Source organism: Solanum tuberosum, unplaced genomic scaffold, assembly GCF_000226075.1.
Source record: "Solanum tuberosum cultivar DM 1-3 516 R44 unplaced genomic scaffold, SolTub_3.0 scf00142, whole genome shotgun sequence".
NCBI classification, from domain to species: Eukaryota; Viridiplantae; Streptophyta; class Magnoliopsida; order Solanales; family Solanaceae; genus Solanum; species Solanum tuberosum.
In genome coordinates, this window is record NW_006239067.1 from 131215 (window position 1) to 197482 (window position 66268).

Below are 66268 nucleotides of genomic sequence, written 5' to 3' on the forward strand. Positions count from 1 at the left end.
AATTTTCCACTGACATGACGCACACATAGATGATATATATAATAGAAAAAATATTTAAAGAACATTTAAATAATTAAATGTTAAAAATTTAGCAATTTGAGAAGATAAAAAACCTCTTTTTAAAATTTGTTTTTTCTTATCACCTCACCTCATCCTCTACCCAGTACCGCTAGCCTCACACCTCGCTACCCACCCACCTCAAAAAACAAAAAATTATTTTAAACATTTTTGGTGGACTCATTTTCATTTTCTCCCTACCTTCTCTCCCTTCCTTAGTTTATCCAACTCGTTTAAAACCATCTCCAATTCAAACCCCACCAGGGATCATTCATAAAGTTCCATCACTTGCATTGCAACAACCTTGCAATTTAGTTAATACAAAAGTTAAAAAGTAGCTAAAAGAAGGGAGAAACTTACTTATTCTATTGTGGACTCATTTTCATCTCTTTTTCGTCTTCCCTCTACCTTCTTCTCTATCTTCCTTAATTTATTCAAATCGTCTAAAACCATCTTCATTATTGGCCTTTCGCCTGGATCGGCACTCACGCAACCGCAAGCCAGAGACGTGATACCAAATACAGTTTGATCATCAACATCTTCAAAGCTTTTGTGAACAAAAGAGTCAGGTTTACAATTATCGAAAACGGAAGGATCAGAATGAAGCTTCGTTTTGGTTATCAACTCCACCAGTAGAAGACCAAATAATTAAACATCAGATTTCATCGTCCAACAACCACCTGCATTGGTCCAGGAAAATAAGAATACAACTGTTTTTGAGCAGACAATTTTTTTGTCCACAATATGAATATGCAGAAACACACACACAAACAAAAAAAAAAAAGTGGTGGGCTTTAATATAGGAAATCTGGAACCAAACAACAAAATAGATGAAGTATTACATATCATGCATTACGCAGACGATTATAGGAAAACTTTTATGTATATTATGAAACATCAGAGATGATGATGATGGAGTGTAAGTAAACATGCCTTTTGAAACATCCTCAGGATATCTGCCAACAACATAACCAAGAGGAATTACAGAATCCTCGTTGACACGATTGCAAATGTAACCAAAGTCAAACACTTTAATATTCACTTCCTGCAATCAAAACAAAAAATATAGTAACTCATTAAGAATCTCCAGATTTCCAAAGGAAATATAAAGTCGAGAAGAGAGCCAAATGCTTTTAAACTGAACCTTATCTATCATAATGCATGAAGCAATGATACTGCCAACTGCAATTTTATTTTTATGCAACCATGCCAACAGATCTGCAAGTTGAGTTGCCACATTCATCCGCTTATCCCACCCAAAGTCATCTGACGAACAAGAAAAAGAAGAGATAAAGGAGGTGCAAAAGCATGCAAAATTCATACTAAACAGCCATCCAACATAATACTTAAGGTAATTAAATACCAGCCGGAAGCACATCAGACAAAGCTGTGGTAAGTTCCTCATCATAGACAACTGCAAGCCTCCTATCGCAACAGTACCTAGATAACTTTGCCAAATGTGGATGCACATTTGCTGTTTCATATAACTCAATCTCATCCTACAAAAAAACTCTTGACATCATCCATTCAACCCAAAATAATAGACAAGAAAATCAAATTAAAGTGTATCTACACATACACAAAATTTAGATGGACGATAAGCATATGCTCTGTCCAAAGGAAGGAAAAAATCCCATGTTTATACAATCACTGATCGTGTTTCAGATCCTTCAGTAATGGTTCCACGGAACAATCTGCCTGATTGTGTATACTGAATCAAGCAAGTCTCAAAGTTAGTAATATTTTCTAACTCGGAGTAGCTGCAAGGCTTCACCACACCATCTATCACCGGCAGAATTGGGAACTTGCAGCTGCATTTGGCAACCAGAAAAGACAGTCAGAGAAGAACCTCTTAACATTGTGGATGTGAAGCTTAAGAAGTGCAGTCAGTCAAAGAGAAAGCTGGAGCAAGTAATCATTGGTCTTAGACACTGGACAGGATTCTGGTCGGTCTATATGAAACAAACTCTAATTTACTTATGCAGAAAGAAAAAAAAAGAAGAAGAAATAAACTCTCTGCTTGAGACATATTATCAAGGCTGTTAAAAATGTTGAAAATATAGAAAAATGTCATGGTACTTGCGGTTGCCGTGCTTTAAACTCATCACATGCCAATATTATGCACATATAAATAAAAGTACTAGATTTATCATGAAATTTGCTAATTTTATGTTGGCTGCAGTGTGAAGCCCCAAGCTATTTTAATGCTCCTTAAAGTTGAATTAATACTCATTTGATGATTATTATAAGGGATGATTAACTTCCTAAGTCTTGAGATCGTCTTTACAAATTCATCAAATAATCAGGTATAAATATCCAACATGACTAATGCAGACTTATAGAGTAACAAATTCATTTTTGCATTCTGACTTCTATGGAATTAGAGGTCAATATGATCGTCTAGAACTTGGACAATGCCCAAGTATATATATATTTTTCTAACTAACAAGATTGTCAAACGAAATCCTATATCTATTTCTAATTCTAAAGGGGAAGAAAACAGGATTTGTTGGCTGCAACTTCCACAACATGACTTAAGAATTAGACTAGGAGAGAGATTATCAATTTTCTTGGTGATGTTGACAGGAAGTTAAGACTGAGAATTAAACAAACAGTTATCTAACAAAAATCTAAAGTGTAATCGAGTGTATATTATCATCTAATATGCTACAACTTGAGTTGGCTATATTAGTGTTATCAAAGGCAAAAAAGCTCTAATGTTCGTGGGGGCTTTAATGAAAAAGGCGCAAAGGGAGAAAAAAATACAAATGTATACGTTTAGTCCAAGACTAATAATTATAAACGTGAATGACAAATATATGACCGAAGAAATTGAATTTTTTTATGATTAAGTGAATATCAATTGTTTAGTGTCACTTCTTCATAAGAGGCTCATTGGCAAGGAAAAGTTTGTCTTAGAACCTGATGACGACACTAAAGCACACATAAAGCGAGGCGAAACACTCAACACGTTTTGAGCCTCGCTTCAGGGCTTAAGCGCGCCTTTGATAACACTGGGCTATACGTGAATAGTACAGGTAGTACTCAATGCCATTAAGAGTTCTTTCATGACCTTTGACTTGGAAATAAAGCATGCACTTAGATCATTGATTTAAGTTAGCATCTGCAAGGAATTTATTTTAATCTTAATTCAAACATCATGACTTTAGCCTCTCCACGTAGGAATTGCATATAATTATTTCTTAGGGAGTAATCAATCTTTACAGGTGAGGAATATTTTATGATCTTAGATACCAATTCTTCAGAACGATCCCAGGTTTTAATTGATCTCAAGTTAAATAGCTTTTTGTCATGCTTAAATAACCGTTCATGAATTAATAGTTCAGGTTCATATCTCTTTGAGATATGGAACTTTAAGGCTTAACTCAAGAAAGGAGAATTGAGTTAAATAGCTACAACTTGATATTGTTACATTATATAATGAGTATATTGACATTTGTGAGCATTCTATGAACATTGGAAGTGCCTGGTAAATACTTTGGGGCCAAGGTAAGTTAAGGCTTACTCTCCTAATGGGAAATTCCGTTAGAACCCTCGTCCTCCATATATATGATTATATCCCCACATTATGTCTTCTTGTGCTCAAGTACTTAGTTCACACCATCATTCTTAATCAATATGACTATATAAAAACACGACAATATATATATATATATATATGCTTATGTGTATCATTGTTTGTTATGTGCCTTGTTGTGTTACTTATGTGTAGTATCAACAATCATCTATACATTTAGATGGAGAGCTAGTCGTCTCCTCTTGCGTGAGTGCCACAAAGGCCAAGGTTAGCTACCCACACGCTCGTAAGGACTATTGTTTGCTGGGGAGATAGGCCAACACTCTCCCATATTGCTAGATCTCACGTACGTAGGGAATTTGATTTCTTTTACAATTTAGAAATGACCTTAAAGTTTCATTCTTCAGCTATTCGCTTACATGTTCAGCTTATAATTTCAGTCTTCGGCCTATTATTAGATTTCAAACTTTAAATTGCTTACATGATTTATATGGATGTATGTTTTTGTTTTTGTTATTCTAGAAGGACTCGCCCGTCCTTTTGAGGAGGCTGCCCATGAAACTCTTTGTGCATGCTATCGGTGATACTTAGCCCATGAGAACCTTCTTCTGTTTTTCTTAGATGCATATATAGTTTTAACACATTCCAAACACTATAGGATAGGGCTAGCTTAAGAAATAGAGAATTTTGAAATTTGTGGTCTTAAATATGCATAACATTTGTATAGCTGTAAGAGCTTCTCATTGAGGTAAAATGGGAAGTCGTAGATATACAAATGTATCATTCTTTTGGGAATGGCGCCACACAAATAGAATGACGGAGTACTGTATTTCCTATAGCTAAAATCAGAGTATCAATTTGTTAATGAAAATATTTGCTTTAAGTCAAAGCAAAGACAAACCTCTAAGCCTGTACTACATCTAAAAGTGCCTTTAACAATATAGCAAATCTAGCAAAATTGGTTTTCAAAGAGAAAGGTATGAAAATAAAAGTTACAAACACAAGACAAAATGACAAATAGCACAGCCAGACGGAGCATTTTATTGACCCATATACCAATAGCATCGATTCTGGATAATAATATATAGGTAATAGGAGCAACGCAAGAGAAAAAACCTGGAGTACTTCGGGCAGGTCTCAACGTAATCCCAATAGCAAGAGTGATTAAATTGTTCTGAATACCTAGGGTTACGCCAACGTAGAGACTCAGTTCTGTTGAAAGTTTGGTAAAAGTAAGCCATAAAATCGAATTCCTTCATCTGATCCCGAATGCCGCTCACTTTCATCTCCTTCTCCTCCTCCATCATCTCAGCGTCTGCCATCTTCCAAATTTTAGGGAATTATATCCCGTGGGACTTTAACATTTCCTCAACTTCTATATAACTAACTTCTCAAAGTATACCAAACTTTCTTTTAAAAATCAAACTCCTCACAATTTTACATAAAAGATAGTACTTTGTTCCGTTATTTAAGGAATAAGGCATAACCATCCCTTAGAGTATGAATCTCAAACACACACTTTAATTAAACTAAGCTTCCATTACCCTCTTAGCCAATTTATTTATTTTTGTAATTTTTGATCCCTATATTCTTTATAATATAACCTTTTTTATATAGATAGATGGCTGAAAATATTAAATATAAAATAATGAGATAAAATACAAGTATCCCCTAGACTATGATCAAAATATCGGTGACACACCTTAACTAAACTAAGGTCCTATTGTCACCTCGAACCCATTTTTTTAAAAATTTTGTAAACCTTTTTGGCTTGCGTGGCATCCAAGCATCTCTTACGCGCCTCAACTACGTGGAGTCACAAAGTGTGTCACGTAAGCCAAAAGGTGTATAAAATTACAAAAAAAATAGTTCAGAGGGGTAATAGGACCTTAGTTTAGTTAAGGTGTGTCTCTGAAATTTCGGTCATAATCTAGGGGTACTTGTACCTTATCCCGAAATCATTAAAAGTGATTAAACATGATATAGCACAGTCTAATTTAAGAAGGTATGCAGGTCTCAAATTAAGGTAGAAGGTTACTGGATAGTTGAGTATTGTTGCACTTTTTTTTGAGAGGTAGAGACTAGTCGCTTCCCCCTCTTTTCTAGTGAAAGTCCTATGTCTTTGAATAGTAAACACATGAAAAGATTATTCTACATTAAAAGGAAGATGTGAATAATTAAGGCAAGAAGAACCACTGAAATGGTAAAACTTATCAGTCTGGAGAACAAGTTAAGCACATATAAATTTACTTTCAAATATTGAATTGATTTACATTGCTGCATAATGTATATTGTTTAATGTTGCTTCGTATTATTGTGAGCCCTTCAAGTCAATAGAAAAGGAGAAGCAATATGATAATGCAACATGTACACTCACGAAAAGATCATAAAAACATTGTTATGAATATGTACAAACAACCGATTGGTCCTACAAAAGAAGTACTCTCTCTATACCAATTTATGTGACATACTTTCCTTTTTAGTCAGTCCAAAAAAGAATGACACATTTCTATATTAAGTAACAATTTAATTATAAAATGTCTATTTTATCCTTAATGAAATGATTTATAGCCACACAAATTTCTATCATTCATTTTGGACCACAAGTTTTAAAAGTCTTTTTTTCTTTCTTAAGCTCTGTGCCGAGTCAAACTACCTCAAATAAAATGTGTAATGACCCTCCTGGTCATTTCTGTGTTTTGCCTTCTGTGTGTCGTTTAGAGCGTTCCTGTAGCGACCCCAAGTCATTTATGACTTGCTGGGACTGACAGTTCCGTCACCTGGTCGTTCGTTTGGTTATTGTGCAAGTTTTATTGTTTTTGGAGATAATGAACCTTGAACGATCATTTTCGATCAAAAGTTCAAGAAGATGACATCTGAATCTAATTCTGACGATTCCATCGGCTCCGGAAGAATCATTTTAGGCTAGTAGCATGGTCGGCATGGCTCCCGAGGTTTTCAGTGTGAGTCGGTGCAATTAGGCGTTTTAACTTTAAGTTTAAGCCTAAGTTTGACTTTAGTCAACATTATGAATAAACACGCTCGGATGAGAATTCCGTCAGCACGGTTAGCTCTAGAATATCGAGTTTGGTCTAGATTGAACCTTCTTTTGTGTCCCGAGGTTTCCGATAGTTTTTCGAGCCCTTTTGTGGTTTTTGACTTAAAATGGCATTAGGGTGTGAGACCCACTTTTTATCAAGATGACCTCGTATGGAAATTTTGACTATGTCATTGAGTTCGGAATAACGAATTTGGTATGGCTGCATATCTCGTTTGCTTGCACGGGGTTCCGAACGAGTTCAGAGCACCCCGTCGGAGTTTTTAAGTTTTCGGGAAAAAAAATGCAGAAAATCTGGTATTTAATGAAGAAAAATCAGCAACCCTTTTTCCAAACTTAAAAACATCTTATCTCCCTCATCTCTTAATCGAATTAGGCGATTCGAAGTGCGGGAGTTTTGTATTTTTGGTGGCTTCGATGTAGAGTGTTCGGAAGTTGTCGGGTTTGCGTCGTTCGAGGTAAAATTCGTGATTAACCAGACAGTTGTAGCCATTTTCGAGTTCTTAGTTTGTGGCTTTCTTGAATTGGTGATATCTCACTCATTTTAGCTCGGTTTTGGGTGATTCGAAGTCCCACGTGTTGGAAATTATCGTGGCTACATCATGGAGTGTTCAAGGAGTACTGGGCACCATTCAATTCTTGTAAATTCCGAGTTTAGACTTCTGCATGTTTTCTTTTAAGTTGATTAAAGTGTGGTTTTCTTGCATGTTGGGTTTTGCTGCGTTTTGAGCCTCGAATTGTGTTCCATTTTGGAATACAAGTTTAAGTGTGGTTTTCTTGCATGTTGGGTTTTGCTGCGTTTTGAACCTCGAATTGTGTTCCATTTTGGAACATAATTTTGGGGTACTGTTTTGGGTCTCTTGACGGAGTCAAATCCGGAAAGTTCGGTGCGGATCCCACGATTCCCGTTTTGACTCCAAAATTGACCCGTCTCCGCTTGTTGTGATTTTGGTGTCTAAACGACCGTACTAACATTGTGATCCTATATTTGATAGAGTAACAGCGTTCAAAGGTCGTTCGGGAAGGAAAAGCTCCGGCAAAGTGATTTGGAGCGCGCGCGGTCGGCCTTAAGGTAGGCTACGACTTCCTTTCTATTAGATTGAACTTAATTGTGTAAAAGCATGTCGATTGGAGTGAATTGGGGGTGGGTACCGATTTCCTACTTTACTTTGATTAGATACTTTATGTTAGGATCGATTGGCCATATTTCGGGGTGTAGTACCATGTTAACCGGTTTAATAGAGTTGCATGCTGTTAGAATAGGAATAAGTTTATACAATCCTATTAGAATATGAATAGGTTTATACAATCCTATTAGAATAGAAATAGGTTTATACAATCCTATTAGAATAGGTATAGGTTTATACAATTCTATTAGAATAGGAATAGGAATACTAAATAGTATCCTAATTGGTAAGAGATTGTATTCTAGGGTCTATAAATAGGGTCTCAATGTAATAATGTAGACACAACAACAATTCAATAATATTATTTTCCTATATTTCTCACATGGTATCAGAGCTTCTACAATCTTGGTAGAAAATCAAAGAGCTTCTGCTGTCAGCGGGTGGCTGTTACCCATATATGTTACCCGTCTGGCCAATGCTTATGTTAGCAAAAGTTGGGTCACCGTGTATCTTTCATGTGACTACTTTCTCATATCTAATTTGTGTAGCACCGTGTCATATTTTCGGTGACTACTTTTTTTATATTTAATTTGTGTAGCGCCGTGTCATCCTTCCAGTGACTACCTTTTTTTGCATATTTTTTTTTGCATATTTGATTTGCGTAGCACCGTTCATCTCTCCGGACTACTTTTCATATTTAATTTGTGTAGTACCGTGGATTTTTTTTCGAACTATTTTCTCATATCTGAGTTGCATAGCATCATGTGTCTTTTCAGTGACTCCTCAAATTTGATTTGCATAGTTCCATTCGTCTTTCCAGTGACGCCTCAAATATGATTTGCGTAGGGTTGTGCCATCATTCCAACCCTACCCGTATAATTATTCTTTTTCAGTAGGGTCGTGCCATCATTCCGACCCTACCCATTATTATTTCTCTTTTTTAATGGGGTCGTTCCATCAATTTGAACTATCCTATATAATTTCTATTTTCTAGTTGGGTCGTGACATCATTCTGACCCTACCCCATATAATTTTATTCTTAGATTGTGACCACTTTTTAGCCATCAAATCTAATACTCCGGCATATGAGCATGTTCCGGCCAGTTTTTCGGTAACTTGCTTAATATCGACTCATCTATTGATTCCAACATGATCCATATACTTTATACTAGATTTTGAGCACTTTGTTGCTCAGGGGGAGTTTAGTAGCCTTGTATGTTGATTATGTGAGTTACTCTATGATCTGAAACGGTCTTTGCAAGTTTGGTTTGGGAAGTTCAACACTGGAATTTTATCACTCTGTGTTTTATCGGCATTACGCATCAAATTCAGTATTTTATGAGAATATTAAGCACATTGAGATTGACTGACATTATGCATCAAATCCAGTATTTAATGAGAAGACAAACACATTGAGATTGACTGTCAATTTTGTGAAGTCGAGTGATCAACTTGCAAATATCTCACCAAGCCCCTCATCGGTCCTCGTGTTAATTATATTTGTAACAAGCTAGGTACATGAATTATATGCACTAGCTTGAGAGAAAGTGTTAGAATAGAAATAAGTTTATACAATCCTATTAGAATAGGAATAGGTTTATACAATTCTATTAGAATATGAATAGGAATAGAAATAGAAATAGGAATACTAAATAGTATCCTACTTGGTAAGGGATTGTATTCTAGGGTCTCAATGTAATAATGTAGACACAACAACAATTCAATAATATTCTTTTCCTATATTTCTCACACATGCTTATGTGCTAAATGCTATTGTATGCTTGTATGTTATGTGTTGTATGCTTTGTTCATCCTTAACCGTCAACATGATATCCTTAGTCTAGGTTAGGCTAGCATTGCTTTAGACTTATAACCCATATGGGTTGGATAGCCTTGATTTTCTGCTGACGTCGTTCGGATGACTTAGCTCCTTGTAGACTGGAGTAGCAGACTTGAATCTGATAGTTTGAGTCTTAGATTAGGCATTGTCGCTGCTTGCTGCACTTTTGTATCTTCTCCCTCTAATTATGCGGTTTCAACGCATTCTGAAGGTTCAGTGCATCACTAGAGGCGTGGGATTGAGATAGAATAGGCTTGGAGCATTTTCTCTGATTTCTTAGAGTGGACGGCGTTCCACGTTGGCTGTTGTTGGATTGGATCCTATTCGAGATACCATCACCCCCTAAGTCGTTCTTTCTGGCTGGGCTGGGAGCATATCGTTGGCTAGGTAGACTGGGTTATTTCGGTAATCGCCATCGAGCCTCTTTTTCTAGCTGGGCTAGGAGTGTGTTGCTGGCTGGGTGTCCCCGGGTCGCTCTTTCTAGCTGGGCTGGGAGCTGACTACATGGTAGGACGACTCGCGATATCTACCTCACCCACGGGTCCCTCTTTCTAGCTGGGCTGGGAGTGGACTGTTTGGTTAGGTGCCCCTTGGGGTCACTCTCTCTAACTGGGCTGGGAGTGCATTGTTGGCTCGGTGGAGTCTGATGGATTATCTTGGTTGCTTTGGCCTGGGAGCCTGGTTTTCTTCTTTCTCAGTAGACTAAGTTATTATGTGTACATGTCGGGCTTATGGGGGTCTGTTCAGGTTTTATTTAAACTTGCGCACGAGTATACCTTCTGGGCTTATGGGGGTCCAATTAGGTTTAGTTTAGATGTACTTAGTTTATTTCTGGTATGCTCGTTTGCTTTATTTTCATATCCGCTTTGACCTCTCTGTGTCTAGATTCAATCATTTCTTCTTTTTTTTACCCTTTTTGCTCAGTCGACGTTTGATGCCTACTGAGTACCTGTTGTTTTGGTACTCATGATGCACTCTGCATCTATTTCGTGAAGCATGTCCCAGTACCAGTTACCAGCAGTGATTAGCTTCAGCTTTCTTTTGCAGCTGTGATTCAGAGACGTGGGTGAGCACTTGGCGTTTTGGGTTTGTCTTGTCTCCTTCTTTTGTTTTAGCTAGTCTTGTTGCCTTTGAGACATGCTTTGTTGTGGTCCACTTTTAGGACTTGTACTTTTTATTAGATAGCTCTGTACTAGTGACTTCTAGGTTCTGGGAGGGATTTCTATATATATATATATATTTTGGGTTGCTTCCACCTTATTATCCTTGTTTAGATTATTGTTTTCACTAGTTTTTGCCCTTACGCTCATTATTTGATGTTCTGGGTTATAGGTTGGCTTACCTACTGGTAGAGTATAGTAGGTGCCATCATGACTCGAGAAATCGAGTCGTGACAAGTTGGTATCAGAGCCAGGTTACATTGGGCCTTTTGAGACACTAAAGACAAGTGGGGAGGTTTCTTATGAGTAGTCCCTACCTCCCGCATTTTCAGCCATCCACCAGGTTTTCCCTGTCTCGATGTTGCACCGGTATGTTCCCGATGAGTCCCATATGCTCCAGTATGATGCAGTTGAGTTGGATGATCGTTTGACATTTGTAGAGGAGCCAATTGTCATTCTTGCCAGAGATGTGAGGAGACTGCGCTCGAGAGCCATTCCTGTTGTTATGGTCCATTGGAGGCATCGTCCAGTCGAGGAGGCTACCTGGGAGCCCGAGCAGGAGATGCGAGAGCAGTTTCCCGGCTTGTTTGAGCCTTCAGGTACTTCATGACCCTTACTTTCACAGACGAAAGTCCTTTTTAGTAGTGGATATTGTAATGACCATCCTGGACATTTCTGTATTTTGCCTTTTGTGTGTCGTTTAGAGCGTTCCTGTAGCGACCCTAAGTCATTTATGATTTGTTGGGACTCACAATTCGGTCACCTGGTGTTCGCTTGGTTATTATGCGAGTTTTAGTATTTTTGAAGCTTATGAACCTTGAACGATCATTTTCGATCAAAAGTTCAAGAAGATGACATCTCAATCAAATTTGACGATTCCATCAGCTCTGGAAAGGTCATTTTAGGCTAGTAGCATGGTCGGCATGGCTCTCGAGGTTTCAGTGTGAGTCGGTGCGATTAGGCGTTTTAACTTTAACTTTAAGCCTAAGTTTAACTTTAGTCAACATTCTGAGTAAACACACTCGAATGAGAATTCCGTCAGCGCGGTTAGCTCTGAAATGTCGAGATTAGTCTAGATTGACCCTTCTTTTGTGACCCGAGATTTCCGATATTTTTTCAAGCTCCTTTTATGGTTTTTGACTTAAAATGGCATTAGGGTGTGGGACCCACTTTTGTCAAGATGACCTCGTATAGAAATTTTGACTGTGTCATTGAGTCCGGAATATCGAATTTAGTATGGTTGCATATCTCGTTTGCGTGCACGGGGTTACGAACGAGTTCGGAGCACCCCGTCGGAGTTTTTAAGTTTTCGAAAAAAAAAATGCAGAAAATTTGGTATTTAATGAACAAAAATCAGCAACCCCTTTTCCAAACTTAAAAACCTCTTATCTCCCTCATCTCTTAACCGAATTAGGCGATTCGAAGTGCGGGAGCTTTGTAATTTTGGTGGCTTCAATGTAGAGTGTTTGGAAGTTGTTGGGTGTGTGTCATTCGAGGTAAAATTCATGATTAACCAGACTGTTGTAGCCATTTTCGAGTTCTTAGTTTGTGGCTTTCTTGAATTGGTGATATCTCACTCATTTTAGCTCGGTTTTGGGTGATTCGAAGTCCCACGTGTTGAGAATTATTGTGGATACATCGTGGAGTGTTCAAGGAGTGCTGGGCACCATTCAATTCTTGTAAATTCAGACTTTAGACTGCTGCATGTTTTCTTTTAAGTTGATTAAAGTGTGATTTTCTTGCATGTTGGGTTTTGCTGCATTTTGAGCCTCGAATTGTGTTCCATTTTGGAACACAAGTTTGGGGTACTATTTTGGGTCTCTTGACGAAGTCAAATCCGAACAATTCGGTGTGGGTCCCACAATTCCCGTTTTGACTCCAAATTTGACCCGTCTCCGTTTGTTGTGATTTTTGTGTCTAAACGACCGTACTAAAGTTGTGATCCTATATTTGATAGAGTGACAGCGTTCAAAGGTCGTTCGGGAAGGAAAAGCTCCGGCAAAGTGATTTGGAGCGCGCGTGGTCGGCCTTAAGGTAGGCTACGGCTTCCTTTCTATTAGATTGACCTTAATTATGTAAAACATGTCGATTGGAGTGAATTGGAGGTGGGTACCGATTTCCTACTTTACTTTGATTAGATACCTTATGTTAGGATCGATTGGCTATATTTCGGGTGTAGTACCATGTTAACCGGTTTAGTAGAGTTGCATGTTTATGTGCTAAATGTTATTGTATGCTTGTATGTTATGTGTTGTATGCTTTTTTTCATCCTTAACCGTAAGCATGATGTCCTTAGTCTATGTTAGGCTAGCATTGCCTTAGATTTATGACTCGTGTGGGCTGGATAGCCTTGACTTTCTGCCGACGTCGTTTGGATGACTTAGCTCCTTGTAGACTGGTGTAGCAGACTTGAGTATGATAGTTTGAGACTAAATTAGGCGCTATCGCTGCTTGCTGCACTTTTGTATCGTTTCCCTTTCATTATGTGGTTCCGACGCGTTTTGAAGGTTCAGTGCATCACTAGGGGCGTGGAGCCTTTTCTGTGATTTCTTAGAGTGGACGGCGTTCCACGTTGGCTGTTGTTGGATTGGATCCTATTGGCGATACCATCACTTCCGGGGTCGTTCTTTCTAGCTCGGATGGGAGCGTATCGTTGGCTAGGTAAACTGGGTTTTTTCGGCAATCACCCTCGGGCCTCTCTTTCTAGTTGGGCTGGGAGTGTGTTGCTGGCTGGGTGTCCCCGGGTCGCTCTTTCTAGCTGGGCTGGGAGCTAACTACATAATAGGACGACTCGCGATATCTACCTCACCCATAGGTCTTTCTTTCTAGCTGGGCTGAGAGTGGACTGTTTGGTTGGGTGCCCCCTGGGTCACTCTTTCTAACTGGGTTGGGAGTGCACTAATGGCTGGGTGGATTCTGATGGATTATCTTGGTTACTTTGGGCTGGGAGCCCGATTTTCTTCTTTCTCAGTAGACTTAGCTATTTTGTGTACCTGTCGGGCTTATGGGGGTTCGTTCAGGTTTTATTTAAACTTGCGCACGAGTGTACCTTCTGGGCTTATGGGGTCCAGTTAGGTTTAGTTTAGTTGTACTTAGTTTATTTCTGGTATGCTCATGTGCTTTCTTTTCATATCCGATTTGACCTCTCTGTGTCTAGATTCAATCCTTTTTTATTGTTTTTACCCTTTTTGCTCAGTCGGCGTTTGATGCCTACTGAGTACATATTGTTTTGGTACTCATGCTGCACTCTGCACCTATTTTGTGATGCAGGTCCCAGTACCAGTTACCAGCAGTGATTAGCTTCAGCCTTCTTTTGCAGCTATGATTCGAAGACGAGGGTAAGCACTTGGCATTTTGGTTTTGTTTTGTCTCCTTCTTTTGTTTTAGCTAGTCTTGTTGCCTTTGAGACACACTTTGTTGTGGTTCACTTTTGGGACTTGTACTCTCTATTAGATAGCTCTGTACTAGTGACTTCCAGGTTCTGGGAGGGATTTCTGTAGATATTTATTTTGGGTTGCTTCCTCATTGTTGTCTTTGTTTAGATTATTGTTTTCGCTAGTTTCTGCCCTTACACTCATTACTTGATGTTCTGGGTTATGGGTTAGCTTACCTACTGGTAGGGTATAGTAGGTGCCATCATGACTCGAGAAATCGGGTCGTGACAGGAACGGAGGGAGTAACTTATATAGAAGAGCCTGATAGCTTTCTTGAAACTTTGACAAGAAATGACATACTTTGTCTGCTTCATATTACACACGTGGATACGAAAGAAGATTTGTGGGAATATACCATGATTTCATCGGTTCCTACTTTTTAAATTTTAGTGTAATGACCCTCAAGGTCATTTTCTCCTTTCTACATTCATTTCATCGTTTAGAGCATTCTTATAGTGATCTCAAGTCATTTATGATTTGTTGGAACTGACAGTTCGTTACTTGGACATTTGTTTCGTTTTTGTGCAAGTTTCCGTATTTTGTACCTTTTGAAACTTGAACGGTTGACTTCGGTCAAAAGTTTAAAAAGACAGCCTCAAAATGCAATTCTAAAGGTTTTGTTAGCTCCAAAACGTTGAGTTTGGTTTAGAAGAACCTTTGGTGCGGATCTCGAGGCGTTTGGGCTCATTCAGAGCCCCCTTGTGAAATTTAGCTTAAAATGGAGTTTGGGTATGGATGACGACCTTGTTTGGAAGTTTCAACATCTCCGTTGAGTCTGAAATGACAACTTTAGTGGGTAACATATTTCCTTATTTTTTTTAATAAACCTCCTTGAGCATGTTACTTTTATCTTTTAAATCTTTAGTAGTTTAACATTGTGTATATTTTTTAATGATAGAAATTTAGAGATGATCATAGTTAGAAATTAAGATATGTGTTAGAGATGATAAAAATATTATATTTATCCAAAATGTTTTTTTATAATTTTAGATTATAAAACAAAACAAAAAAAAAAACAGATAAGGTAATGGTCAACATGTATATCATTTAGTAAAGAAAATTTTAAAAATAATTTGCTACAACTCAAAATTGTGTTATATCACTAACTTTAAATTCTTAAATATATGTATAATATTTAACTTATAGTTGGGGGTCCACAAAAAATATTTTTAGCTCAAATGATATATAAACTGATTTATTTTTAGAGAATTTACAATAGATGTCCATTTTGGTATAGAGCAATTAATCCTTATAATGGATCGAAATTTTAGTTATTTCATGCTCTTATATTCAAGTTACTTTCATGCAACAAATCTATCCTTTCAATATTTAATTATTTTAAATAATTTTAAAGGTTGTTTTCAACATGATATAACAAATCTCATTTAAGAAGGTATGTAGGTCTAGAATTAAGGTCGAATGTTACTAGATAGTTGAGTGTCGTTGCAACTTTATTGAGAGAGGTAGAAGCTAGTCTCTTCCTCTTCTTTTCTAGTGAAAGCCCCATGTCTTTATTCGGTAAACACATGAAAATGATTCTTCTACTTTAGAAGAAAGATGTACATGATTAAGTGCAAGAAGAACCACTGGACTAGTAAAAATGATCAATCTGGAGAACAAGCTAAGCACAACAAAATTTACTTTCAAATATTGAATCAATTTAAATCGTTGCATAATGTTATTGTTTAACGTTGCTTCATATTATTGTGAGCCTTTTGAGTCAAAAGAAAGAGAAAAGACATAAAGTCACCACTGAAGTTGTCCCGAATTTTCAAAAAGACACCTTAACTTTGCAACCGTCCTATTACCCACTAAACAATTGTGAACAAATATTATTATATCATTTTTCGTTCACCTGACATAGAGAGTGGTGTGCACTCTCTCAAAGAGAATGAGCAACCTAAAATAACTAATATAATTTTATTTTTATAAGTATTTATTATGAAATATATTTTCTTATTTTTCTTATTAATTTAACTTTTTTTCCTTTTTATTTTTTCTCTTTTTTTCTTCTTTCTTCTTCAAAAATTAATTGTCATCTCCATCCATTGAAGCTTCTCACTTTCAATGTCACCACTTTACCATAACTTCACCTTCCTTTTTTTACTACTATTAATTTTACTTTCTTTAATTTTAAAACTTTATCTAAATGTTTTCTTACATTTCATTTGATAAACCCATTAGATTTCAAGATTATTAGGAAGTATCATATGGTTTTTTTTAATCTGATTTCAATTAAGTTTTTTCAATTTTCGGGGAATTCATTGATTCTTTTAAAATTATCATTTCTAATTTTGAAGTTATATGAAAAGGAGTAGTTGATGATACCTTCAAAATTTTAAATTTTCTTAGAATAATAATTAATTTTGTTATCAATAATTCAATAAAGTCTAAAAAATAGTATGAATTCTATAAAGAATTTGACCGGAGAAGAAGAAGAAAAGAAAAATAATGGGAGTGGGTTCAATTTTACATGGGGTGGGAGGTGAAGAAAAAAAAAGAAAATGGAGGGATGAATCACTTGAAAGTGGGAGGTGGAAGATGAAGTGAAGATAAATCAAAATTAAAATAAGTCAAAAAGTAAGAGAGGGAGAGAGAAATAAAGAAAAAAAAAAAGACAAAGGAAAAACTTAAAATGAAATAAAAAATTAGATTTTTAATTAAATTAACACGTGTCATGTAATGATTGGTGTGTGAACACACTTGCTTCTTAAAATCTGGGGCTGATCGAAAAATGATATAATAATATCTGTTCAAAATTATTTAGTGGGGTAATAAGACGGTTGCAAAGTTAATGCGTCTTTTTGAAAATTCGAGAAAACTTCAATGGTGACTTTGTCTTTTCTCCAAAAGAAAAGGAAAAGAAATACGATCATGCATCATGTACACGCACGAAAAGATCATAAAAACATTGTTATGAATATGTATAAACAACCAAAAACAGTAACTTGTAGAAGGCTTGAAACTTTGACAAGAAATGACATACTTTGTCTGCTTCATATTACGCGAGTGGAATAATGTGGATACCAAAGAATAATTGTGGGAATATACAAACTTTCAAATACCAACACAAACAATCCATTCCTGTGGGGACACATTGTGCGACTAGTTAAAACAGTAATAGCTAATAATTTGAAAATCTCCAATTCAAACCCCACCAGGGATCATTCATAAAAGTTCCATCACTTGCATTGCAACAACCTTGCAATTTAGTTAATACAAAAGTTAAAAAGTAGCTAAAAGGGATAAACTTATTCTATTGTGGACTCATTTTCATCTCTTTTTCGTTTTCCCTCTCTCTTCCTTAGTTTATCCAAATCGTTTAAAACCATCTTCATTGTTGGCCTTTCGCCTGGATCAGTACTCACGCAACGGCAAGTCAGCAACGTGATATCAGATACAGTTTGATCATCAGCATCTTCGAAGCATTTATGAACAAAAGAGCCCGGTTTACAATTATCGAGAACGGAAGGATTAGAACCAAGCTTCGTTTGGTTATCAACTCCATCAGTAGAAGACCAAATATATAAACATCAGATTTCATCGTCCAATGCCAACCTGCATTGGTCCAGGAAAATAAGAATACAACTGTTTTTCAGCAGACAAATTATTTGTCCACAATATGAATATGCAGAAACACACACACACAAAAAAAATAAAAATAAAAGTGGTTGGCTTTAATATAGGAAATCTGGAACCAAACAACAAAATAGATGAAGTATTACATATCATGCATTACGCAGACGATTATAGGAAAACTTTGATGTATAATATGAAACATCAGAGATGATGATGATGGAGTGTAAGTAAACATGCCTTTAGAAACATCCTCAGGATATCTGCCAACAACATAATCAAGAGGAATTACAGAATCCTCGTTGACACGATTGCAAATGTAACCAAAGTCAAACACTTTAATATTCACTTCCTGCAATCAAAAAATAATAATATAGTTTTTGTCTTTATTTTTCCTTGAAATATCATCACTTCCTAGCTTCCTGTTTTGCTGTTTCAGTAAAGGGAAAAGAGCAGTTAAACGTAGTTATTGTGCATAACTGGGGGAAAACTGATTTATCTCCAAAAGAAGGAATACTCATTAAGAATCTCCAGATTTCCAAAGGAAATATAAAGTCGAGAAGAGAGCCAAATGCTTTTAAATTGAACCTTAGCTATCATAATGCATGAAGCAGTGATACTGCCAACTGCAATTTTATTTTTATGCAACCATGCCAACAGATCTGCAAGTTGAGTTGCCACATTCATCCGCTTATCCCACCCAAAGTCATCTGACGAACAAGAAAAAGAAGAGATAAAGGAGGTGCAAAAGCATGCAAAAATTCATACTAAACAGCCATCCAACATAATACTTGAGGTAACTTAAATACCAGCCGGAAGCACATCAGACAAAACCGTGGTAAGTTCCTCATCATAGACAACTGCAAGCCTCCTATCGCAACAGTACCTAGATAACTTTGCCAAATGTGGATGCACATTTGCTGTTTCATATAACTCAATCTCATCCTACAAAAAAACTCTTGACATCATCCATTCAACCCAAAATAATAGACAAGAAAATCAAATTAAAGTGTATCTACACATACACAAAATTTAGATGGACGATAAGCATATGCTCTATCCAAAGGAAGGAAAAAATCCCATGTTTTTACAATCACTGATCGCTTTTCAGATCCTTCAGTAATGGTTCCACGGAACAATCTGCCTGATTGTGTATACTGAATCAAGCAAGTCTCAAAGTTAGTAATATTTTCTAACTCGGAGTAGCTGCAAGGCTTCACCATACCATCTATCACCGGCAGAATTGGGAACTTGCAGCTGCATTTGGCAACCAGAAAAGACAGTCAGAGAAGAACCTCTAACATTGTGGATGTGAAGCTTCAGAAGTGCAGTCAGTCAAAGAGAAAGCTGGAGCAAGTAACCATTGGTCGTAGATACTGGACAGGGTTCTAGTCGGTCTATGTATCTATTTGGTTGCATCGGTAGGCGTAAAGATTTTGCACAAAAGGGATAAGTAAGAGCTATTTGAAGCTTGAAAAGGTGATTCTTTCACCAAAGCCCAATTCACATCCGGTTACTTTTAATTGAAGTGCAAGGACCAGATGAGACAAACTCTAATTAACTTATCTAGAAAAAAAGAAGAAGAAGAAACAAACTCTCTGCTTGAGACATATTATCAAGGCTGTTAAAAACGTTGAAAATATAGAAAAGTGTCATGGTACTTGGGGTTATAAGCAACCCGTGCTTTAGCCAATATTATGCACATATAAATAGAAGTATTAGATTTATCATGAAATTTGCTAATTTTATGTTGGCTGCAGTGTGAAAGCCCAAAGCTATTTTAATGCTCCTTAATGTTGAATTAATACTCATTTGATGATGATTATAAGGGATGATTAACTTCCTAAGTCTTGACACCGCATTGTGGGGTTACAAGGATATAAGAGCAATTAATAATTAAATAAGTTACTGATGGGCCGAAAACCACCAGAGATTGGATAAATGATGCAATCAAATGAATAGGGTTTGGAGAGAAAAGTACTCCTTACCAGTTCATAACTTGTGTGAGCAGGGAACAAGTGAATTTAAGATCTAAGTTACAAATTCATCAACTAATCAGGTATAAATATCCAACATGACTAATGCAGACTTATAGAGTAACAAATTCATTTTTGCGTTCTGACTTTTATGGAATTAGAGGTCAATATGATCGTCTATAACTTGGATGATGCCCAAGTATATATATTTTTCTAACTAACAAGATTATCAAACGAAATCTTATATCTATTTCAAATTCTAAAGTGGAAGAAAACAGGATTTGACGGCTGCAACTTATTTGATGGCTGCAACTTCCACAACATGACTTTAGAATTAAGCTAGGAGAGAGATTTTCAATTTTCTTGGTGATGTTGACAGGAAGTTAAGACTTAAGAATTAAACTAACGGTTATCTAACAAAAATCTAAGAAGAGTAATTGGGTGTATAATATCATCTAATATGCTACAACTTGAGCTGGCTATACGTGAATAGTCCAGCTAGTACTCAATGCCATTAAGAGCTCTTTCATGACCTTTGACTTGGAAATAAAGCATGCACTTAGATCATTGCTTTAAGTTAGCATCTGCAAGGAATTTATCTTAATCTTTATTCAACCATCATGAATTTAGCCTCTCCATGTAGGAATTGCATATAATTCATTTCTTAAGAAGTATTCAATCTTTACATTTGAGAGGAATATTTTATGATCTTAGTGTATACCAATTCTTTAGAACTCCCAGGGTTAAATTGTTCTTTAAGTTGAATAGCTTTTTGTCATGCTTAAATAACAAGTTCATGAATTAATAGTTCTGGTTCATATCTGTTTAAGATATGGAACTTTAAGGCTCAACTCAAGAACATTGGAAGTGCCTGGTAAATACTTTGGGGCTAACGTAAGTTAAGGCTTACTCTCCTAATGGGAAATTCCGTTAGAACCCTCGTGCTCCATATATATGATAATATCCCCACGTTATGTCTTCTTGTGTTCAAGTACTTAGTTCACACCATCATTTTTATTCAGTGCGACTATATATGAAAACACGACAGTATTATATGCTTATGTGTATCACTGTTTGTTATGTGTCTTGTTGTGATACATATGTTCAGTTTCAACATTCACTCATACATTCAGATGGGAGAGCTAGTCGTGTCGTATTATATGCTTGTGTATCACTGTTTGTTATGTGTCTTGTTGTGATACATATGTTCAGTTTCAACATTCACTCATACATTCAGATGGGAGAGCTAGTTGATCTCCCCTTGCGTGAGCGCCACTAAGGCCAAGGTTAGCTACCCACACGCTCGTTTTTTGAGACTGGTAACGTGTGTGTGTATATATATATAAATATATGAATTAGATCTGCAACATGACAGTGCTATCTACAATTACAAAAACCCAACCATGCTTAGGACTACAGCTTCACAAGGAACCTATCATATCAACTAGTGATTCAGTCTCCTCTACATAGTTTTCTTTTTTTTTTGAGAAAGTTAACATTTTATAGACAACAATACACCAATGGTGTATTTCAGTAGTAATTACAACAGGAGTATACAGTAAGCAAAACCAAAAGATCTATCATTTATACCCCTCCTAAATTATCTAAAAAATGAGTCATAGCCTCCATCTCTTTGGGGAGGACATGATTACACCAAAAATAAAGGGTTATAAGACAGTTCAACTTCAAACTCTGGAAAGGGATGCTCTTGTTTTCGAAGCATCTCTAGTTCCTTTCCTTCCAAATTGTCCACCAGATCCTCTACATAGTTTTCTTTACACCAAAAAAGGAACAAAAGAATACAATTCAATTTGACTTTCTGCACAGGATTGCTTTTGTCTTCAAAAATTTTGTAGTTCCTCTCGTTCCAAATTGTCCACCATATACAAGCTGCGACAAGTTTCCACCACTTCTGTTGTCTCACTGCACCGCCATTGTAGTTCCAACACTTCAATAAATCACAGCTTGTTGCTGGCATAGACCATCTTAATCCTACCAAGTTCAAAAAAAGTTGCCACAATTGTCCAGTTATAGGACAATGTAGAAACAGATGGCTATTGTTTTCTCTGGCTGCACCACACATACAACATCTAGAGCATAGATGAAAACCCCTTCTTCTTAAGTTTTCTTGAGTGAGACATGCTTCTCTTGCTACAAGCCAAGAAAAACATAAGCCTTTGTAAGGGACCTTGGTTTCCAGATGAGCTTCCATGGCCATTGGTCAAATTGTGCATTTTGTCTAATCTGGTAGTTGTATGCAGATTTGACAGTGTAGACGTAGGGGCTATTGTTTGTTGGGGAGATAGGCTGACTCTCCCCTGTGAGTGTGGCTAGATCTCAAATACGTCGGGCCAAAATGTGTAATTCGATTTCTGTTACAATTCAGCTATGACCTTAAAGCTTCATGCTTCAATTTTTTGCTTACATGTTCAGCTTATAATTTCTCTGTTATTAGTTATAGACTTTGAATTGCTTACATGCTTTATATGGATGTACATTCTTCTTGGTATTTTTATTCCAAAAGGACTCGCTCCGACTTCTTAAGAGGTAGCCTATGAGATTTTTTGGGTGTCCTATTGGTGGTACTTAGTCTGTGAGGGCCCTTCCGTTTTTCTTGGATGCAGATATAACTTATCACATTTCAAACACTACCGATAGGACTAGCTTTCAGCCCAGCATTTTCCTACTTTTCTTCTCAGTGGGAATTCAGACTCACTTATGTACATTGATTTAATATTCTGGGTATGTCCGTGGACATATGCTCTTGTTGCCTAGTGGGTTACATTGGTTTCACGTTTTAGTTTTAATCTTTTCCTGACAATTCCACTTTTCATATTTTCATATCTAATATAAATTTCACTATGCTTAGATAATCCCTATAAGGTAGTTATTTCTAATAAATTTAGTATATGCTATGACCAGACAACTTAATTCAGGGATCACTCAACGGGTAGCTTAGGCCAAGTGCCAATCACGTCCTACCCCAGTTTTGGAGTGTGACAAGTTAATATCAGGGCAACCAGGATTATGCGTCTTTGGGAGTCATGAGTAGTGTCTTGTAGAGTCCTATGCATGAGTGTGCAGCACGCCACATCTTATACTTGGGAGGATATAAGACATATTAGGAAAACTCTCTTCCTAGCTTCGTATATCGTGTGTATAGTTAACGTTTCAATAGTTGATCTCTTATTTCAGAAACAATGGTCATAACCAAATCAGCCTCCTCCTCTGTTGTTAACCATGTCGGCATACCAAAAGCTTATCATCAAGAGGTGCCCCCAACTGCACCTGTTGCAGCTAGAGGGGAAAGGCAAAGGTGGAGGTGGAGGTCGTGGACAAAATGTCAGAGGAACGGATGCTAATGCTAGGAGTTACCAAGGTCAACCCCAACAACCTGATGCTGGAATTGATAGGATTCTTGAATTTTTGGAGTCATTAGACCCTCCAGTATGTGATCAAGCGTCCCCTGTCCATGAGTTGCACCGGTCCATTAGCCAACTCGGGATCAACATAATTTGGATACATAAGCGGTAAAAGATGACTTTCAGGCTCCCCTAGCTTATGTAGCCCCATGGGAAGCTACTACTCCACCTGCAGCTAGAATCACACCACGAGACTTCATTAGGCTTCATCCTCCCACTTTCACAAGCAAGCACATGAAGGTAGAGACAATGCAATTTTTGGAGGATATTAAAGAAATGTTTATTTCCTTTGGTTGTCTTGATAGTCCGGCTACTGAGTTGATTAGGTATTAGTTGACTCTGGCAACATGTATCTAGTAGAGGACTTGCAAGAAAAGTAGGGGTCCGATATCTGCCACCAATCTCTTGGCTACAGTTCAAACAGGCTTTCCTCAGAACATTCATGCCAAGTAGCTGACATGAAAAACTCAGATGAGAATTTGACGATATTAGACAGGGCAAGATGACCTCTACCGAGTATGCAATGGAATTTAACAAGTTAGCAGAGCATGCCCCATTTTAATCTCTACAAAAAGGGAAAAGATCAAAAAAATTGCATATGGCCTTAACCCGTACACATCTAGGGATATTGCCTCACACGTGGATGATAAGTCCTTTCTCCATGTAGTGGACATAGCCAAGCGAAAAGAGAGTTTCGAAAAAATTATCAAACAGGGAAGCTAACAAGAAAGCAAAGAATGCATGTGGTTAAAGCGAGCAAACAGGTGGAGCATAGAATAGAAATCATGCAACCCAAAGTAAATCAATGGTTAATTCTGCACCTTATCCAGCTCTAGTTAGGCAACACCGGCAGACTCAGACTCGATCTTCCTTTCCTATTTGTTCTATATGTAACAAGAGACATCTCGGCAAATGCCTTTTGGGTCAAAGAGGATGCTACTGTAATGATCCAGGTCACCTTAAGAGAGATTGCCCATGGCTTGGGCAAGCTCAAGGGAAGGCACCAGCCACTCAAGCAGCATAAGCAGGCACTACATTGGCTGCAACTCTAGCCTGAGTACCTAATACACAGGTTAGGCATGGTACAAGTAGAGTGGAGCTCAAGAAAGAGGCAGACCGGTTAAACTTGATGTTCTAGATAGGCAGAATTTTGTGGCGGCTATCACAGTTATTACATTTACTCTCTAAGTTTGTAATCGTGATGCTTATGTATTAATTGATCATGGTTCAACTTAATCCTATGTGTGTTATTTTTCTGTTGGGTTTGCGAAAGCACCAGAAGATCTATCATGCACATTTAAGGTTTCCACACCTATATGGGAATCTGTACAAGTTGACAACATATTCAAAGATTATGTTACTATAGTGCAAGGTCGAGAAACATTAGCAGATTTGAACTTGTTGGATATGGTTGACTTTGATGTTATAGCCAGCATGGACAGGTTATCCTCTGTCACGTTACAGTTGATTGTCATGAAAAAATAGTTAAATTCTCTTTTATTGGAAAAGATCTAGTTATAATCAAAGGTGAAGTGGGTACGCCTGTGGGTTAGTTTATTTCTTCCTTTAAGGACAATAAGCTAGTAACGGGTATTTGGAGTATCTAACTCATGCGCAGGATATCAAAGTTGACTCCCCAATCTTGAGTCTGTACCAATTGTTAAGGAGTTTCCAGAAGTGGTTTCCATATGATCTTCCAAGGATACCACCAGATATGGAGATCGAGTTTGGCATAGACACGTTGCCAGGGATGAGGCCAATCTTTATCCCTCCTTATAGAATGGTTCTAGCTGAGCTAAATCAACTCAAGAGGCAACTACAAGACCTTTTAGATAAGGGTTTATACTGTCAAGTGTTTCACCATGGGGCGCTCCACTGTTGTTTGTAAAGAAAAAGGATGTTTCCATGTGAATTCGTGTACAAATATCCTCTACTGCGAATATATGACTTTTTTTATCAATTACATGGTGCTAAGCATTTCTCCAATATAGACTTGAGACTGGATACCATCAATTGGATTTTATTTTTATTTTTATGACAAGGGAAACCCGCAGTCGCTACTCTTTGGGTGTGCACAGGGTAAAACCCTCGCTCTTATGCAATAGCTCGAAAAAAACATAGGAGAGGTAACCCACACTAGGCAAGTCCGGCGCGATGAGCTCGACCCAGAAAGTAAACCCCTTGCTTTCGCTGGCAAGGGGTTTTGACCTTGAGACCTCCAACATGGAGAAAGGACTACTAGGCCACCCCGAAGGATCCATCAATTGGAAATTAGAGAAGCAAACATCTTGAAAACAAGCTTTAGGACTCACTATTGAAATTAGAGAAGCAAACATCTTGAAAACAAGCTTTAGGACTCACTATTGAAATTAGAGAAGCAAACATCTTGAAAACAAGCTTTAGGACTCACTATTGAAATTAGAGAAGCAAACATCTTGAAAACAAGCTTTAGGACTCACTATTGAAATTAGAGAAGCAAACATCTTGAAAACTGGGGTCTCAGTTTGGAGGTCTATCAGAAATTTGTGGCCAAAACTAGCGAGGAACATATGCTACAAGGTGGGTGAGGGGACTAGGATCCTTTTTTGGAAAGACAAGTGGATAGGACAGAACTCCCTCATGGAGGACTTTGCAGATTTGTACTCTCTTTGCGACAACCCTGGAGCATCTATTGCTGAGATGTGGTCTCAGCAAGGGTGGAATATAACCCTTAGGAGGCTCTTAAATGACTGGGAGGTGGATAGAGTAGCCAATTTACTGCAAAGGTTGGAAGATTTTCCGGGACTCAACACTAATCCTGATGCAATCAGATGGAAACATGATAGGGATGGGGAATTTTCTGTTGGAAGAATGTACAAAAGAGACCTGGCAACACACCCGGGGGGCATTTTTGGACCTTGGAAACAAATTTGGAAATCCAACACCCCAACCAAGATAAAGTGTTTCACATGGTTAGTGTGCAGAAGAGCATGTCTGACTCAGGAGAGACTGAAAAAAAGAGGATTTCAGATTGTTTCTAGGTGCTTCTTTTGCCATGAGAAGGAGGAAACAAACAATCATTTGTTCCTTCACTGTAGAGTGACTTCCCAGATATGGTATATGCTTCAAAGCATTATTCAAGATCCTTGGGTGGTGCCTGAGCATACTGCTGACCTACTAAACTGTTGGATGAGAAGAGGGGGGAGTAAAACACAGAAAAAATGGTGGAATCTAGTTCCATCTTGCATATGGTGGTCAATTTGGAAGGAAAGAAACAATAGGTGCTTTAAGAATATTACTAACCCAATGCAGAAAGTTAAAGAAAACTGCATTAATACTCTATATTTTTGGTGTAAAGAAGAGGGTATAGATGAAGTAGATCAGTTAGTAGATTTCATAGGCTCTTTGTAATCAGGACTATTTGGCCTTTGAATGTTTTTTTGTTTGGTTGCCAGCATACCCTCATTGCTGATGAATACAACTTTACCATTCTCAAAAAAAAAAAAAACAAGCTTTAGGACTCACTATTGTCACTATGAAATTTCATTGATGTCCTTTAGGTTGACAAATTTATAACACTTTTTGGGCTTAGATTTATCATGCCACAAAACATCAAAGATGCATTTGAAAGTTGGAGCAAATGGAAAGTTGATAGCCCCATCAAGATGGAAAGTTAGATTTATCACTAAAGATGAAGTGTCACTACCTCCGTCGGGTGTTGTGCGACATTTACATAGATCACAAGAACTTACAATATGTATTTAAACAAAAGGAATTGAACCTAAGACAATGGAGATGACTAGAGTTGTTTAAGGATTATGACTGTAATATCCTCTGCCATCCAGGCAAAGCTAATATTGTTGTCAATGCCATGAGCAGAAGGACCATGGGAAGTTTGGCAAGGATGTCAATGGTTGAACATTGAATAGTAAAGGACGCCCAACAAATAGATAGCCGAGGGTCCGTCTTGATGAAGTGAATTATGGAAAGCTTATAGCAACTATGGTTTCCAGGTCTACCTTGATGGACAAGTTAGGATCAAATAGTTTGATGATGCAAGCTTGCGTGATCAAAAGGAAGAGATCCTCAAGGGTAAGATCAAGAATTTTAGACTAGATAAAAATAGTGTGATAAGACTAGATGGTCGCCTATGTGTCCCTGATGTTGATGGCCTACAAATGGGCAATTATGGAAGAAGCTCACACCTCCAAGTATTCAGTACATCTATGTTCTACTAAATGTATCATGACTTGAAAGATACCTATTGGTGGAACAATATGAAACAATGCATTGCAAATTATGTGTCTCGCTGCCTAAATTGTCGGCAAGTGAAGCTGGAACATCAAAAACCAGGTGGTCTAGCTCAAGTTCTTAAATACCATAATGGAAGTGTGAACAAATAAATATGGATTTTGTGATTGGCTTACCACTAACCTTTGAGAAACATGACTCCATTTGGGTCATAGTAGACCGACTCACTAAGTCAACTCCCTTTTTCCCGATCAAGACAACCTACACAATTCCGAAGTACGCAACATTATACCTAAAGGAAATTGTTCAGTTAGATGGTTCTCCTGTGTCCCTTATTTTTGATAGGGGTGCATAGTCCACCACCCAGTTCTGGGAGAGTTTACAAGAATGTCTTAGTACCAGGGTTAATCTAAGCACGACCTTTCACCCCGGACATATGGGAAAGCTGAGCAAATGATTCAAACCTTAAAAGATATGTTGAGAGCATGTGTTCTTGATTTTAAGGGAAATTGGGATGGCCACTTGTCGTTGATAGAATTTGCTTACAATAACAATTATCAGGCAAGTATACAGATGGCTCCATTTGAGGTCGTATATGGAAGATGATCGGTCCAACCATAGTACAAGATGCCCTGAATAAGGTGAAACTGATTCAAGAACTTGAAAATCTCAGAACTGTCAAAAGTCATATGCAGATGTAACATGTGATCTCGAGTTCAAGGAAGGTGACGATGTATCTTTGAAAGTGTCACTGATGAAGTGTATCATGAGGTTTGACATGAAAGACAAGCTTAGCCCGAGGTATACATGACCTTGTCATATTCTAGAAAGGATCGGACTTGTGGCGTATTTACTAGCTTTACCTCTAGAGTTATCGTCTGTACACCCAATTTTACATGTATCTATGCTAAAATAATATTTTCAAAATATGAGTCATGTAATTGATAGGCAAGACATAAATTTTGATCCTACTTCATCCTGTGAAGAAGTTCCTCTACCTATACTAGATAAACAAGTTTGTAAAATTCGAACAAAAGATATTGCTTTGATAAAGGTAATGTGCAGCAATCACTAAGTTAAGGAAGCTACATGGGAATCTGAGCACACTATAAAGTCAAAATACCCATACTTGTTTGGGACTCAGGTACATAACTCATGTTATGCTTTAAAATAAGTAAATTGTTTACATAGATGATATTTGTTCTTATAATGAGGTGAAACGGATTTTGATGAGTGTATTGGTATTCCAAAATGTTAATGTTGCGAAATTGAATAGCTAGATACGCGAGGGTTGTAATTATGTTGATTGGACAGGTTGAAATTTTTTCAGATAGCTATCCCCAGTTACAGAGGAAACTCTATCAAAAAAAAATTCAAAATTTAAAGAGTCAAGATGGAAGAAGCGAGAGGTTGAGATAGTTTGGACATGTGAAGAAGAGATGCACGAATGCCTCAGCACGAAGGTGCAAGAGGTTGGCTAGGGATGGTTAAAAGAGAAGTAGAGGTAGACTGACAAAGTATTGGACAGAGGTAAATAGATAGGGCATGACAACTTCAGCTTACCGGAATATGAACTTAGATAGGAGGTTATGAAGAACACAAATTAGGCTAGATAGTTAGTTAGGTAATTGAGAGTTGTCTTGTTAATCCTTTATACCAGTAGTCGTAGTATTACTTTGAGAGTTTCTTGTTATTCCATTTTTGTGACTATTTGATGTTTCTTGCACTGAGATTATTGTAGTATTTTGTTGAAGGGATTGTTCCTTTTGAGTACGTTTTTTCATGCTAAAAATCTCCTAATTTTAAAGCTCTCAGGCACATTTCCCAAAAACTTTCTCCTACTTTCTAGGAGAGAGAGAAACTTTCTTCTCTGGTGGGTCGCCTGAGAGCCACCAATTTCCTTCTTGTCTATACAACTATCTCCTTCAGCGATAACAATTTTTTCTTTATCCTTTTACATCACTAGATGGATGTCTGGCAAGGAAGTTTGGTTCGACTGGGTGGAAAGAAGCAGGAACAGGATGAGCAAAATAACCCTCAACAAAAAGGTGACGGAGTGGATATGTTATATCCTAAACAAAGTATCGACTGACAACAAGAATGTTTTGAGAAGACGGAGGATAAAGGACCAGATGGCTGAGTACTTTGGAACAAGGAAGTTTAATGCTCATGGTAGGTACATGAATATTTTATCTCTCAAAGGAATGGATAGAGCAGTCGTAATCCTACTAGAAGCTTTTAATGTTGGATGGAGGGATGTTGCTGCTAAGATCGGTAACTTCATTAATGACCCCTCTACAATGCTCTTAAAAGCTCCATACAAGAATTATGACATTAACTATCCGTATGCAAAGGTAGTTGGAGATAGTAAATGGCAGCCACATAACTACAAAAAGGCAGAAATCAACTTAGTCGTTCGAACCAAACCTAGTACATCCGATCAAGACAGAGATATTCTCAGAAGACGCATCATCGGCACTTACGACTCTAAAGATGCCTACCCTCTTTGATATAAGGAAGTTCATCAACATGGAAGAAAACTTTTGGGTGCATCAGAACCCAAATTAACAAAGTGCTATGCACCAATCAATAAGGAAATCTTGGAAGTTGAAGATGTGATGCCGCTACAGTCTGAACATCGAGAAGTGTTGCTAGAAAGGAAAGGGAAAGTACTGTATGGGTGCATCAGAACCTTTTGAAACTCAGCAAGTTGTTTGGAATAAACTTCAAAGGCTAAAAAGAAACTCTAGTACTACTCATGCAAATTGATGGAAGCAGACAAACTAGAGGAATGGAAACGAGTGTGGACATCAGGAGAAAAAGAAGCAAGTGTACGCAGGAATTGAAAAACTTGATCACTTTCGATGTCAAGTTCAAAAGTAGTGGAAACATAACAAAGGGGAGGGGGGAAAATCAGACAGACCAATGAAGCTCAACATAGTTTCATCGAATGTAAGGGGGCTATATGACAAGGATAAGAAAAGGATAGTCAAGAACCAACTACTAGACTGGAAAGCAGACTTTGTCTGCCTGCAAGAAACAAAGCTAGAAGGGGATTGTCAAGACCATATCAATCAGATTAGGGGAGGAAGATGGACAAGGTTTGCAACTCTAGAAGCCAACGGCACTAGAAGAGGGATAATTATGATGTGGGACAGCAGAGTGTGGAAGGGTGAAGTAATAATTATGATGTGGGACAATAGAGTGTGGAAGGGTGAAGTACTGCATATTGGTGCTTACTCTTTAACGTGCAAATTTTTTATAACAAAAAAAAAATTTGCACGTTAAAGAGTAAGCACCAATATGTAGTACTTCACCCTTCCACACTCTATTGTTCATGCCATATAACTGGTGTCATTGCACCAAATGGCAAAGTAGAACGGAGACTAATTTGGGATGAAAAAGGGGTTGTGAGAGGTTTATTGAAGGGTCCTTCGGCAATTTGTGGTGACTTTGGTGTTTGTGGACTCCAACTTGAGAAAAGGAACTGCAACAAGAGATCCTCAGCAATGCAAGAATTTTCAAATTTCATAGAGGATATGGAGTTGATCGACACACAGCTTGAAGGCGGTCATATACATGGTTTAGAGTTGACAACCAAGAGGCTACTTCAAGAATAGATAGGATCCTTTTTTCTTCTGAATGGGACGAGTGTTTCAGAGATATCAAACAAATACCTTGCAGAGGCTGACATCTAACAATGTGCCTATTGCACTTCAATGTGGTAGCTGAGAACTAACAAAGTCCTACTTTAGATTCCAAAGTTGGTGGTTGACATCTGAAGGTTTTGTGGACTAGGTTAGAGAATGGTGGAGTTCATTTGAGTTCACAAGGAGGCCTGATTTCATCTTAGTCTCTAAACTCAAAGCCCTTAAAGGTAAGCTTAAAGAGTGGAGTATGAATGAACAAGGGAATTTGAAACTACAAAACTCTAGATTTCTTAATGAAATGGCAGTGCTAGTGTTCTGGATGCGTTGGAAGCCATTAAATTAAGTATTTAATTATATTTTTAGTAGCTTTATTTATTATTCTAGAATAGGATTTATGTTTCATAGCTTCATAAGGATTAGGTTAAGTTATAGTCATTACTTTGGAATAGGATTTAGGTCTCCTACTTTCATATGAATTAGACTTCCTATAGATGTAATAAGACTCCTATTTAAAGGGGCTTTTGATGAATAAATCAGCTAGTCATTTTTCAGCAAAATGCAAGAGATTAGAGTTCTCTCTTCCATTGAACTCTAATGTTTCAGTCTCCCTTTGAAGAGTTGAAGTTATATACAAAAATAGGTCGATCTAGGAAAGGCAAGGGAAAGTCGAAGTCAATTGATTTAGATTTTCCTATTCATCGTCCTGTGACTCGATCCTTCTCTAAGAATCCTAACAACTAGACTCCATTCTAGAGACCAAGCCTCTCAGAATAGGAGTCATCTAAAAAGGCTTATACTTTCTTGGAACATGAAGAAGTTCTGAAAAATGAAGAGAGTGCGTGGAGACAGAAATCAAGGGCCCTATGGTTAAAGGAGGGTGACAAAACACTAAGGGGTCGTTTAGTGTATTAAAAAAATAATGCATGCATTAGCCTTGTGTATTACTAGTACTTTGTTTGGTACTTTTTTCCAACCTATGTATAACTAATGCTTGCATTAAATATACACCCTATTGTGTATTAAGGTGTGTATTGTTAATACCATGGATTTCTAGGTATTAGCAACGCAATGGTTTTAATTAAATTATACAGAAAGTTATACAATGAGGAGGAAGATTGGAGACCAGCCAGAACTATCATTAACTGCCCCACTAGTCCACTACTATGGAAAGAGAGAAAGCAACGCTACAGGAGATGTTTGATGAGCATGAAGTGTATAATTGTCTCAAGTTGTGTGCACCTAACAAAATCCGAGGTCTGATGGATACACAATGGGTTTTTCACATTAAGTGATAGGAGGTTTTTTTTGACAAAGGTAACAATTTTGTGTATTAATCTTTAGCACTAAAGGCTGGGATCCCAAATTTACATCATGGAGCTACATACAGTTGCGTGTACTTAAAACAAAACTAAACTAGATCCTACGTCATCTTACAAAGGACCTAGGATATCTCTAACCGCTATAGGATCATCTACATACTCCGAACTGCACCAATAGCAAAAAAGTGATTATGCAGTTCATTTTAATCCTGTGTAAAGGACTACTAATACTCTCAAAGCATCTCATATTTCTCTCCTTCCACATGGTCCACCAAATCACTGCTGGGACAACCCTCCATCTGCTTTGGTCTGTACTGCCACTGCCTCCATTGTTCCAGCTTTCTATAGCCTGTCTTGCCCTTTGTGGCAAGGTCCAGTTTGTGCCCCTGAAGCTGGTAAATAAGTGGTAAATAAGTGCCACAGCTGTCTAACCACCTTGCAATGAAGAAACAGATGGTTGATTGTCTCTGCCTGTTGCTCACAAAAAAAACATCTAGGACACATATGTATTCCCCTCTTCATTAGATTCTCCTGTGTTAGTACTGCCTCTTTAACTAAGTGATAGGAGGTTTTAAAGTATGACATAATGGAGGCCTTCCACAATTTCCATGCCTAGGAAATGTTAGAAAAAAGCTTCAATGTCACTTACATAGCCTTGATCCCAAAAAAGAAAAGGGCTAAGAAGCTAAAATATTTCAGACCAATAAGACTTGTTGGGAGGTTCTACTAACTGATTTCAAAGGTACTACCAGAGAGATCGAAAAGAGTGGTGGATTTCTTGGTAGATTCTCAACGGATGGTTTTCATTATAGGAAGACATATAATAGATGCAGTATTGATAGCTAGGAATTCTATCATCCATGGCGAAGATATCGTATAATAAGAAAGGGCTTACTTTTCAGAGTAATCCTTCTCGATTTCGGAACGGAAAGGCTTGTTTGAGGCTGTAGATTCAAGAACCACACAAGGAAAGCCTGGGATACTTTGTAAACTGGACATTGAGAAAGCCTATGATCATGTCAATTGGGGGTTTATACTTTAAGTTTTAAGGCAAATGGCTTTTGATGAAAAATGGATCAATTGGTGAAGTGCTACATACCTACTGTAAAGATTTCCATTCTCATTAAGGGGGTTGTAGGTTTCGATTTCTTTGATTCTCACAGGGGATCAGACAAGGATATCTCATTTCTCCATTCATTTTCATTCTGGCCATCGAAGGACTCAATAGTATGAAGATCTTCAAATTATAAGAGTTTGAAGTGGCCAGAAAAAACAACCTAAGTATGAAGATCACCGACCTTCAATATGCAGATGACACCCTAGTTTTTTGTGATGTAGAAGAAAAGCGGCTAAAGTATTTAAGAGTGATTCTAATCCTGTTTGAAGACATTTCAGGTCTTCAAATTAATTGGAGAGAGAGTTACATATACCCCATAAACCATGTGCCCAATATGGAGCACCTAGCCATAATATTGGGAGGTGAAGTGGGAAGCCTTCCCACTATCTACTTAGGTATGGCTCAGGGAACAAAGTCAAAATCCAAACGATATGGGACTTAGTACTGGAAAAGTGTGAGAAAAAATTGACTAGGTGGAAGTCTCCGTATTTATCTCTGGGAAAGACTCACACTAGTAAATGCAGTTTTAGATGCACTAACAACTTACATGTTATCACTTGTTCCTACATTGTAGTATCATTAATTAGCTAAGGAAGATTTTTATCAATCTTAGGGGCGTAGCATGGGCAATTCTAAGCAAGATTGTTGACACTCTTTAGTTGGGAGGAAGCTGGAGCTAGAGCTAGTAACAGAGAGAGATGGAAGATTATCCCTTCATGTATATGGTGGACAATTTGGAAAGAAAGAAATGATAGATGTTTTGAGGATATGTGCAATTCAGTACAAAAGATTAAGCTAAATTGTATTTTGATATTTTGCGTTTGGTGTACTAAATTGTATTCTGGGATAAAGAATCAATCCTAGATGTGCTAGAAAACATTTAGGTTTTATCTAATCTCATTCTTGTAAATATGGTTTTTCAGTACTACCTAAGAACCGACTTGAATACAAAATGTTACCGGATTAAAATAAATTGTTTTGTCTTGCTTTCTTTAGCATTTTGTCTTTGGCTTTTTCTCTATCGTTATTTTCCTTTTTAGAACTATATTGTAATGTTTTTACTAGCATTGTGGGCCTATTGAAAATAACAGCTATACCCCACAAGGTAGGGGTAAGTTCTACGTACACACTATCCTCTGTTAGAACCCTTGTGCTCCTTATATATGATTATATCCCTACATTATGTCTTCTTGTGCTCAAGTACTTAGTTCACACCATCATTCATACACAATATGACTATAAAACATTCATTGTTTTATATGATTATGTGTATCATTGTTTGTTATGTGCCTTGTTGTGTTACTTATGTGTAGCATCAACATTCATCTATACATTTAGATGGAGAGCTAGTCGTCTCCTCTTGCATGAGTGCCACAAAGGCCAAGGTTAGCTACCCACACGCTCGTAAGGACTATTGTTTGCTCGGGACATAGGCCAACACTCTCCCATGTTGCTAGATCTCACGTACGTAGGGAATTTGATTTCTTTTACAATTGGAAATGACCTTAAAGTTTCATTCTTCAGCTATTCGCTTACATGTTCATCTTATAATTTCAGTCTTCGGCCTATGATTAGATTTCAAACTTTAAATTGCTTACATGATTTATACGGATGTACATTCTTGTTTTTGTTATTCTAGAAGGACTCTCCCGGCCTTTTGAGGAGGCTGCCCATGAAACTCTCTGTGCATGCTATCGGTGATATTTAGCCCATGAGAACCTTCTTCTGTTTTTCTTGGATGCATCTATAGTTTATCACATTCCAAACACTATAGGATAGGGCTAGCTTAAGAAATAGAGAGTTTTGAAATTTGTGGTCTTAAATATGGAGCTATAAGATTCTCATTAAGGTAAAATGGGAAGTTGTAGGTATACAAATGTATAATTCTTTTGGGAATTGCGTTACACAAATAGAATGACGGAGTACTGTATTTCCTATAGTTTTAATCAGAGTATCAATTTGTTAATGAAAATATTTGCTTTCAGTCAAAGCAAGACAAACCTCTAAAGCCTGTACTACAGCTAAAAGTGCCTTTAACAATATAAACTAGTCTTGCAAAATTGGTTTTCAAAGAGAAAGGTATGAAAATAAAAGTTACAAACACAAGACAAAATGACAATAAGCACAGCCAGATAGAGAGGTGACGGAGCATTTTATTGACCCATATACCAATAGCATCGATTCTGGACAATAATATATAGGTAATAGGAGCAACGCAAGAGAAAAAACCTGGAGTACTCCGGGCAGCTCTTAATGTGAACCCAATAGCAAAAGTGATTTAATTGGTCTGAATACTTAGGGTTACGCCAACGTGTAGACTCAGTTCTGTTGAAAGTTTGGTAAAAGTAAGCCATAAAATCGAATTCCTTCATCTTCTCCCGAATGCCGCTCACTTTCATCTCCTTCTCCTCCTCCATCGTCTCTGCGTCTGTCATCTTCCAAATTTTAGGGCACACACCACAAAACGAGAACCAAAAGGGAATTATATCCCGTGGGACTTCACTATTCCCTCAACTTCTATATAAAACTTTTGTGTGCATCCCAAACTTTGTTTTAAAAATTAAACCCCTCACAATTTTACATAATAGATATTTTGTTCCATTATTTTATGCAATATCTATTTTATATTTAATATTTGCAGTCATCTATCTATATAAAAAAAATCATATTATATAGAATATTTATATTTTAATCTATGTAAGAAATAATTGAGAGAGATTAAACATGATATAGCAAAATCTCATTTAAGAAGGTATGTAGGTCTAGAATTAAGGTAGAAGGTTACTAGATAGTTGAGTGTTGTTGCAACTTTTGTGAGAGAGGTAGAGGCTAGTTTCTTCCTCCTCTTTTCTAGTGAAAGTCCTATGTGTTCGGTAAACACATGAAAAAGATTCTTCTACTTTAGAAGGAAGATGTACATGATTAAGTGCAAGAAGAACCACTGGACTGGTAAAAATGATTAATCTGGAGAACAAGCTAAGCACATCTAAATTAGGGGAGGAAGATGGACAAGGTTTGCAACTCTAGAAGCCAACGGCACTAGAAGAGGGATAATTATGATGTGGGACAGCAGAGTGTGGAAGGGTGAAGTAATAATTATGATGTGGGACAATAGAGTGTGGAAGGGTGAAGTACTGCATATTGGTGCTTTCTCTTTAACAGGCAAATTTGAAGCACTTCTACAGAAATTCTCATGCCATATAACTGGTGTCTTTGCACCAAATGGCAAAGTAGAACGGAGACTAATTTGGGATGAAATAGGGGTTGTGACTTGTGAGAGGTTTATTGGAGGGTCTTTCGGCAATTTGTGGTGACTTCAGTGTTTGTGGACTCCAACTTGAGAAAAGGAACTGCAACAAGAGATCCTCAGCAATGCAAGAATTTTCAAATTTCATAGAGCGTATGGAGTTGATCGACACACAGCTTGAAGGCGGTCATATACATGGTTTAGAATTGACAACCAAGAGGCTACTTCAAGAATAGATAGGATCCTTTTTTCTTCTGAATGGGACAAGTGTTTCAGAGATATCAAACAAATACCTTGCAGATGTTGACATCTAACAATGTGCCTAGTGCACTTCAATGTGGTAGCTGGGAACTAACAAAGTCCTACTTTAGATTCCAAAGTTGGTGGTTGACATCTAAAGGTTTTTTGGACAAGGTTAGAGAATGGAGAAGTTCATTTGGGTTCACAAGGAGGCCTGATTTCATCTTAGCCTCTAAACTCAAAGCCCTTAAAGGTAAGCTTAAAGAATGGAGTATGAATAAACAAGGGAATTTGAAACTACAAAAGTCTAGATTGCTTAATGAAATGGTAGTGCTAGTGTTGTGGTTGCGTTGGAAGCCATTAAATTAAGTATTTAATTATATTTTTCGTAGCTTTATTTATTATTCTAGAATAGGATTTATGTTTCATAGCTTCATAAGGATTAGGTTAAGTTATAGTCATTACTTTGGAATAGGATTTAGGTCTCCTACTTTCATAAAAATTTGGGCCATCTTCCTTAATCTCACAAAAACAAATTAGACCATGCCCGAGCATACTGCAGATTTGTTGAGTTGTTGAATAAGAAGAGGGGGGAGCAAGAGTCAAAAGGCATGGTGGAGGATTATTCCACATTACATTTGGTGGACAGTATGGAAAGAAAGAAATAGTAGAAATTTTGAAGATAGGTCCAATTCCATTCAGAAGGTTAAATGGGATTGTATTGCATCCTTTTATTTTTGGTGTAAAGAGAAAGGTTTAGAGGATACAGAACAGATTGTAGAATTATTAGGATCCTTGTAAGTATTTTTTTTTCTCTTCTTTTGTTCCCCTCTATTTGCAGGTCACCAGCATCTCCTTAATGCTGAAGAATACACCATTACCATTTTCAAAAAAAAAGACTCCTATTTAAAGGGGCTTTTGATAAATAAATCAGTAAGTCATTTTTCAGCAAAATGCAAGAGATTAGAGTTCTCTCTTCCATTGAACTCTAAGGTTTCAGTCTCCCTTTGAAGAGCTGAAGTTATATACAAAAATAGGTCGATCTAAGAAAGGCAAGGGAAAGTCGAAGTCAATTGATTTAGATTTTCCTATTCATCGTCCTGTGACTCAATCCTTCTCTAAGAATCCTAACAACTAAACTCCATTCTAGAGACCAAGCCTCTCAGAATAGGAGTCATCTAAAAAGGCTTATACTTTCTTGGAACTTGAAGAAGTTCTGCAAAATGAGGAGAGTGCATGGAGACAGAAAACAAGGGACCTATGGTTAAAGGAGGGTGACAAAACACTAAGGGGTCATTTGGTAGAGCATTAAAAAAAATGCATTAGCCTTGTGTATTACTAGTACCTTGTTTGGTACTCTTTTCCAACGTAACAAATGCTTGCATTAGTTATACACCCTATTGTGTATTAAGGTGTGTATTGCTAATACCATGGATTTCTAGGAATTAGCAATGCAATGATTTTAATTAAATTCTACAGAAAGTTATACAATGAGGAGGAAGATTGGAGACCAGCCAGAACTATCATTAACTATCCCACTATTATGGAATAAGAGAAAGCAACGCTACAGGAGATGTTTGATGAGCATGAAGTGTATAATTGTCTCAAGTTGTGTGCACCTAACAAAATCCGGGGTCTGATGGATACACAATGGGTTTTTCACATTAAGTGATAGGAGGTTTTAAAGTATGACATAATGATGACCTTCCACACTTTCCATGCCTATGAAATGTTAGAAAAAAGCTTCAATGCCACTTACATAGCCTTGATCCCAAAAAAGAAAGGGGCTAAGAAGCTAAAATATTTCAGACCAATAAGCCTTGTCGGGAGGTTCTACTAACCGATTTCAAAGGTTGTACTACCAGACAGATCGAAAAGATTGGTGGATTTCTTAGTAGATTCTCAACGGATGGCTTTCATTATAGGAAGACATATAATAGATGGAGTATTGATAGCTAATGAGGCTGTATATTCAAGAACCACACAAGGAAAGCCTGGGATACTTTGTAAACTAGACATTGAGAAAGCCTATGATCATGTCAATTGGGGGTTTATACTTTCAGTTTTAAGGCAAATGGCTTATGATGAAAAATGGATCAATTGGTGAAGTTCCACATACCTACTGTAAAGATCTCCATTCTCATTAATGGGGCTGTAGGTTTCGATTTCTTTGATTCTCACAGGGGATCAGACAAGGAGATCTCATTTCTCCATTCATTTTCATTCTGGCCATTGAAGGACTCAATAGTATGATTAAGGTGGCTAACTCCAGTGGGTGGGTATAAGAGTTTGAAGTGGACAGAAAAAACAACCTAAGTATGAAGATCACCGACCTTCAATATGCAAATGACACCCTAGTTTTTTGTGATGTAGAAGAAGAGTAGCTAAAGTATTTAAGAGTGATTCTAATCCTGTTTGAAGACATTTCAGGTCTTCAAATTAATTGGAGAGAGAGTTACATATACCCCATAAACCATGTGCCCAATATGGAGCACCTAGCCATAATATTGGGAGGTGAAGTGGGAAGCCTTCCCACTATCTACTTAGGTATGGCTCAGGGAACAAAGTCAAAATCCAAACGATATGGGACTTAGTACTGGAAAAGTGTGAGAAAAAATTGACTAGGTGGAAGTCTCCGTATTTATCTCTGGGAAAGACTCACACTAGTAAATGCAGTTTTAGATGCACTAACAACTTACATGTTATCACTTGTTCCTACATTGTAGTATCATTAATTAGCTAAGGAAGATTTTTATCAATCTTAGGGGCGTAGCATGGGCAATTCTAAGCAAGATTGTTGACACTCTTTTAAGTTGGGAGGAAGCTGGAGCTGGAACTAGTATCAGAGAGAGATGGAGGATTATCCCTTCATGTATATGGTGGACAATTTGGAAAGAAAGAAATGATAGATGTTTTGAGGATAGGTGCAATTCAGTACAAAATATTAAGCTAAATTGTATTTTGTTATTTTGCTTTGGTGTACTAAATTGTATTCTGGGCTACAGAATCAATCCTAGATGTGCTAGAAAACATTTAGGTTTTATCTAATCTCATTCTTGTAAATATGGTTTTTTAGTACTACCTAAGAACCAACTTGAATACAAAATGTTACCGGATTAAAATAAATTGTTTTGTCATGCTTTCTTTAGCATTTTGTCTTTGGCTTTTTCTCTATCGTTATTTTTCTTTTTAGAACTATATTGTAATGTTTTTACTAGCATTATGGGCCTATTGAAAACAACATCTATACCCCACAAGGTAGGGGTAAGTTCTACGTACACACTATCCTCCGTTAGAACCCTTGTGCTCCTTATATATGATTATATCCCTACATTATGTCTTCTTGTGCTCAAGTACTTAGTTCACACCATCATTCATACACAATATGACTATAAAACATTCATTGTTTTATATGATTATGTGTATCATTGTTTGTTATGTGCCTTGTTGTGTTACTTATGTGTAGCATCAACATTCATCTATACATTTAGATGGAGAGCTAGTCGTCTCCTCTTGCATGAGTGCCACAAAGGCCAAGGTTAGCTACCCACACGCTCGTAAGGACTATTGTTTGCTCGGGACATAGGCCAACACTCTCCCATGTTGCTAGATCTCACGTACGTAGGGAATTTGATTTCTTTTACAATTGGAAATGACCTTAAAGTTTCATTCTTCAGCTATTCGCTTACATGTTCATCTTATAATTTCAGTCTTCGGCCTATGATTAGATTTCAAACTTTAAATTGCTTACATGATTTATACGGATGTACGTTTTTGTTTTTGTTATTCTAGAAGGACTCGCCTGTCCTTTTGAGGAGGCTGCCCATGAATTTCTCTGTGCGTGCTATCGGTGATACTTAGCCCATGAGAACCTTCTTCTGTTTTTCTTGGATGCATATATAGTTTAACACATTCCAAACACTATAGGATAGGGCTAGCTTAAGAAATAGAGAATTTTGAAATTTGTGGTCTTAAATATGCATAACATTTGTATAGCTGTAAGAGCTTCTCATTGAGGTAAAATGGGAAGTCGTAGATATACAAATGTATCATTCTTTTGGGAATGGCGCCACACAAATAGAATGACGGAGTACTGTATTTCCTATAGCTAAAATCAGAGTATCAATTTGTTAATGAAAATATTTTCTTTAAGTCAAAGCAAAGACAAACCTCTAAGCCTGTACTATATCTAAAAGTGCCTTTAACAATATAGCAAATCTAGCAAACTTGGATTTCAAAGAGAAAGGTATGAAAATAAAAGTTACAAACACAAGACAAAATGACAAATAGCAGAGCCAGATAGAGAGGTGTATTGACCCATATACCAATAGCATCGATTCTGGACAATAATATATAGGTAATAGGAGCAACGCAAGAGAAAAAACCTGGAGTACTCCGGGCAGCTCTTAACGTGAACCCTGTAGCAAAAGTGATTTAATTGGTCTGAATAATTAGGGTTACGCCAACGTGGAGACTCAGTTCTGTTGAAAGTTTGGTAAAAGTAAGCCATAAAATCGAATTCCTTCATCTTCTCCCGAATGCCGCTCACTTTCATCTCCTTCTCCTCCTCCATCATCTCATCGTCTGTCATCTTCCAAATTTTAGGGCACACACCGCAAAACGAGAACCAAAAGGGAATTATATCCTTTAATATTTCGTCAACTTCTATATAACTAAATAACTTCTCAAAGTATCCCAACTTCTATACTGATTTAGAAAATACCAATTTGCAAGATCCATTTTGTCATTTAAAGATCGATTTTATTTATTTTTTAAAAGATTACATCACATGATAAATGACATTGTTAAAATTATCTGGGTGGCGGAGCAAGTAATCTTGAAAAGAACAATTATTGGGTCACTATGACTTGCATTACTTGCTAAGAATAATGTAGAACAAGAAGAAAGGTTGATATTCAATTGAAGAGTAGACATGTTGTTGGTTATGTTTGAAATGGAGAATTTTAACCTAATTAAAAGAATAAGTTAAAAAAAAGTGGGGTCTATTGCATCTGAAATAAATAGGAAAATAAAATTAAAGAAAGTGGGCCCACCTAGCGCGTGTATACAACCATATGTGTATATCTGGTAATGACAAAAGTTGAGCGTTTAGGGGTTATAAAATATCAAAAATAAAAGGTTCAGGGGGTAATAGGACCCCCGTAAAGTTTAGGTGTGTAGTTGAGAATTGGCTAATAGATTGAGGGGTCATTTGACCATTTTCTCCCTAGACTATGACCAAAATATCAGTGACACACCTTAACTAAACTAAGGTCCTATTACCACCCCGAACCCATTTTTTTTTCAATTTTGTAAACCTTTTTGGCTTACATGACATCCAAACATCTCCTACGCGCCTCAACTATGTGGAGTCACAAAGTGTGCCACGTAAGCCAAAAGGTGTATAAAATTACAAAAAAAAATAAAAAAAATCAGAGAGGTAATTGGACTTTAGTTTAACTAAGGTATGTCTCTGAAATTTCGGTCATAATCTAGGGGATATTTGTGTCTTATCCAGAAATAATTTAGAGTGATTAAACATGATATAGCACAAACTCATTTAAGAAGGTATGCAGGTCTCGAATTAAGGTAGAAGGTTACCAGATATAGCACAATCGTATTATTGTGAGCCCTTCAAGTCAATAGAAAAGGAGAAGAAATATGATAATGCAACATGTACAATCACGAAAAGATCATAAAAATATTGTTATGAATATGTACAAACAACCTGTAACACCCCGACTTTTCAAAACGTCTAAATTAACTCGTATCTTCGTGGAAAGACAAGGAAGGTGAGTAATAAATTAAAAATGATGTGGTATGTCATATTTTAAGTGTTCAAGGGTTGTATCTCAAGTTTTGAAGTTAAGTAAGTGGCAAAATAAAAGTTGGCGGAAGTTATCGTAAGTTCCTTTTTTAAGATTTCTCTGAAATGGGTCAAATGTCTCGGAGATTTTCTCCCAATCTATAAAGATTTATGGGGCCCACGACCTATCGAATCGAAGGTCTACGAGTCTAGTTTCCAACGCATTAAACCGTTTGTTCATACGACTTCAAAATAGAGAGATATTTGCGTTTTCATGGGACTGCGCAAGCAGGCACGTGAGGTGGGGCCCTAGGTCGGTGGAACTTTACATATATCTTCTTCTTCGAACCTTTTCTTCATTTTTAGCTAAGAACCAGAAAAAAATTACATATATCTTCTTCTTCGATCTTTTTCTTCATTTTTAAGTTAGAAACCAGAGAAATTAGAGAAACCCATTTCTAGGATCAAGTTAAGTATAGATTTTCTCGACTTAAGTCCTTGACGAAAGTTGTTCTACGCGTTGGGCTCATCATCGTGGTATAATTTGTTTTATCGATTGCGTAGCATATCACACTTTAGTGTAGGGACATCAAGGGTTTGAATATATTTGAAGGTTTTGAGGCGTATTACGACCTTAAGATCGAGTATCGAGGAAGTTATGAGTAAAAGTCGTTAGGCCACGTGAATTCAGCGAAAAGGGTATGTTAAGGCTATTCCCTACTTATGGCATGTTTCCTTAAAGCTTAGGAGAAATGTAATTGGGCTGTTATCCTTATTACACGTGTAGCCATTATTGTTGATTGTTGGCTGCTCGAGTTGATATAATCCTCCCTTGTCGGGATTCTTATTCAGTTAGTAGAGTCCCTATGTTGGACACAACTTAGAGGCTATTTGTATAGGTTGCTTATAACTAAATTGCTCTCTTTTAGCGATTGGATTGTTATTGTTGCACTTGGGGCTATTGTGGTTAGCTGCAAGAAGATGAACTATGCCTATAAGGGCTATGTTCTGCCTACATGGCTATATGGATGCCTAAAAGGGCTATGAGTTGCCTACTGGGCTATATTGACGCCTAAGAAGGTTATGTGCTTCCTACATGGCCATGTTGTTGCCTAAGAGGGCTATGTGACTGTCTACAGGGCTAGGGGACTACCGATAGGGGTATATAGGCTGATTGGTACCTTTCCGGGCTAATGGGGCCTGAGTAGGTGGCCTTGTGTGCTGTTTGTACCTGCCGAGCTTATGGGGGCTTGGTTAGGTTGTTGTTTTATTATTTTTGATAAGTTTAGATTTAGGAGCAGGTCAGTACACTTATCTTATCCTTGATTTATTTATCAGATTATTCCAGTATATCAAGATACCTCTGCATAGTCTATTGCCTTTCATACTCTGTACATTACTTTATACTGACGCCCCATTGCCTTGGCGATGCTTCATTCATGCATGCAGGTCCTGACAGACGACTGAGTAGACCTCCTCAGCAGCAGTATTGACTTTTATCCGGTTGGCTAGCCCCTTTCCTCCGGAGTTGCCAGAGTTGGGAGGTTTGTTACCTTTTGTTATATACATCTTTATGGGTAGGCTGGGCGTTGTCCTGCTAATCTTTACTACTCTTAGAGGCTTGCAGACTAGTGTGTGGGGTGTATAACTACATTATGGCCATACTGGCCTATGTTGTTGGTTTGCTGAAGCTTGTGAGCTGTTTGATGTATTGTATTGATATATACCTGCTTTTAGTTTTGGTATAGATATCATGGTGGCCTCGACGGCCCAATTAGGACTTTTGTGCTAGTTGGCTATTTTATTTTATATTGATCTCCTGGGAGTAGCTGTTTCTTTTATAGATCAATTGACAGAGGCCCTTTGCCGGCCGAGGGCTTAGTTTTAAGCTGAGATATACTTGTTTGTTTCTTGATTGCGTGTGGCTGCCATGCGCTAGTAGCAAATGGTTCAGCAATGTCGGCTCGGGCTGAGTTTTGGCATTAGGAGCCAATTGCGCCTCTCGAGTTTGGGGCGTGACACAACCGATTGGTCCTACAAAAGCAGTTACTCATAAAAGAGCTTGGTATATTTCTCGAAACTTTGACAAGAAATGACATACTTTGTCTGCTTCATATTACACAAGTGGAATAACGTGGATACAAGAAGATTTGTGGGAATATACCATGATTTCAGTTCCTACTTTTTAAATTTTAGTGTAATGACTCTCAAGGTCATTTTCTCCTTTCTACATTCATTAAGTCGTTTAGAGCATTCATATATATAGTGATTTCAACTCATTTATGACTTGTTGGAATTGACAGTTCGGTTATCTGGACATTCGTTTCGTTTTTGTTTAAGTTTCCATGTTTTGTAGCTTTTGAAACTTGAACGGTTGACATCAGTCAAAAGTTTAGGAAGACGGCCTCAAAATGCAATTCTGAAGGTTCTATTAGCTCCAGAACGTCGAGTTTGGTTTTGGAAGAACCTTTGGTGCGGATCTCGAGGCTTCTGGGCTCATTCAGAGCCTCTTTGTGGAAGTTAGCTTAAAATGGAATTTGGGTATGGGATCCCCTTTTCGTCGAGACGACCTTGTTTGAAAGTTTCAACATCTCCGTTGAGTCTGAAATGGCAAATTTAGTATGGTAACATATCTCCTTTTTTTTTTTTTTAGTAAACCTCGTTTAACATTGTGCATGTTTTTTAATGTTAGAAATTTAGAGAGGATCATAGTTAGAAATTAAGGTATGTGTTAGAGATGATTAAAATATTGTACTTATCCAAAATGTTTTTTTCTAATTTTAGATTAAAAAGCAAAACAAAAAACAGATAAGATAATGATCATCATGTATATCATTTAGTAATTAGTAAAGAAAATTTTAAAAATAATTCGCTACAACTCAAAATTGTATTATATCACTAATTTTAAATTCTTAAATATATGTATAATGTTTAACTAATAGTTGGGGTCCACAAAAAATCATTTTAGCTCAAATGATATATAAACTGATTTATTTTTAGAGAATTTACAATAGATGTCCATTTTGGTATAGAGCCTTTAATCCTTATTATAGATCAAAATTTTAACTCTTATTTTATACTCTTATATTCATGTTACTTTCGTGCAACAAATCTATTCTTTCAATATTTAATTATTTTAAATAATTTTAAAGGTTGTTTTCAATGCTTTTAGTTTTTCTATTGAATCAAGAGATTGTCCAAAGAAGCTTCATTGGGTTTGTATTTGATGTAGCTATCAATTTTCTCTTATTTTCATCAGTCTTACTTACCATGTACCTACAATATCTATAGATGGTAGACACATTTTTCATTTTGCTGCTTATATTTATGTATCTAATTAAGGTCTATAGTTTAGAATATCTATTATTTTCTGTACAAGTTTGACGTCCAATTTGTTTTTGTTGCTTTATTTTCTTTTAATGTTGTATATAATCATGAGTGTTTCAATGGTATAGCGTTGTCATGAGCATGAAGATTGAAGTGGTTTGTTCAATAGTCAGATATCATATTCACAAAACTTGAACTTAACTGTCAAATAGCTAGAAAGTGTCACATTCATGAAACTTTTTTTTTTAATTTGTCTTTTATTACTCAATATGTGTTGCAATAATCTTATGTAAAAAATCTTATGCAAAATTACTTGAAATACAACACATGTGTCCAGAAACTAGTAAGGAAAATAATGTGAGGGGTCTCTTTTACTCATCTAGCAAATCATGAGTTGTTTCTATCTGATGCTATTAGATTTTTTTTTTTTGTTTTTTTTTTTATAAACAAATGCTATTTGAATCTTCTTTGAAGTCTCAAAATATTTAGCTGAATGACATAGAAGGTTAGTTATACACCTGGTGACAATGATTAGTTTATTCGTGTTCTTTACAAACATATGTTTTTGTTGAGTGCTTACTATATTATGGCTTGGACTTGGCTTGTGTCTGATGGTGCAAAATAGAAAGATAATAGCAAGAGGGAACTGGACAAGTTCAATCATCCTTTCCATAAATACTTGTGATGATAATTGCGAGCTGATCAATCATGACGAGAGCTTCTACTTTTTCATTCCTCTTGTGGAACACTTGTACATGATCTTATTCTTTGAGCTTCTTCTTAACCTAGAATATCACATATCCCTTCCAAGTAGTGAAAAAATTGGGCTTCAACTTTAACAAAGACTGTATTACTTACTGTTAAGGTGGTCTGTCACATACATTATTTCTACAACTATGCTTCTGCATCTTACTTTTTGCAAATAGTTTTTCATGAAGGTTTGACAAAAAACAGATAAAGTGGCATAATCATACAAACTACTGTAGTAGAACAATGAAGAATACACATGAGCTAAAAACATTGCAATCTTTGTTTCAAATCGAGTTGGCAATCTCCGGAAGAAATTACAGGGTGGTGAAGGCATTTTGCTCCTAAATTTTGGGTGCCTTAGGTAAAGCAGAGCTATGATTTTGAAAGGTGTCACAATTCACATACAGTATGAGTGTTGCAATAAGACAGAAGACTATGAAGCAGTAGAGCCTGTAATCTTTCTCCTTGAGTAGTTGAGTTGCCATATCCCATATAACTGTTTGGATTCGACCAGCCACACTGCGAAGTCTATCATACCTCATTTAAACTGTCAAACTCTTCATCTAGTTCATCTGAGATAAATGCTTCAGCCCAAGATAGTTTTGTGTCCATATGTGGCGGGTGCCTAGCACGGTCTGGAATGGTAGTTCCATATTCCAATAAGAAACATATAAAGGAACATAGTTGTTAGTATTAACTCTGGGTAGCAGATCAATATGCAAAAGAGAAGACGAAGTAGAATAGTGGTAATAGGGTTTTTCCATTTGCAAACTTCTCCAAGCCATTTACTCATTGAAACAATTCTGAAGAAGTTAGTTTTACTTCTTCTCATGCTCTACACGTGGGAGTCGACATCCAGCATGTACTCCGCAACCTCCTTATGCAGTGGTGACTCAGCTCGTCCAAGCCTCACTGCAACTTTTAAGATTGAACCACCGAGAATGAACTGCCAGGTGATCCAATGGCTTCTCAAATGTGTTAAAGTGGAAAGACTAACCTCCCAGCGATCGCGTCTTTGGGAGGTCCGGCTTTGCATTCATCAGTAAGCATCAATTGCTCCTCAAAAGGCTCTGCCGCCACAAATAATTGGTCTTCATTCCAGAATGGATTAGTTGTTCGTGTTTGGCATACTTTGGTCTTTAGTACTTGCTTCCCAACTTGAGCTTTAACAAATATTAACTCTCAGGTACCACAGTTTAGGCGAAACATATACCTTTGATCTGACACTATGAACACCTTCTCCCTGAACTAAAGCAGTCCGAAAAGGCTTCGTCTACTTAGGTTCCCATCCACACTGCAAGCATCACCTCTCCCCTCCACGACGATCCTCTAATCTATACCACTGAGGTGCCAAAGGGGTGTCAGGTGGAACCCTGGTAGGCACTTCATTCATGTCAAACACCACTTCCCCAAGATAATCATCTCTCTGCTCCATCTCTTTGTCTCTTACAAAAACTTGGATAATTGAAGATTGAATCTTCTATTTTGAAAAAGCAAACACTTGCTTCTACTCAAGGTTAACCTTCTTATCAAAGTGCTCTGTTTTGCCTTTATAGTTTCCGAGTTTCACCTCTGATCCACATAAGGATCACAACTCCCTGTTACAGGCTTTGGCGGTAGGTCTCTTGCTTTCACAACTCTAACATAATGAAAATGCATCTGTTCAACAAGATCATAAGTGCTTGTGACTTCACTGCTAATCCATCCACCTCCACCTTGAATGTGATCATATTTCCCTAGCTGAATTCTTGCCTTGTACAGAAAGTTGCTGATCATATAAAGTTTCTTCCAAGAAGGTACTAGATGTTACAATGGTGTAGATTTGGGTTCTTAGGTTCTACCCAACAGGTGATAAGTACTCTTTTTTCGGGTACTCAAGTCAGTGTGTAGTTCTAGTATTTTATTTCTATTCATACGTATTCATTGAGGGAAGTAGGAGGTCATGTCACGGCTACCTATATTTGATATTAGTAGAGGTTCATAGACAGTCAGTTAGTATTGTTGTATTCAGTCTACTTAGTTTCAGTTTCTTTTCAAATTACAGTTGTTGTAAACAAATTTTTGTTTAGTAATGTATTGAATCAGTTTATTCCAGGACTATGCTTCTGCTCAATTATTTTAGATCTTATACATGTTTATATTTAGTTTCTCATGACTTATGCTAGTATCTAGGGTTAGCTTTGGACTCTAAGCGCCGTGTTACACATAGGATATAGTCTCGGCCATGACAATATAATTTTTTGATTGTGTGTGACTGCTTATAATTATAGAGTTTTGTAATGATTATTATAGGGATAAGACATAAATACTCCCCTATACTATGACCGAAATCTCAGAGACACACCTAAACTTAACGAAGGTCCTATTACCCCCCTGAACTCATTTTTTTCGTATTTTTGTGCACCTTTTGTGCTGACGTGGCACCTTAAACCACCCAAGTTGGTTGTGTTTGTACACACTTGCCCGCCACGTGTGTTAAATTATTATTTTTTTAAAAAAATTAAATTTTTAATTTTTAAAAAATATTCTTATTTTCTTTATCTTGTATTTAAATTAAGTTAATACACCTTTTTTACCTTGTATCGAAACTTTTTTTACCTACATTCATTGTTTTTTCTCTTTTATTTTTCTATTAATTTTTTTCTTTGTCTTTCGTTTTGATTTGATTTCAAATTTAATTCCAAATGTCTTGTATTTAAAATAATTTAATTTGAACGGATATCAAAATAAGTGAAGAAAATCAAATAAAACATACAAAAACTAAAACGTTAAAATTAAAGAACACTTTTAATTTTTAATTTTTTTTTAAAAAAATACACATAATTTTTAAAAAATAATTAAAAAGTGAAAAAGATAATAAAATTAATTAAAAAAAAAGTTTAAAGTGAAAAGAAATTAAAATAAATATTTTACAAAGAAAGAAATAAAAATAATTAAATATATATAAGTTTTAATATCAATAAATATGTGTACTAACTAATTATAAAGTTACCAATAAAAAAATGACATATGTCCAATTTGTGCACTCATCACTTGCCTTCAAGAGAGTGTCCACACTCTCTATGCCTATGTCAGCGTTTGTGGTGTATTTATTCCATTTTAAATTAGTTTAGGGGGGTAATATGACTCTAGTTAAGTTTAGGTGTGTGTCTGAAATTTCGATCTTAGTCTAGGGGGTACTTGGTCTTATCCTCTTATTATATCTATTTTGGTGATTTATATGTCTAGTGATTTTTTATATTGATACATTAGGAATATGGCCATATATTTGTTGTTGTTAGTTGTTGGGCAATCGAAAGGCGTGTGTGTAATTGTGATGATGCTAGTTATTAGTAACTATATTGGTAATCCTTGAACGAAAAAGGGAATGTTACTAACATGGCTAGAGACTGCCCTAAGGTCATAGAAAGATAAATCTAATCCCCTATGAATTTTTAGGTAATAGAGTGAAACATGATTGATAGTGTTGATTTGTTAACTTTATAATATAATATGTTTCATAAACAAGTCTTAGTCGGTCAATGATACCTACCACTACGTGTTGTGTATATAACTATCCTTGCTATACTCTTTTGGGGTGTATGCAGGGGCGGATCTATGGGTACCTGTGGGGGTGCCACGGCACCCACTGATCTTGGAAAAAACTTTATATATATGTATATATGTATAAGAAGATTAATATATGTTTTCTTTGCCACCCACTAAATAATATGGTGAATAGTCCAATTGGCAAAGCAGGCCAATTGCCACACGAGCAGCGAGGGTTCAGAACCTCGTTTGCAGCATTAAATTTTTTGGAAGCTTTTTCTTTCTTTCTTTTTTTTGTCATTTTTATTAATGTGGGAAGGTTTTTTTTTCCTTCCATTCATTCTTAATTATTTACAAGTATTTTTTATTAATTCAAATTGACTCTTATTCACCATAATTAATTCTTACGTTTTTTTACTTTCTCTTTCACTAATTATTAATCTCTTGATATGAGTGTCGCATGTTTATTCTTTTATCAATTAATGAGTACTGAATTATGAACGTGACATAAATATTATTAAGAATATATTTAAATAGTAGTTATAAAAAAAATATAAGTTTTAAAAATGGTGAATATTATTATAAGAGTTCTTTTAATTTGAATGTTCTTTCGATTTTCACCAACGTTCTTGCTAAGTAGGATGACTAAATTGAAACTAAAATGTGTATTCTCTTTGTTATATTTTGCAACAACACATAAAGTCAATGAAATACGAATATATTAAGTTACACTATTAGATAGTTTATACAAGCTCAAATTTTAGTATGAAAAATTTCTTTTTTTCCTCAAAGTTTCAGCGAATAGGCCACTATTCCTAAAAAGAAATAAACATTGAATTGTTTAGCTAGATTTAACCTCATAATATCTAAAATAAAATATTACTAACATGCATATTTAATCGATTTGTTTATAAAAATTGAAAAAAGATAAATAACTCGATTGTAACCTAAAATTAAAGCAACCGACCCGCTTTACTTAAACAATGTGGCACCCAAGACCTCCAAATCCTAGATCCGCCTCTGGGTGTATGTGTGTTTCAGATTGTTGAAGTATTAGTTCATGAAGTGGTGTATATTCATCATCAACTTCTAAGTATTCTCTTCTCAGGAGGAAGCTGTGTCTTTTATTTCTTTTTCATTATTCTATATTAGATGCTTTTGTACATGTCTATACTAGGTCCTTGGGAAATGTTTGATTTTATGAATTAAGTATGATTCTAGGCATTTGCAATTTAGGTGACTAAAACTGTGAAAAGGTTCCTCTTGAAATTATTCTTTTTTTATATATATAAAAGGGATGGATGGTAAGGATTCTCCTATCAAATTAGAGACCAGTATGTGCCAGCACGATCTCACAAATTGAGTCATGACAACGATGGTTCCCCACCTATAGATGCCACTTGTTATCGGCACACTATTGGCAAACTGCAGTATTTTTCCTTTACTCGATTTGACATCTCTTATATAGTCAATAGATTGTTGAAATCTATGCATGTTCCGACTGATGACCATTGTAAAGTTGTTAAAGGACTTCTACGGTATCCCAAAGAAACAATGAGTTCGGAACTTAACATCTTTTGCAGCTCTGTCTCTAATTTGTATATGTATGTATATGCAGACTGGGCAGGTGATTCAAATGACAGAATCTCTACATCAGGTTACATCCTTTTGTATGGACCTAATCCAGTCAAATGATCATCAAGAAAGTAACATGATGTGACTCACTCATCCACCGAGACAGAGTATAAATAAATTGTCAATGCACTTTTGGAGTTCACTTGGGAGCAAAACTTACTCCATGAGTTACATGTATTGTGACAATGTTTATATATCTTACCCCAGTGTTTCATATTCGTATAAAACATGTTATTGTAGATTTTTCATATGCACATGACTAGGTTCAAGTTCATGTTACGCATACTCATGCTCGTGATCAACTTGTTGAAACCTTCACTAAGCCACTATCTAAACCAGCTTTTACTAAGTGTCGATCCAAGTTAGATATTGTTGCACCATGCCTAGCTTGAGGGTGTATTAACCATCTTCATCTTATGGTTATTTGACTAAGTCATAGGATGTTATCTTGCTCATCTCTTGTTCCTAGTTTAAACAAGTCTCCTAGTGTTTTGGAGCATATTTAGGAATGTTTACTCCTATTGTTTAGGAGCTTCTTTTAGTGGATAATTGCCAATAGTTTAGTTTCATTTGATTGTAGTTCATGTAATTAAAGCTTGCTATCACATTAAATAAAGCATCATTTGACTTCCTTCCTCATCTGAACAAAAAGAAATAGCATTTAGTATTTAATTAATTAAGAAGCAATATGTGTTTTACCAATCATATAATAGTGAAGTGAGACATCTATAAATTAAAATCTGGATGATGCTAATATCAAACAGTTCTCTCTCTACACAAACATACTGGTGACACCAAGCAAAAGTTTAAGTGTTAGCTTGAAGGAGCCATTTGAAGAATCTGTTCTGCTTGATCAGGGAAGAAAGTTACAAATAGAAGTGCACCTGAAAGATCAGTCAAATCCTTTATCAGATGCACAAAGATCAATTCATTATGCATGAAATAATATTTACATATAATTCTACGAACGTACGCAAACCTTACTTCTATCTTGGAGAAGTAGAGAGGTTCTTTCAAAGACTTTACAATGCAATTTGACTAGCTACGAAAATTTATTGCTAGAAAAGTTGCCTCCAACAATATGTTGACTAATTTGAGTATGTAAAATTTTCTCAATGCACAAAACTTAAAACACTTATGAGGAAGCATTGAAGATATACTCTTATACAACTTACAGATAAGCACAGTTCCAAGAACTGCTGAAATCTTGCCCTGTATCGTAACCAGACCCGCTTTGCCAGCATCTTGCAGTTCTTTTGAACCGACGGAATCAAATGTACCTAAAAAAGACAATTATATTCAGTTTCACACTACAACAAAAACAACTTTTAGCGACAATAAATAGACACATTAATAAAGAGTATTAAAGTCTTTACCGATATTAGTTAAGTGCGATTAGATATAATATTATTAAAGGCTTTAGGGACATATATAAAGAGTGCTAATTGCCGCTAAAAATACATATTTAGCGGCAATTCAACTATTGTCGTTAATTAATTGCCGCTAAAGATCATTTTTATGTAGTGTCAGCTAGTCCTTAAATACAAGTAATTTTAAATTGAAGTGTTAACGTCATGTTTTACCAGGTTTTATGGTCTGAAGACCTGATGTTATGCACGCTATGTTGTCATAACCTGCTCTCTCTAATCTCTCGGCAGCAGCTGCGGACCTTAAAGGAAAAACGATGATCAGCACAAGTTAAAGAGATGAGGAAAAGGTAAGTTATCATCCATCAATAGATATACGCGAAATGGTTGAAAGAGAAAATGACATAAATAGTTCCTTAATTAAATGAGTAGGTCTAAAATGGACCCTTAACTATACACTTAACGGATTTAGTCCTTAAACTATTCAAAAACTTATCAGCTTTGGTCCCTTAACTATACACTTACCAATTTTAGTCCCTTAATTATAAACTTACCGATTTTAGTCCTTTAAGTATTCAAAAACTTATCATGTTTGGTCTTTGTCCATTTTTTAAATACAAATATCTTAGATTTATATTAACGGAAATCTTCGTGAAATTAAATTTTTAACCTATTTTTTAAGTTGTTTCTCTATCCCCACCCTTTTTTCTTCGAACTACTCTTATGAAAAGAACAATAACGTCAACGATTCAAAATAAAATTAATGAGGAAAGAAGATATAAGTCCTAATTTTATTCAATGGAGGATAGAATTAAGCATATAATTGTTGTTAATGACTTGAATCCGCTAATCAGTGCGGATTTTATTTAATTTACTCAAATTTCTTTACGTAAAATAAAATGAATAGAATAATAAAATTGACCTATTTAAAAAAAATTAAAAAAAATGCAAATCTACCATTTTATAAATTTCAATTTCTGAAAAAATTAAACAAATTCCGTTCAATGAAGTCGTTGGAGTACAAACTTTGGATTTAATGGGTAATAATTTTTTTCTTTTTATAATGAACTTTAGCATATTCAAGTCATTAGTAGCAATAATATGCTTCATTTTATCATCTGTTGAATAAAATTATGACTTATATTTTTTTCCTCGTGAATTTTCTTTTAAATCGTTGAGGTTAAGGTTCTTCGCATAAGGTTAATTTGAAGAAAAAGTAGCGGAGAGAGAGAAACAATAGGAAAAATTGCTAAAAGATTTAATTTCTCGAGGCATGAATTCTGTAAATATAAACCTAAGTTATTTGTATTAAGAAAATGACCAAACCTGAAAGTTTTTGAATACTTAAAGGACTAAAATCGATAAGTTTATAGTTAAGGGACTAAAACCGGTAAGAGTATAGTTAAGAGACCAAAACTGATAAGTTTTTGAATAGTTAAATGACTAAATCCGTTAAGTGTATAATTAATGGATCATTTTAAACCTACTCCTATAATTAAGGGACTATTTATGTCATTTTCTCAATCTTTCTACTTAATCATTTACCAACTAAATCCTTAAACTCAATAAAAAAATATTTTTAAACCCTTCCTATCATGTGTGTAGCTCACTCGCCCTTAAATAGATGACATGTTAATTTTATGTAACATAAATTAACAATGCGTCATAATTATCTTCATTAACTATTTTAAAATTATTAATCAAAATATTAAATATACGGTAAAATTCCTATTTTCTCACCTTCCGTCCACCTCCCTCAAGCCACAACCACCGTCACCACCATCTTCACAACCACCATCACCATCACCCTCTTAATCTTTTTTTTCTTCCTTTTAAATTTGTCTTCATACAAAAGTAGATCAGAGACATCGGGAATGAAAATCTTGAATCTTGAAAATATAAGATCTAAATTGTCATCTTCCTTTGTTTCCTTTATAAGATCTAAATTGTTATCTTCCTTTGTTTCCTTTCCTTTTTCTTCCCTTGTAAGTCTTTTGTGTTTGAAAATTTTACTCTTTAATGGTGGTATTTGGTGAGACTAGAATGAAAACAAAAAAATGAAAAAGGGATTGGATCTACTATTATAAATTTATAGGTGAAGGTGATGTTTGAAGAAAAATACTACTTTTAATTTGATGATGAATAGAAAAGGTATTCAATATATGTTTTTCTACGTAGAGGCGAATTTAAGGCTAAAATATGGAGCACGTGAATTTGTAGTTTCTCTGAAAGATTAGGTATTTAATGTATACGATTTTTAGAATTAGTATAATATTATCTGTTGACACTCGTGTTATAAGAAGGCTAAATGATTCACTTGATTGAATGTTGAGTTATTCCTTAAGTGCTAGGGTCAATATAATTCCGACCAAAAACCCTTAGATAAGTTGAGTTGAGAAAAATATATCGTCATCAAGAATGATTCATTATGACTTAGAATAAAATTTAGGGAAAATGCATAAGTATCCCTCCAACTTATGCCCGAAATCTCATAGACATACTTATATTATACTAAGATCCTATTACCTCCCCCGAACTTATTTTATAAATAGTTTTCTACCCCTTTTCGGCCACATGGCACTATCTTTTGGGCCCAGTGCGTGTTGATAATTTTTTCAAGCTATCTAGTTGATAGTGGCACCTTAGTATAGTATAAGTGTGTCTCTGGGACAAACATGCACGTTCTCAAAGACTAGTAGTACCATAGAGACAAGAGATTGGTGGAGTATTTGATTTTTCAGATAAACTTACCTTAGACCCTCTTGACAGACAAGTAAGAGCTTGCTTTGAGGAGAAAATTGAGATTTAACAGATTGCACAAACTCAGGATTGACCTTAGTAAATGGCAATCCAAAAAATAAACCAGCAAAATTATTGTGGAGCTGCCTCTTTACAATGGTCCCTGTACAACAAAATCGAATAATCAATCTCATCTGAATTTTTTTTTTTAAAAACGTAAAAAACTTACCTATGTCATTATCTGTGTTCTCAATAAAGAGTGGTACATGATAGCAGTTTTTGATATGAGCTCTCTCGAATTGAGTTTTGTCACGAACATCTACTACTGCATATCCCTCAACACCAACAAGTTTCTTCGCCTCCTCAGCATTCACAAATTCAACTTGTGCTTTTATTTGAAAACCTCTTATTCCTCTTTGTTTCCCTTTCATAACTAACAAAGATTTAGATGATTCCGATCCCAATCCCAACACGCTGAAACGAACAAAATACATCAATTCATACACAAACTTATATACATACAAATCAGTCTTTTTTTTTCTTACCTCTGAGAAGAGAGACCATAGCAAGTAATCCCTGCCATCGTTTCCCAATTCCTTTTTTATTTTTTTTTCTTACACACCAAATCCCATTCCCATGTTTAGATAGTTTCTTCCATATCCCTGCCCCACAAGAAATTTAAGATGGTCAATAGAATTCTGCCACGTGGAACACAATAGATATACTTTTCCTTTATCCAGCTCCATTTAAACATAAACATTATGCTTTTTCACATATAATAATAATAATAATAATACTGAGATTTTAAAAGATAATAATGAAATGAGATACATCTATTTTAGCTTTAAAATGTTATAGATTTTTAAGATACCAAATTACCCTCAATAAGATATTACTAAGCAACAAGAGAAAATCTACTCTTGATTTTCTCACTCAAAATAGCAAGCTAATAAAAACGGAGTTTTGACAACTTATGTGTAACTTGGTACGAATGAAGTTGCATGGTTGGTTAATGACACAAGCAGAATAGAATGTTACAAGTTTCACCTTCAAAAACGGATTAGGTTATAAAAGTCATTGTTAATGAGTTGACCTGTGCATCTAATCCATAGATATATATATATATATATCATAAGCCATGAAATGCATTTAGAATTCACCAAATATTTAGCAACCTAAAGTCAAGTATAATCATAAGCCATGAAATGAAAACAAAGATTGAACATAAACACAAATGCATTTAGAATTCACATCCACTTGTACAAAATAAATATTGGCTTCTCTTTAGAACAGAGTAAGTCGGGAGAAATGGAGAACCTAATGTAAAAATAAAATAAAATACAAGCTACTGACTTAGTACATGCAAAAATGCACTTTGCTTGAAAGAATACAACACAGAAGAGAAGCCATTCTAACTAAAATCTGCACAACAGTGTGAACTTGTTCCTACAATAGCATTAAACTCTCAGCTGTCTCCAAAAGAAATGGCAAAAGAGGAACTTCCATGGCTGAAACTGAAATCTACAGGAAAACTCAAAGTGTTTCTGCTACTCCTGCATTACGATCTATCTATGTACAACTCTAATCATTTTGAAGAAAGTACAATTGCGGTATATTGTCAAATCATGGGAGAACACAAGGTTTCCACTACATAGATGATTAATCCATAGAACCAGTCTTTAAAGCACCCATGAAGAGCTGTTGTTAATTCCTTTTCCCGGCGCTCTCTTCAAGGTCAGCTTCCCGCAAAATCTGCTTAAGACCTTCCAAGTTGTTACGCTGAAAGGACAAGTATGAATGGTGATTTGGTAAAAGTTCGACAATTCAACTAAACCATTAGAACATGGAATGGACTTTAGTGAAGATATAAGAACAATGATGCCATAGTAAACACACATTATAAATTATTACAATAAAAAAGATGAGTTAGTTTTTTTCATCATACATTTCTCTGCTTCGATGCCAGGAAAGCATCAGGTAAAGGGAATGGATTGTCTTTTGTTGACCCAGATTGCTCACCTTCAGACCAGTATGGAAATATTTCCATATTAGCATGTAAAAGCAATTTAATAAGAAAATAGTCGTCAGAGTAACAGATTTCAGCAAACTTTTTTTTTTTCTTGAGAGAATAGGGAGCTCAGTTTTGGCAAACTAACAACGGGGAAACACAAACGGAAATGGAAGCAATACTGTGGGAATTGGAAAATGAAACTCAAAATATGAACTTGTCTCTAGTTAATTTGTACAAACATACCAGAAAGTTAATGAATTGATCAGGGTCTACACGGCTGGCAGATTCAGTCTGCACATCAGAGACACCTGCAGGATGTGACAGTGAATCATGGGGATCAACAACGCCAAGAGCCATGGGTTCATCCCATTTGTTGATGACTGGGTTGATACCAACTCCATTTAGGTGCTATGCTACTCCAGTTGAAGGTAAAAAGTATTGTATGGAGCCACCTGATGAAAACCATTAAGCATGTAGGGCACTCCAAAATCTAAAAACATGAACTCACAATCAATAGTATGGAAGTTTGGCAACTAACAATGCATGTAATGAGGAAAAAACAGAACACTCCAATGTCAACTCTTAAATCTTATTATAAAACTAGAAGAAATGTATTAACAGAGCCCCAGTCAGCTTAGGAGAATATTTCGTTTTTTTTTTTTTTTTTTTGTTTTTCGATTAAGGTTACATGTATGTATTAGACACAAAACAGTACATGGATTGTACTGAAACCATATCTACAAGTGAGCAAAACCATTCTACTACTCTAACAGGAACCTAATGCGTCTAGGATATATATAGTATTCTCAGAGTAGATTTGGTTGCACCAAAAACAGAAGAGCTTAAAACAGTTAAAGTTAGATCTTCTGCACTGCGTGGCTGCTGTTCTCAAAGCATCTAGAGTCACTTCCTTTCCAAATTTCCCATCAAATGCAAGCAGGGACCCATCTAAGACAACTAAATAGAGCTTCAATAATCTTTCTAGGCATTGTCCAGGCTATGCCTCTGAGATTAATGAAGATCTTCCATAACTGATTAGTTATCCTACAGTGCAAGAATAGGTGAGTTAGCTATGTCCACCTCCTTTTCACAAAGAAAACATCTTGAGCAGCGAATTCACTTCTTCTTGCTTAAATTTCCATGTGTGAGCACAACTTGTTTTGCCAATAACCATGAGAAGCGTGCAACTTCGTATGGTATCTTGGTCTTCCAAATATGTTTCCAGGGCCAGTTGGTGACTTGACTTCTCCATTGGTTTATCATTTTGTAGGCTACACTAACACTGAATTTTCCACTACTATGTCCTTGCCATCTCCATTCTGAGTTCCTGGGAAATTATCCAGTTGTTTGTAGAACTCAATCATTCTATTCATGTCCCATTCGTTCAAGTCTCTTCTAAATATCAGTTCCCAACCTTGAGGTGACCACATTTCAGCTATGAATCTCTGTTGGTGATGAGTTAGAGCATATATGACAGAATAAATCTTTTAGAGCTCCATTCCACAGCCAAATATCATTCCAAAAGGATGTAAGTCTACCATTTAGCACTCCGATAGAGACTTGGTTTCTTAGACCTGGCCATAATATCCTTATAGACCTCCAAAGACTAACTCCTTAAGTTGAGTTGATTGGTTTAGTGACCCAGTTGTCTTCTATCTCATAATATGGCTTTAATCACCATGCTCCATAAACTTTGAGGGTCTTGAGAGTACCTCCATAAGTCATAACTACTTCAATTTGAGGGATTTTCTGTGATTCATCAAGTTTCTAATTCCAATCCACCATGAGCCTTGCTGAGAATTACCTCTTTCCACTTAAACAGGTGATAGACCTTTTTTTCCTTTTTACCTTGCCACAGAGGGTTCCTTCTTATTCTGTCCAGTCTTTGAGCGACTCCCACAGGAATGATAAAAAGGGACATTATATAGGTTGGCAGTGAGTCTAATACAGAATATTGGCACTTCCATCTTGAGAACTTTTTCTCACATTTCTCCCGGACATTGTTCCATATTCCAGTAGATCTTCACTTGGCCCCCAGCTGCATGCCTAGATAGTAGTGGGAAGAGTCCCCACCTCTCCCCCCAGGATCAGTGTCAAGCACTTCACGTTTGATACTTCATTTATTGGGAAAAGATGACTCTTTCTTCAATTAATATGCAGCCCAGAAATGCCTTCAAAGAGAACCATTATAATTCTCAAAATTCTCAATTGTTCCACTTCTGCATCACAGAAGATCAAGGTGTCATCAACATATTGAAGATGTGTAATCTCCTGATTGTTGTGTTCATTCATGGCTGCCTCAAAGCCTTTAATCCAATCATTTAGTTTGGTTGTTTTGACCATGCTGTTCAAACCTTAGCTTCCATGGCTATTATGAAAAGAAAGGTAACAGGGGGTCACTCTGTCAGTAACTGAGCAAGAAAGAATCCTTCCAGAGAACCATTGATGATTACTGAGAATCTGACAATAGATATGCAGGATCTCAGCCATTTAATCCATTGCACTCCAAATCCCATTTGTTGTAACATGTTTAGTAAGAAGTTCCAGTTCACAAGGCCAAACGCTTTATGTCAGGCTTCTCCTGTTTCTGTCTTGAGTCTACTGCTTCATTGGCTATTAGTATCGCATCCAATATTTGCCTTCCTTTTACGAATGCCATTTGTTGATAAACTACCAATTTTTCCATCGCCCTCTTCAGCCTCTAAGTCAAGACTTTTGCAATAATCTTGTAAATGTTGCCTATTAGGCTTATAGGACAGAAGTTTCTTCGTTCGTATTTGACATAGCATTCTTAATGTGTGGATTAAATAGCAGAGCCACCAAGTCAAGAACACTTCATAATAGAAAGAAATATATATCCAATAAAACTACTGCAGAGATATTAAATCTGCTGAGATGTACCAAGTATTTCAAAGCCGGCTAGAAGATGGGTGGTAAAAATATAATGTCACGGTTATTCCAGTGCAGCAAAAATCACTGCTTCTTTTATTGTTACGTTAAACCCCACTAGCCAGAAGCCAAACAGTGGAGTTTTCCCAATTTACTCCTTTGGTGACCCAAACTCTAAATCTCATGGTTGGAACTGGAAAGCCATTTCCACTAGGCTATCCTTCTCTTCGTCTTGGGAAAATATCACTGCTTAGACTTCTCTTTCTGTAGCAACTTGTTAACGGTTTAAACAGAGTCCAGTAACCTGGTAATATAAAAGTAGAATATACAAAGAATCCAAAAAGTTAAGATTTTCATCTTTGGCACTTCATATATACTCATACTAAAGTTTAGTATCCCAAACTTCTCAATTGCATTGCCAATCTATTCCACTAAACACACATTTCCCTCCATCAAATATTATGAAATCCAAAAATTATTTTTTTATGTCTAGTGCTCCACCATATCTAAAAAATTACCACGGACCAAATAGAATCTCAAGCCTCTCAATAGCATTAGAATGACAATGACATACACTTACAACACACTTAAATCCGTTACGACAGTGCAGTAAGAGATTTGAGAGGAAAACTGTGTTGGATGCACAACATCAACCCGATTATGGTTTCAGCATGTTTCTGACACGTGACAGAAACAGTCCCATGATCAGATGCTTATACTTTGTGGACTACACTAGGTATATTGCTGCTGTTAGTATGATCAGGTGCTTATACTTGGCATGAGACGGTGTACCGACCGGGTTCCGTCGTTATAGAAATGCCAACGGAGGAAAAATTGGGGCCGGAAAAAACTTTTTCGTAGTATTAAAATTTTCCAAACCTTGTCCAAATTTGGACAAAATTGGAGTAAGTTGAGGTGTAGGGAAATCTGATAACAATCGAGTGAATTAATTATTGTTTTGATTGCATGAGTGATTAGATAACTCGTTAAGGAATCTGTACGACTTTACGGAATTCAATTTGGATGAGTAGATCTCCGGGAATTGATCTTAGCGTGAAAGGTATTTTCTGAGCGTCGTTGATTAAATGGGTGTTGTGGAATGGGGATTTGGAATTCTTTAAAATAGCATTCTGTTTCGTTTTGGCCGCTTTGGCGGGCCCACTGTGGCGGAGTGGTAGCCACTGTGGCGGGCGAGACGGGACTTTAAATCGAAATTGCTCACTGGTTTGAAAATGCCATTGTGGCGGGGAAAGGTGTCGCTCTGGCACCGCCGCTACAACGGGATGAGGGACGCTGTGGCAGGCTAGACGTGACTTAACGTCGTTAATAAACCCCTAAACGACCTTATTTGGCACTTTTTGACTTTTAGAGCTAAGGAACGAACCCCGGATGATTTCTACTCGTTTTTCACCATTCTTGAGGCTAAAGGTAAGCTTTTAACTCCCCGAATCCATTTTTTGATCCATAGAACGAAATAGAATGGGTTAATGTTGATGGGGGAGGGTTTTGATCTTGAATCTATGATGGAAACAATCCTAAATTGGATAATTGGGATCATGAGTTGATCTAGGATTTGTTAGAATTGTTAGTAATCCGGGTAATTAATAATTATTTCTTGATTCCCGCATTATATTGATTATTTGTAGAACAAGAACAAGCGGAACGAATCCGGAAAGGGAAGGATCAAGTTTCTTAGGGTTTCAAGCTTGTTTCGAGGTAGGTGATGGTTGTGATTCTATGATTGTGTGATATTTGTTTGTTCTTGCTTCATTATGATACTTGTATATGTATGAATGTTGCAATGTTGATCACACTTGTTGTAAATGAGATAGATGAATGATGATTGCCATGAAATCATGATGTAAATGTATGATCTTGATGATGTACTTGTGATTGTGGTGTGTGAATGAGATCGGTTGCCACGTTCCAGCATAACTATCTGGGATCGGTTGCCACGTTCTGGCATAACATTGGGATCGGGTACCACGTTCCAGTATGCTAACTGTTTGGGTTTGGGTTCCGTGAGAGGACCAATGATTTGTGATAACTGTATATTGATGAGCATGTTGATAATATTGTAGATGTTGATATATATGCATGTGATTATAATGTTGGTTGACTTACTTATGTTACACTAGTGGGATAGCCGCGTGACTCTACCAGTACACTGTGATTGTGTACTGATTCAGCACTTGCTCTTTTCTTTGTTGAGTACAGGGCATCTTCAAGCGGCAATTGACAGACCTTGCTTAGGAGATTAGAGATCATCGCATCGAATTCAAGGGTGAGCCAAATCTTCCGGGCTGCCATGGAATTCTCTTTCGTCTATGTCCACCATTTTCAGACTTAGACATTTATTTTAGTTAGTTGATTTGTTCATTAGTTGGGGTTATGACCCTTCCTGTTTAGACTTGTTATTTCGTTAGTAGTTTTGGTACATTGACTTTCAGTTTCTAAGTTGTTTCTTCCGCATTTGTTTAGTATAGTTCTTTAGATTTCTTATTGAAGTTTATAAGAACTTCATTAATTAGTTATTTAATCTGTTTTCGTAGTTTAATACCTTAGTTTTGGTTTAGTTGCTTGTTTTGAGTTGTAGTAATGGTTCTCCTACCGGAGGGTTAGTGTGGGTGCCAATCACGACGGTCTGGGTCGTAAAAAATTGGTATCAGAGCCTAGGTTCATTGATTTCGGTACAGCAAAACGAGTCTAATAGAGTCTCGCGGAACGGTACGGGGACGCCTTTACTTTTATTCGAGAGGCTATAGGACTTTAGGTAATCTCTCTATTTTTCTCTTGTCTCATTTCGTGCTATAACTTGATTCCTATTGGTATCTAACCTCATTCACTCTTCTGTCCGCAGATGGTTAATACTAGATTCAACAGCGTCAGGCCCACAACTCCCATTAATGCTCCGATTGAGGAACCTGTAGCGAAAGGTCGCGGTCGAGGCAGAGGTAGAGGAAGAGCTAGAGGTAGAGGTCGTGGAAGAGTAGCACCCACCGTGAATGAGGTACCTGTTGAGAACGTGCCTGCGAATGAGAACCCTCTGGCGTAGCATGAAGAGATAGAGGAGAATGTGGATGTTGAAGATGTTGAGGAGATTGGACATGAGGAAGAGATACCGGCTGGAACTACAAGCACTCCTTTTTTGGACCCAGTGTTAGCTCAACAGATCATGTCGTTCTTGAAAGGATTGGCTGGTCCTGGAGTGCTTTCATCTGGCCAAGGAACTCAAGTTCCCGCTAATCCCCCTGTTGCTAGCACTGCGCCTAAGACGGGTGGAATGGGAGGTAATGATGCTTTCTTCCGTCCTTTGTTGGGTTCTATTATGACAGGAAATGAGCATGACATGTTGACTAAGTTTCTGAAGCTTAAGCCACCAGTATTTCTTGGTTCTGAGACTGAAGATGCTTATGAGTTTATCTTAGACTGTTATGAGAGGCTACATAAATTGGGTATTGTTCACCAACATAGGGTTGAGTTCGTTTCCTTTGAACTTCAAGGTGAGGCCAAGCAATGGTGGAGAGCTTATATGGAATGTAGATCTTCTACTTTACCTCTACTTACTTGGACCCAATTTCATGCTTTGATTCTAGAAAAGTATGTGCCTAGAACTTTGAGGGATCGCAAGAAGGATGAGTTTATGGCCTTAGAGCAAAGTGGTATGTCTGTGACTGCTTATGAGGCCAAGTTCTATGCTTTATCCAGATATGCTACGCAGTTGGTTACTACTGAGGAGGAGAGGATACGATTATTTATTAGAGGTTTGAATTCTGAGTTGCAAGTATTATCTGTTCATATGACTTCTGCAGGGAGGAGTTTTAATGAGGTGATAGACTATGTTAAGAAAGTGGAGGGGTAAGGCGAGACGGTCAAGCCAAGGCGTTGGCAAAAAGGGCCAAGAACTCGGGTAACTTTCAAAGTTCTTATGCTAGGGGATCCGGAAGGCCAACGCTTGCGGCCAAGCCAATTCAGTCCGCCTCTACATGTAATTATTCGGGAACTCCATCTTATAATTTTCAGGATAGCCAAGGAGGCGTGCCTTCGGCGGGCAGCAGACCATCCTATGATCGTATATGTTATAACTGTGGAGAACTTGGACATATGAGGAGAGATTGTCCCCACCCACGTGTGTTAGATTTCGCGCAGGAGAAGTCTAGAGCAGTGGTACCCACGAGGAATGGTATTAATAGTCGAGGGCGTCCACAAGGTTGGCGAGGAGGTAATCAACGAGGCTGTGGATAAGGCTGCGCAATGGACCGGAACCAACCGGTACCGGATCGGAACGGGACTGTTTGACCGGTTTGTTGACCGGTACCGGGATGAACCGGACCGGAATTAACGGGATGGATACTCGGTTCCATCCTGTCCCACTATATATCGGGATGGAACGGGATGGGATAAACGGGACGACACATCTAGCTATTTCAAAAAATGATTAAAATATTTTTAGTATTTTGATTTTTTTGAATTTACGAAAATATGAATGTTTTTTTATTTTTCTAAGTTTAAACTTTAAATTAATAGTTTTGAAATTTATAATGTAATTTTACTTAAGTTTATTTTAAAGATATTTTTTTTAATTTTTACCTATTAAGTTTACAAGTTAAGCTTAATAAAGTTTTTTTAAAAGTTTTTTAGTTTAGTTTTCAAATTTCAAGATTTGAATCTATTGAAGTTTATAAGTTATTACTTATTAATATGTTATAACTTGTAATTTAAATAACTTGAGTTTGTAATTTAAAAAAAATAAATAAAAATAAGGATAAAACAATGACACAAAAGACAAAATTTTAAAATATCAATCCAATTTATTTAAATTTGTATTACAAATTACAATAACAATTTACAACTATTAGTAGAGTGCATAATTTAAGCAGCCACCTTCTAGGAAGGGTTCTGTTTCAACGAAGCCTCGAATGTAATACTAATAGTTGTATAGTCCCGTAAAGCCTTTCTCTAACTCAGTTATAGATTGACCGTAATCAACTACTGGTCTTGGTAAAGCTTGTTGACGATCTTGAAGTTCCATGCCATCGTCTCTACCACATCCAATGACTGAATCTATGAAAAGTTCATATTGACTATCTAACTTTGGAAGTCCTTGATTTCTACGCTCAACATTTATCCAATATCTAAAAAGCACCGATATCTCCAAACTGTCTTCTGCTAACGAATATATGTGGTCTCCAATTTGAAATCTTGCCGCGCTGAAAGCTGCCTCC

The 66268-nt window shown here is 36.6% G+C and overlaps 2 protein-coding genes and 1 pseudogene across 4 annotated transcripts; all 3 read right to left on the minus strand.

Annotated features, from left to right (window-relative positions):
• Nucleotides 1-17251: 17251 nt before the first annotated feature.
• Nucleotides 17252-41864, minus strand: LOC102597231 (serine/threonine-protein kinase At3g07070-like). 3 transcript variants are annotated; one of them, XM_006352072.2, is made up of 7 exons: nt 41377-41465; nt 35734-35932; nt 18816-19047; nt 18600-18735; nt 18379-18500; nt 18031-18142; nt 17252-17772 (listed from the first exon to the last, which is right to left on the minus strand). In XM_006352072.2, the coding sequence occupies exons 2-7, from the start codon at nt 35919-35921 to the stop codon at nt 17594-17596; spliced, it is 969 nt and encodes a 322-aa protein (XP_006352134.1). In that variant the 5' UTR covers nt 35922-35932; nt 41377-41465; the 3' UTR covers nt 17252-17593. The 3 variants fall into 3 exon arrangements, with proteins under 3 accessions (XP_006352134.1, XP_015166282.1, XP_015166283.1); XM_015310796.1 differs by lacking the exon at nt 35734-35932 and having other exon boundaries at nt 41377-41860; XM_015310797.1 differs by lacking the exons at nt 17252-17772; nt 35734-35932 and having other exon boundaries at nt 18050-18220; nt 41377-41864.
• A 5110-nt stretch (nt 41865-46974) lies between these two features.
• Nucleotides 46975-48650, minus strand: LOC102603966 (protein QUIRKY-like; annotated as a pseudogene).
• Nucleotides 48651-52676: 4026 nt separating this feature from the next.
• Nucleotides 52677-56791, minus strand: LOC102597560 (rhodanese-like domain-containing protein 9, chloroplastic). The gene is made up of 6 exons (XM_006352073.2): nt 56689-56791; nt 56373-56617; nt 56156-56306; nt 53621-53706; nt 53213-53317; nt 52677-52921 (listed from the first exon to the last, which is right to left on the minus strand). Exons 1-6 carry the CDS (start codon nt 56724-56726, stop codon nt 52851-52853), a joined length of 696 nt encoding a protein of 231 aa, XP_006352135.1. The 5' UTR covers nt 56727-56791; the 3' UTR covers nt 52677-52850.
• Between the last annotated feature and the right edge of the window lie 9477 nt (nt 56792-66268).

Coding starts and splice junctions, on each gene's coding strand:
- LOC102597231 (XM_015310796.1), bottom strand. CDS start 41,582: ATGACAGACGATGAGATGATGGAGGAGGAGAAGGAGATGAAAGTGAGC. Junction 18,736..18,815: donor ATCGTCCATCTAAATTTTGT/GTATGTGTAGAT, acceptor GTTTTTTTGTAG/GATGAGATTGAGTTATATGA. Junction 17,773..18,030: donor TCCTGAGGATGTTTCTAAAG/GCATGTTTACTT, acceptor GGACCAATGCAG/GTTGGCATTGGACGATGAAA.
- LOC102597560 (XM_006352073.2), bottom strand. CDS start 56,726: ATGGCAGGGATTACTTGCTATGGTCTCTCTTCTCAGAG. Junction 56,618..56,688: donor TATGGTCTCTCTTCTCAGAG/GTAAGAAAAAAA, acceptor TGTTCGTTTCAG/CGTGTTGGGATTGGGATCGG. Junction 52,922..53,212: donor TCTTGGAACTGTGCTTATCT/GTAAGTTGTATA, acceptor CTGATCTTTCAG/GTGCACTTCTATTTGTAACT.